The sequence below is a fragment of the Arachis hypogaea genome, chromosome 3 (genome assembly GCF_003086295.3).
Source record: "Arachis hypogaea cultivar Tifrunner chromosome 3, arahy.Tifrunner.gnm2.J5K5, whole genome shotgun sequence".
Lineage (NCBI taxonomy): Eukaryota > Viridiplantae > Streptophyta > Magnoliopsida > Fabales > Fabaceae > Arachis > Arachis hypogaea.
In genome coordinates, this window is record NC_092038.1 from 28,479,334 (window position 1) to 28,551,422 (window position 72,089).

General features: G+C 36.6%; 1 protein-coding gene across 1 annotated transcript; it reads left to right on the plus strand.

Annotated features, from left to right (window-relative positions):
* The first annotated feature begins 37,517 nt into the window (after nt 1–37,517).
* Nucleotides 37,518–57,510, plus strand: LOC112790041 (protein SEEDLING PLASTID DEVELOPMENT 1). Its single transcript, XM_025832257.3, has 9 exons — nt 37,518–38,179; nt 40,047–40,261; nt 43,003–43,153; nt 44,111–44,302; nt 54,292–54,454; nt 54,529–54,758; nt 55,600–55,779; nt 55,867–55,989; nt 57,051–57,510. The coding sequence occupies exons 1-9, from the start codon at nt 37,781–37,783 to the stop codon at nt 57,342–57,344; spliced, it is 1,947 nt and encodes a 648-aa protein (XP_025688042.1). The 5' UTR covers nt 37,518–37,780; the 3' UTR covers nt 57,345–57,510.
* The last annotated feature ends 14,579 nt before the right edge of the window (nt 57,511–72,089 follow it).

The window sequence follows — 72,089 nt, forward strand, 5'->3', positions numbered from 1 at the left end:
TTTACTACTTGTCATAATTGTTCTCTAAGTGTGATTGTTTCACTGTCTGTTTGATTACTTGTGATTGTGACTTGTTGGTTCGGAGTGTGGTGATAGATTGAATTTTGGGCCGAAGGCCGTCATTGATTCAATTGTGGGCCGGAGGCCATAATTGAACGAGTTTTGGATCGGAGGCCGTGATTGGCTAAATTATTGGTAAGCTTGGTGAAATTTTGTCTTTAGTATGTAGTGAACTGTTACATAATATTGTTGAGATTGGAATTTGTATAAATGAAATATGAAATTGGATTTTTGGATGATTAATTGTTATTGTTCGAAAAGATTCATAAGACAAACAATGATCACTGCTGTTAAACAAATTTTTGTAATACCCGGTCTAACCGAAATTAATTAAATAACAAGTTAAGTAGGAGCGAATAAGGGTGGAAGATTTGGCAATTGGAATTTGATGATTTAAATATGATATTTGGATTCAGTGAATTTTTCCGAGTCGGAAAACATAGTTTTCTGCGTAAAAGCGCGCAGTGGAATTTTGATCGGCAGTACCGGCTGAGACCTGTCTGGTACTGCAGCTGAGAAAATTGATTATGAGTAAATAGGATTAAGAAATGAGGAATTATGATTAGGGGAGGTAGAAATATTTGAAGTGCGATTTAGAGCGCTAATCTTAAAGGTTTTGGTCCAAAATTGGGCCAACGGACAAAAATAAGTGAACTGGGCCTAAGTGGGCCTAAGACTCAACATATATAAACATTAGTTATGAGCATTTCAGCTCATTTTACCCTAAAAGAGAGGTTGGGGCGCTGAAATAGAGAAGAGAGAAGAGAAGAGAGAAAACCTAACTCTCTTTGATCTTCAAATCACCATAACTTGAGCTACGGAGCTCCGATTGACGAGCCGTTTGCGGCCACGCATCGCTCTTTTCATCCTCTACAATTCTATCTAAGTTTTGTGCTGAGTATTCCATTCATCTCTGCCCAGTTTTCGAAATTCCCCACTGTTATACGTTTTTGGGTAGTTAGTGTTGAAATCTTGTGATTTTGGGTGTTTAGGGATACTCCAACATGGATTCCAAGTGGGTCCTATCCTTACTTCATATGGGCTGAGGTAAGAAGTGCTCAAACCCTTGTAATTTGTCATTTTTATGAGCCCTAGATTGATGTATGTATGTGATATTGGTTATGTTAGTGCATTTGATGATCTTGGTGCACAATTAGGAGATTGGTGTTGCTTGAGGAACTTTAGTGAGGCTTGGGACTAAGGTTGGTGGAGACTTCTAAAGAAGGGCTCAATTGGTTTGGCTACAAGAGGTACGGTTTAAGTTTCATTTAAGTACCGTGTGGTGTGATAAGAATTCCTAGGCTAGATGCCCCTAGGATTAAGTTTGGATTGTGTAAATAGTTGGTGCTAATATGCATAGTTGGTATGTAATGTGAAATTAATGATTGGATTGAGAATTGTGTGGCCTTGTATGTTTGGGGTATTGAAAATTTGATGTATTAGGTAATGAGTATTGATTTGTGGTTTATGCATTTAAATTGTGAAATTGGGCCAGAGGCCGTAAATTTTGGGCCGGAAGCCGGTAAGAGGTAAGGAAGGTAAGTTGATGTGTGCATTGTATGATGACACAAGTGATTGGATGGATTTTAGATAATGAATATATGAATGATTGGGTTGGTCATTGAATAATGAGGTTTGAGGAGTTGAAGTGTGGAAATTGGTAATTTTGGGTGAAATTGTATAGATGAGGTATGTTTGGTTTTGGTTGAGGTATGTTATGTGGTCATATATGTGATCATGATTATTGATGCCTTGATGGTATGATGATGCATAAGAGATATGTATGTTGTGGTATATACTTGAGAAATGATTAAGGTTGATTTGTGGGTGAAACCATGTGACAGTGAGTATAATATTGATTATGTGTAATGATGATTGATTGGAAATAGTATTGTTGGAAATTGGGATGAGGAAAGATGTATGACATGTTAATGTGTTTGTAATTTAGCCATTTGTTTGAAATGGGTAAAAATGGTTATATGACGGTTTTGTGCATCGTGGTAAAGTGTTAATGTATGAGTTGAGGAGGCTTGATGTTGATTTTGGTATATTTTGATTGATTTCAAAAAGGGTTGAAACTAGCATGTTTTGGTTGATTTTAAAAAGGGTTGAAAATGGCTTGTTTTGAAAAGGGCACCTTGTGGTTTTGTATGAAAAACATGGTTTTTGGGCATACTTTGACGGGACATAACTTGGACTACGGATCTCTGTTTTGTACCAAATCTATTTAGAAATGAAATTGGATTCGGGATGTCCCTGCCGTTCGAAGAACAGGTGAAAAACGATTTAAAATGAGGAAGTTATGTCCGTCGGAAGATTGGGGTTGAATCTGTGAATTCTGCAGTTTTTAACTTAGAAAATTTTTAGCAGAATGACCCTCCACGCGTAGGCGCACTTGGCGCGTACGCGTCGTTCTTCAAAAAGGCACCATTCATGCGTGCACGTGGTGTGCGCGTGCGCGTCGATGCGCTGCACCCAATGCCCAGCCATTTTCCCGAGAGTTGTGCCAGAGTTGTGCCAGTTTTGTGCCTGGGGCGCAAATGCACCCACGCGTACGCGTGGCTGACGCTTACGCGTCGTCTGGCTGTGTTTCAATCCGCGCGTCCGCGTGTATGACGCATACGCATCGATGAGCTTTGTGGGCATCCACGCGTGCGCGTGGAGTACGCGTACGCGTGGCCCTGTTTTCATCCCAAAGTTGATTTTTGAGTTCTAAAAGCCAAATCTCATACTTCTAAGCCTCCGATCTCACCCCTTATGTATTAAATCATTATGATGTGCTTAGTAATGAGAAAGGAACTAGGGGATGTGGTAACTTGCGAGTGAAGTAAGGGAAAAAGTTATGATCAATGGTGATCAACGATGATTATATGAGATATGGAGGATGACGGTAGGAGTATCGTGTATGCCATGAGTCGAAGGGCTATATCTATTGATAAATGGCTGGTTCTTGATTGAACCATGAGCCGGATGGCTGAGTTATTGCCGGGTCACGGCAAAGCCATTATTGATTATGGCTGAGTATAAATGCATATATGATTAATGAATGAATGTGTTGAATGGATAATAATGGAAAATGTTGAAATGTGATGTGTAACCCCGGGTAGTAGGCAGTGGCGTTGTCCACTTGCTCCGGGTATGAGACGAAAAAGGATGTTTATGATAAATGAGTTAATTATGGAGTTTTGAATGAATGTAACTCTGATACCTGGGCAGTAGTAAGGGTTGGGGTTCGTCCCACTTGCTCCAGGTTAATGTTTGAGATTTGATAACAATGAGGATTGATAATATGAATTGAGATTGAATGAATATATGTTTAAGATACCTGGGCAGTAGCAAGGGTTGTGGTTCGTCCCGCTTGCTCCAGGTTAATGCTTAAGATACCTGGGCAGTAGCAAGGGTTGTGGTTCGTCCCGCTTGCTCCGGGTTAATGCTTAAGATACCTGGGCAGTAGCAAGGGTTGTGGTTCGTCCCACTTGCTCCAGGTCAGAGATTGTGACGCCTGGGTAGTAGCGGCAGTAGTGGTGAATCCACTCGCTCCAGGTTGAGCTGTTAAACACCCGCCTGGGTAGTAGCCGCAGTAGTGGTTGTTCCACTGGCTTTGGGCTGAGCGGGTAGTAGCAAGAGGGTTGTAGCTCAAACCTACTTGCTCCGCAAGGGGTGTTTCTGTCCAATGGTTAGCTACCAGGACATGTCGGGTTGGCTATATAACCGACAAATGATATCATCAGCCATAGGGCAGGCATACATCATTTGCATATGTTTGAATTGTTTGGGTTTGCCTATTTGTTTTGGATTTCTACATCATATATGCTATGTTACCTGATTATGTGCTACTTGTTCTACTTGTACCTTATTTGTGTATTACTTGCCTGTATTGCTTGTGTTTGTACAACTGAGAGGCCCCTCATGCTGGTGTCGGTGGATGTTGGGGGCTATTCTTGATGAGATGAATTGGTGATGCGATTGCATGATGATGATGATTTTTGAATGAGATAATTTGAGCCCCCCTGGGTAGACGCAGTGATGTGATTTCACTAGCTCCAGGCGAGGGTATGATGTATTGATATAGAGTTGCTGAGGCAGAACAACTGGTGATGGTTTGCTTATGATTCTGAGTCTGATTTGTGGGAGAGTCAGCGAGTTGGGAAACATGCGTAACATGAACTAGATTTAGTATTCCCTTACAACAGTTGCCTATTCATGGATTAGTGAGAATCTAGGCTGGATATTTGGTGAAGAAGTTTAGGATGCTTAGTGAGTTTTTATTGCAGTGCATTGTATTTATTTGGCACTTTTACCGTACTGGGAACCCATGGGCCCGGGGTTCTCATTCCGTATATATCTCTTGTTTTTCAGATACAGGTTCAGGTGCTCAGAAGTATGCTGCGGTTCGTCTGAGAGACGGCGAAGATATTTATTTTCTCTACCTTGTGTTTTGCTTAGAATCTCTCCACCTTTGTTTTGAAAAGATTATATTATGTATTGAACTCTTTTGGAACTTGCCTATAGAGGCTCTTATGTTTCCTTTGAGAGAGATGAGGATATAATGTTGTCAACTACTTTCATACTGTACCCTAGCCGGCCTAAACTTCGCGGGTCGCGACTAGTGGCTATTACTTATGTTATATATATCTATCCGTTATCTATCTCTTAATCTCCTTTATGCCTTGTCCGTATATCGTTTTCGGCTTCACAGTTTAACTTTTCGTTGTCGAAACGTGAGTGATACGTCTTCGCGATTTTGTTTCTACTCTTTTCAGGCTTCTCGATTAATACTCCTTTCGAAATTACCTATATTTATATATAAAAAAAATCCACCTATGAGTCGTACCACCGTAATATCATTGACTTATGACTCGAGCATAAGGATTTGCATATTAGGGTGTTACAATTTTCTTTATATATATATATATATATATATATATATATATATATATATATATATATATATATATCCTTTTTTAATAATTCTGAAATCTCTTTGGTGAAACCGTGGTGGTTAGGTTCTTATCCCCTATATATATGCTTGTATAATTATTCTAATTGTGGATGTAATAATATTATGATAATTTGTATGTATATAAATACATATAAAAAAAATATTTCTGATTTTCAAAGAAAAGTCGATATGATTTTCAGATAAAAGCTCCTACTTATTATTAAATATGTAGAAGTCATCGTAATATCTTCGTTATCAGAATGACACGGTCGAAAGCGTGACTTTCCAGTATTAAAAGTGTTACATTTTCTTTTTTATAAAATATGCATATTATGAACCACAATAAAAATAAGACAATTATATTATTCTTTTATTGAAATAATATACTTATATAGTGTCAAATTTATTCATTTTTTGAGCAACTCATAAATTGAGTAAAATAATCTAAAAAAAGTTAAATTATTTTTTATTTCTAATTTCTAGAATTTATTTTATTTTTTTGGGCTATCTTTCAAGTGTACTAAAATTTTTAGTGCTACAGAGTACTCAAATGTTAAAAAATTTATTTTTAATAGAAATTTTTTATTTGTTCCTAAAGTAAAAAGATTTTCATTTGTTCTTGAATAGTATTTTTTTTTGCTTATGTTCAATTATTATAAAAAAATTGTATGATCAAACTTTAAACTTAAAAATATTTATAAAAATTTTTGTATTTAAGAAATATGTAAAAATAAAAAAATGAATACATTTAAAATTATTATGAATTTTGAATTTATGAAAAAAAAAAGAAAAAAGATTGTTTTACAGACTAATCCTGAACTTTTAATTTTAGGTTATAAATTGAATCATCTTATAAAATTTAGAGACCAATTAAATTATTTATGTTGATGGGATGTCAGTAAAATATGGATAAATAATATTATTATACGTGGAATTAAATTAATACGTGAACAAATGATGTTATTTTATATGTTATTACTATCTAAGTCAATATATTACATATTACTAATAGATATATTATTATTTTATTATACATAATTAAATTATATTTTGACACGTAATATTACCAGTCTATGCATGTCAAAATATTATATCTGCACACAGCACACCAATAAAATATTTGAGAGAATAATATGAATCACAAAATAAAAATTTAAAGATAAATTTGAGACTCAAGTTAAAATTAAGGTACTACTTTAAAGTTTAACTCTAGCAACCTTTTATTAATCAAAGAGATTTATTCTTCTAGATTTTCAAGAGAACATATGTTTTCGGGAACCTACGTTAAAAGGAGGATAAACAATGTTATAATATTATAGTAGTACACAATTTATTTTATTCTATTGATATGATATTAGGTTGTTCTATAGTAAATACTTCGGTATGCAATGTGCTATGTAAATGCATTCTAATTAGTTTTTACTTTATATATAATTTTATAATTTTATTATTCTTTTGTCTTTTCATTAGATAATTTCTCTTTTTTATTAGCAGGTCACAGTATTTTATTTATATAAAAAATAAAGTAATATTAATTTTTTCTGTTATAAAAAAGAGAAAATAATTATAAAAAAATAAAGAAAAATTGCTGTGTATAATCAATTTAATTCACCTAAAACAAATTTCTCAAAAAAAAAAAAAACTAAATCAAAGATATTTTTAATTAATTATTTTCACACACACATACACGACATAATATCACCGAATTATTATAATTTATGAAGTTGAAATAATATAATAATGCTTATCCCAAATAATTTTATATTCAACTTTTAAAAGCCAAACAAAATACGACACAAAATAATTAAAATTGAGTATGATTTTAGTTTTTAAATTTTAGTATGAAAATTAAAATTGTCCTTAAGGCTTTTTACATTTAAGAAAAATGTATTCTCTTAATTTTTTTATTGTTTAATAAAGTATGATCTCTTACCTTATATTCTTTAAGTGAGATCAAGAAAAAATACGTGAGAGAAGATATTGAATAATAAGATATCACATTTCATCAAACAATTAAAAAAAATGAGAGGATTCAATCCCATGCAGTAATGCATTTCTCTCTTTTTCTATTTTTTTCTTTTTTTTTAATTTTATTATTTTTTTATTAGGGATAACTTAGTCCAGAATTTTAAGATTTAGGTAAAAAAGATGATTTTAAAACCAAATTGAATGTTAAGATAATTGAGAGGATTCTTTTCCTACTGCCTCCTTGTTGCTCTCTTTGTTGTGCTCGTCATGGAACAAGAGAGCGATGGAGAGAGAGACCAAGTGAGAGATAGAGGAACAAAGAGAGGGAGATCTCTAGAATAGAAACAACAATGATATAATCAAAAGGAGAGATATAGGAGAAGAGGAAGGTGGCGACGACGCCGACGATGGAAGATGTTGCACACCACATTTACCATTTTTGCTCTTGCGCCAGCGTGTCCATGAGCAATCAGAGGAATGCAACGCCAAACGATAGTTTCATGATCCACGACAACATAGTAGAGATAACGTCAACACAAGCAGATCGGACGACAGAGTCAGAGTTACGTAGGTGGCAGAGCACGATTACGATCATCTTGGACAAAAATAGAGCTAGTTCATTGCTATGGAAGCGCGTGAGAAGTGAGAGGAGGTTAACACATTATTTTTGGACCATGATTTAGAAGAAGAATCAGTGTTGTAGATGCAAAAAAGAAAGAAGGATAAAGATTCAGGGCTGAGAGTTCTGGCGATAGACTCGAGCTCCATTGTAGTGATGGCGAGCATGTCGGATGATATGGAAAAAGGATGGTGATAATGGTAAAGATAATGGTGAATAGGGTTACATTAAAAAAGAGAGGTGGTGTTAGATGAAAAAAAAAAGAAAAAGAAGAAAAGAAACTGTGTAAGTTGGGTACCTTTCTAATTTAAATTGCTTAGCTTTAACACATTTTTGCATACGCATGACTGCATGAGTGTAAACTTTTAAAACTCACGTACATGGACCATCTTCACGTACGCGGAAGATTTGGACAGTAGAGCTTGCTTGCATACGCAGCCCATGTTCGCATATGCATGGGTGTGGGTAGTGGCCAACTCTCGCATACGCATGGCATATCACAATGTGAAAAAACAGATATGATGTAAAAACCAGTTTTTCAGTCCAAATTTTAAACATTCATATCTTTTTCCAGTCAACAATTCTTAAACCGTTGAAAAAATCAATAAATAAATTTTCATAAAAGTTCAATTTTGAAACATTTTCAACTTCGAGAATCGAGTTATGACCCGCCAAAGTTGGCCAAAAATCAGTTTTAACCAAAAATAGAATTTACCAACTTTTTCAAAAGCTCACAAGTTAAAAATAGTTTTAACTCAACAAAACAACCCCAAACCACTTCAATCCACACATTCACTATAACACCCTAATTACCGTAAGCTTTACCTCGCGTCGTAAAGCAAAGGTGAATCAGAGGTTACGACAAGTCTAAAGCTTATACATATAACATATAGAAGAATTAATATATTCTAGGAGCCCGATGAAGAATATAGCTCAAAAACAGGAATTAAAAAGCACAACACGTACTAACAATGCTTCTAATTTAAAGCGCAATGTATAGATATAATATAACAAAATAGCAGGATATAATAGTGTAATGATCTAGCCACGGCTCGCAGAGTTTAAGCTGGCTAGCTATATACAGACCATACAGAAATCAGAAAATTAAAACAGCTTATACAAGTTGTTCTCACAAAATAATACCTCTAGGCAAAAGTAAAATACAAAAGATGAGAGAGTAAACAAAAGTGATCAAAAGACTTCCAAAACGGAAAGGAGATCCTCCGCTCTGTCACCACCAAGCAACTCGCTGAGGTGGGTTGTGATCTGCATATGAAAAATAACAACAGAATATGGTATGAGAACCGGAGGTTCTCAGTATGATAACAGTTCCCAATAATGTAAGATATAAGGTTGCGGGACGCCAGAGGCAATCCTAGAACTTCACATCGATACAGAAAATCCAAGCCTTAATAAAATAAATAACTTAAGCCATAAATAGGGTTATCTAGACTTAGGGAATTTCTAACTAATATTAAACCACACCGCTATATCCCATAGCCTTCACCAACCTACCCTCCATGCGACTCCATCGCCACCGCCTACCTATCCTCCCCAGCACCAGACAAACACAGATAATGCAAGCAAGTAAAACACAGATAGTATTCATAACGAGTAATTCAAGAAAAAGGTATGCATATTATACAAATAGGCAAACTCAAGTAGTCAAAGCAAACAAGTACGTAAGAGATACATATGATGAATGTCTGTCCTATTGGCTCGTGATATCACTTGTCGGTCCATAACTGCCAACCCGACACATCCTTTCGGATGTAGCTTTTCTGCCACGCCCACGGATATAGTGCCGGACACACTCCATTGACCCACAGATATTGTGCCGGGGGCACTCTATTCACCCACGGATATAATGTCGGGCACACTCGCATGCGTAACCCAAGGATATAGTGCCCTGGCACACTGTCCACATTCAACATAATTCATTTCCAGGGATATAGTGCCCTGCACACCATCATGCTTAACCCAAGGATATAGTACCTGGCACACTTTCCACATTCAACAAGATCATCATTCCTTTTTTAGTTCTCATCGTACTTAACCCAAGGATATAGTGTCTGGCACACTGTCCACATTCAACAAGTCCATCGACTTCAAATCATTACCAATCATCACCATTTATCATCTGAAATCTCTTTTAATTATTAATTCTCAACATTCCAAGGATATAGTGATTGGCACACTTTCCTTCAATATCCATCAAGCTCATAATAACCATCATCAGTTCTTTCCATTCCGCCTCGTTAGTCATCAATTTCTTAATTCATTGTTAATAATCACCGAGTTCACTACTCTTCCTTCTCTCTCAACCAAACTCATACTCAATACACCAGAAACCTAAACCTCCGTTTGCTATCTTTTCAAAGAAAAACCAAATAAGATCTCATAAGATCTATCCCATTATCCAATGCCCAACAATAAGCCCAAGAGTCTTAAAATGATGTCACAGAAGCTTACAATCTTGTCGGGAAGGTGAAGTAGTTAAAAACAAAGTTTAAGTTTGAGAATCAGGGTGTGTGCGTACGCATAGAGGTGTGCGTACTCACAGGTACCAATTTTTACAATTCTGTTCATTCGCACAAGGTGTGCTCACGCCCTCAATAGATTACCCTTCCCAACGTGTGTGTGCGTACAGGGCTGTGCGTTCGCACAGGTTGTAAATTTTCCTTGGATGTGTGCGTGCATAGGTTGTGCTAGCACTGCCAACCAAAAGCCTTCCCCTTCGTGTGTGTGCGTACAGGTTTAAAAATTTTCTTGGGTGTCCATGCCCACATACCAGAAATCACCAAATTCTGCAGTAAGCTCAGAATTCATATTTTGACACCAAACTTTGAATGATCATAACTTCCTCTACAAAAATTCAAATTTTACCAACTTTATATCAATTTGAAGAGTTTTCAATAGACTTTAATTCTAAATAAATTTCAACAAATTTTAAAAACTAACTATGACCTGTCAAAGTTCACTAAAAACCCGTTTTTAACCAAAATTCACAAAATTTCAATTTACCACAACTCTCAACTTAAAACCAAATCATGGCCTACTCAACACAATATCAAAATTCACTTATGAATCCATACCAAACATTTCTCAACCATATCAACTACTCAATCAACCAAGCCATTTGATATCCACCTCAACTAATGCTAAATTCAACCTAATATTCCCATCAAAACTCATACCTTCCATCATTATTCAGCTATACCACATCCAACATTTAATATCTTAATTTATCAATTCCTTCAACACTCATCAATCCAAACATCCATTTATCATCATCATAACTTCATAATCCACATCATTTACCAACAACCTCAACACTCACCTTCAAATGACCAACAATGTCAATATCTATCATCAATCATCAACCATATCAACAACCCGTATCAACAACAATAAATCACATGTTCAACATCAGACTTCATAATCATTAAATACCAAAAATCATCATCAAATTCACATATTTCTCATCTCAAAACTCCATAGCATCATCACCATCATACAAGTTATCCTCGCACATCAAAATCACATACAATTAAACATACACCCAAAACATTCAATCCTATCTTAAGGTCAACTAGCTTAAGGTTCACGAAACATTACATATTACATAAAGAAAACCGAAACCATACCTTGGCCGATTCCCAATATCCGCAAAACATCAAAAGCTTGATTCCAACAAGATCAACAAGCTTCAGGCACCAACACCACCTCCAAGAATCACCAACTATCAAAGCATACACATATATCATACCAAGAATCAACACTATGGCAAACCAAAACATCAAACCACAAGAATTTGAAGAGACTTACCTTTCCCAACAAGATTAGGGGTAAAATCCAACAAATACCCACTAGTAGAGATCACCTAAACAACCGAAAGGTGGAGGTGAATAGGGACATCAAGTTATGGCTCCCGGAAGGTGGAGGTGAATAGGGACATCACTTCTTCTCCTCTCTTCTCTTCAAACCACGACTCTCTCTCTCTCTCTCTCTCTCTCTCTCTCTGGGCTGGAAAATGAGCTCAAAGCTCACTTAATGAATTTATATATGTTGGGTGTTGGGCCCGGTTTAGACACAGTCCAACCCGTTAGCATTTTTAATCCGCTTGGCCCACTTTGGGCCAAAATCGTTAAGAATAGTGCCCATTTTCGATTCTAAACTATTTTTGCCTTTCTAAAACAATAAATCAATTTTTCTAAAATCTTATTTTCTAAAATACACGGCATTGGATAGACTAGAGCCGGTACTATCAACTTAAGTGCCAGTTTACATGTTTACAGAGACTTTTCGAAAAAGATATATTTTCCAACTCAGTAAAATTCATTGAAACCAGATTTCATATTTATATTTTCAAATTAAAATTTCTAAATCTTGAATCTACTCCGGACATTGAAATTATTTTATTAAAATGTTTTACGTGGAAAAACCCCGGTTCTTACATTCTCCCCTTCTAATAAAATTTTCGCCCTCAAAAATTCGAATCACGCGATATATCTTCCACGAAGCGTCCTACTATGTCAATGTTCTCTCTCGTCTTTTGCTTCGTCACTCTGATTATTTATCACTGAGGGTCCGACTCACTCCAATACCTCAAACAAAAATTTTTTTCCTTTAAATCAAATACCGTTTTTTGTAATATTCTTCAAAAGTTTCAAAATAAGTTCAATCTAAACTTTTATGATGTCAAAGCTTTTTCAAAAGATTCAAAAATTATTTCTTCGCAAATCAATTAGTTTAAATCATGATTTTCTTAAATACATTAAAACCCTTAAATCATAACTTTCCAATTTGAATCCCTTTTTGATAAGTCAAATGTCAAACCAAATTCACAAATTAAGAAAATCTTGGAAGTCACTTTTTCTGTAAACCATAATGTTCAACTAAGAGTTTCGACTTAGTTTTAAAACCAAATCATTTAATCCAAAGTTCCCAAACCAGATTTGGAAATCATTCTAAACCTTAAAATTTTAAAAATCATAGTTAAAAACCGCAAAAGTGTCAGTTGGTACTTTCATTGCCACTAGTGCTAAACCGAACCCATCACCCAAACAAGGAGCCTACAAGAGTTCTTGTAAGAACCGGCATTTTTACGAATAAAATCATTTAAATTCCCAAATTAAATTCAGGAAAGTTAGGATGAGAATTTGGGGATTTAAATATGATTTTTGAACTCAGTAGGTTCTTCTGAGTCAGAAAATGTGTTTTCTACGAAAAACCGTGAAAAATCACGAACCGGTAGTCGAACCAGTTGAACCGGTTCAAGTCTGTCCGGTACTGCACGAGGAACGGTGAGAACGGTCAAACCTATTAGAAATATATTGGAAATGGAAAACCGTACGTTAGTGTTAAAGACTTGGCCCAAAGTTGGGCCGAACGGGTTAAAAACGCTAACGGGTTGAACCGGGCCCAAGTTGGACCCAAGTCCAACATATATAAGGGTTCATTAATGAACCCTTCACCCAAAAACACACACACCAGCTGCAAAGAGGAGAGGAGAAGAGAGAAGAATACTATTCACTTCTCCATTCAATCCGCGATATCTTGAGCTACGGTGCTCCAATTTGCGTGCCATCAGCGGCTACGCGTTTCTTGTGAAGAGCTCTACAAAACCCACCCAAGAAACTGGTAAGGAAAGCTCGAATCCTTCTCAGTTCTTCTCTTCAAAGTTTCGAAAATCTAGGGTTTTGGGTTAAGTGAGATTTTGTGATTTTGGATGTTTAGGTTTGCTCTAATCCTTGCTTAGCCTTGGATTTTGTCATCAAATCTGTTGGGAGAGGTAAGAGATACTAAAACCTTGTGAAATTTGATTTATGTTAACTCTTAGGTTGATTGGTGGTGATTTATATGTATATAGTTTGATTATTATGTAATTGGGAGCTTTTGGAGCTTATTGGTGCTTGTTGGAGTGGATTTGAAAGCTTGGTTTGAAATTGAGAGCTTGCTTGTGCTCATTTGTGGGTTAAAGGCATATTGGGAATCAGCCAAGGTATGTTTTTGGTTTTCTCTATGTAGTATATAATATTCATGGACACTTAGGCTAGTGACCCATAGGATAGGTTTGAATTTGAATGGTTGGTGAGTTGTTGGATGCTATTGTATGATGATGATGAAATGATGATTTTTGAGTTTAATATTGATAATTGATAGTGGTATGATGAGGATGAATGATTTGTGAAGTTGGGGAATGAATTATGTTGATAAATATGATATTGAGATTAATTGATTAGAAATATATTAATGAGGTTTGATTATATGTGATATATTAATGTGGAGATTGCGGATGAGGAAAGGTGGAGAAATATATGGTAAGCTTGGTGCAATATGCTATAGAGTGTTAATTGTGATGAGAATTGGTATTTGGAATGGCTTAGTTTGGTTTTGGTTGTGGTTTATAAAGAAATTGAGGAAATTATAATTTTGGGTGAAAGTTGAATTTTGGTGAACTTTGTCTGATCATAACTTTTGCCTCGATTTTCAAAATTGGTTGAAATTTCTTTAAAATTAAATATCTTTGAAAAACCTTTACATCGATATAGAGTTTGTGAAATTTAGAATTTTGTAGAGGAAGTTATGAGCATTCAAAGTTGGTGTTGAAAACTTGAAATTCTGCAAAGTCACAGAATTCTGAGTTTTCTGGTATGTGCGCACGCACACTCTGCGAAAATTGTGACCTATGCGCACGCACAGACCTGTGTGTCCGCACACGCAGAGATAGGCAATCTGCTCGCAGCGTTCGCACAGCTTGTGCGTGCACACACCAAGGTGAAATTGCAACATGTGCATACGCACAGACCTGTGCACACGCACACGTTGGGGAGGCTAGTCTGTTGGGAGCGCTTGCACAGCTTGTGCGAGTGAATAGGCTTGTAAATTTTAGCACCTGTGCGTACGCACACCCCTCTGTGTATGCACACTTTCAAAATCTTCCTAGGCATGCGCACGCACACCCCTGTGCGGACGCACATGCCCTGTTTCATAATTTTAAACTTTGTTTTCAACTATTTCACCTTCCCAACAAGATTGTAAGCTTCCTTAAAACAATTTCAAGACTCTTGGGCTTATTTTTTAGCATTAAAACATAGGGAAAGGTTTTAGGAGAATTATTTGGGTCTACCTTGAAAAGTTACCGAACGGAGGCCTAGGTTTCTGGTATTTTAATGAAGAGTTTGGCTAAGGGAGAAGGAAGAGTAGTGAATCTTGGTGGATACTGGCAACGAAATTGAGAAATTTATAAACTGATAAGTTCGAGATGGAGAATCATGAATTGATGATTGTTGTGTTAAGTTAAGAATGCGAAAAGGGATGATGACGGTATGATTGGATTATGTTAGAGTGTTTGGAGCCTATATCTCTAGCGTAGCAGATTGTTCTGCTGCATGATTAGTTGTGGTTAAGAGTGTGCAGAGCCTATATCTTTGGCGCAGCAAATATTTCTGTCACATGATTTGTTGAATGTTGAGAGTGTGTGGGGCCCATATCCCCGGCATGGCAGATTGTTCTGCTACATGAATTGTTTGTGGACGGTTTCTTCTCTGCTATAGGAAGTGTGCGGGGCCTATATCCCTGACGTAGTAGACTCCCTACTGCAGGAGTGTGCAGGGCACTATATCTCTGACGCAGCAGACTGCTGCTGTATGAGTGCGCAGGGAACTATATCTCTGACGTGGCAGAAAAGGCTACATCCGGGAGGATGTGTCGGGTTGGGATTTATGGACCGACAAGTGATATCACGAGCCAATAGCATAGACATTCAACATATGCATCTTCTATATGCTTGCTTGCTTTGTTTACTTCAGTTTGTCTAATTGTATAATATGTTTACTTGCTTCTTGAATTACTTGTTGTATATGAATATTATCTATGTTTTACTTGCTTGCATTAATTGTGATTGTTCGGTGTTGAAGAGGTTAGGTAGGCGGTGGTGATGGGATCGCTCGGAGGGTAGGTTCGCGAGAGCTGTGGGGTACAGCGGTGTTTGACTAGATTAGAAATCCCCTAAGATAGATTACCCTTTTGTGGTCCTATGGTTTAGTTATGTTAAGATTTATATAATTATGCTTATTTGGTTTAAAATGCTTTAAGCTTGAATCCTTGTGATGGATATGGAGTCTAGGATTGCCTTTGGCATCCCGGGGTCTTAAATCCTACATCACCGGGCACTGTTACCATACTGAGAACCTCCGGTTCTCATACCATATTTCGATTATGTTTTTCAGATGCAGGTCGCAACCCATCTCGGTGAGTTGTCTGGTTGGTGACAAAAGCGGACGATCTAGATACTCCTTTTGAGTCTTTTGATTTATTTTGAATATGTCTCTCACTTTTGTACTTTGTTTTACCTAGAGGCTTGTATTTGAGAGAACAAACTTGTATAACCTATTTTTAGTGTCTGGTCTCCTATATTGTCTGTATGCACTCGAAATGGATATTATGGAGCTACAGAACTCTAAATGATGCGCTCTCAATTTCATTGGAAATTAGACATCCAGGGCTTTCCAACAATATATAATAGTTTATACTTCATTCAAGTTTAGACGACGCAAATTGGCGTTCAATGCCAGTTCCATGCTGCATTCTGGAGTAAAACGCCAGAAACACGTCACAAACCAGAGTTAAATGCCAAAAACACGTTACAACTTGGCGTTTAATCCCAAGAGAAGCCTCTGCACATGTAAAGCTTAAGCTCAGCCCAATCACACACCAAAGTGGGCCCCGGAAGTGGATTTCTGCACTTAGACTTATTTCTGTAAACCCTAGTAACTAGTTTAGTATAAATAGAACTTTTTACTATTGTACTAGGATATTTGGACGACCTTTTGGAACATCTTTGATTATTGTTAGTCCTTAGACATTGGGGGATGGCCTCACAGCCATGCCTACCTTATTTTCACTTATGTATTTTCAACGATGGAGTTTCTACACACTATAGATTAAGGTGTGGAGCTCTGCTGTTCCTCAAGTATTAATGCAATTACTATTATTCTTCTATTCAATTCAGCTTGTTCTTATTCTAAGATATTTGCTGCACTTTAACATGATGAATGTGATGATCTGTGACACTCATCATCATTCTCACCTAGGAACGCGTGCCTGACAACCACTTTCGTTCTACCTTAGATTGAGCGCGTATCTCTTAGCCTCTATTCTAAAAGATCGAAGTCTTCGTGGTATAAGCTAGAATTATTGGCGGCCATTCCTAAGATCCGGAAAGTCTAAACCTTGTCTGTGGTATTTCGAGTAGGATCTGAGATGGGATGACTGTGACGAGCTTCAAACTCACGAGTGTTGGGCGTAGTGACAGACGCAAAAGAATCACTGGATTCTATTCCAACATGATCGAGAACCGACAGATGATTAGTCGTGCTGTGACAGAGCATTTAGACCATTTTCACTGAGAGGACGGGAGGTAGCCATTGACAACGGTGAAACCCAACATACAGCTTGCCATGGAAGGGAGTAAGAATGATTGAATGGAAGCAGTAGGAAAGCAGAGATTCAGAAGGAACATAGTATCTCCTGCGCTTATCTGAAATTTCCACCAATGAATTACATAAGTATCTCTATCTTTATTTTATGCTTTATTTATCTTTATATTCGAAAATCATTATAACCATTAGAATCCGCCTAACTGAGATTTACAAGATGACCATAGCTTGCTTCATACCAACAATCTCCGTGGGATCGACCCTTACTCACGTAAGGTTTATTACTTGGACGACCCAGTGCACTTGCTGGTTAGTTGTGCGAAGTTATGAAGAAGAGTGATATTACAATTGTGCGCACCAAGATGTTGGCGCCATTGAGATCACAATTTCGTGCACCATGTTTTTGGCGCCGTTGCCGGGGATTGTTTGAGTTTGGACAACTGACGGTTCATCTTGTTGCTCAGATTAGGTAATTTTCTTTTTGTTTCAACCTTTATTTTATTATCTTCAAAAAGTTTTCAAAAATCTTTCAAAATTTTTCTTCTTTTTCATTTTTCCAAAATAATTTTAAAAAATACAAAAAAATTATAAAATCATAAAATCAAAAATATTTTGTATTTTTTGTTTGAGTCTTGAGTCTATTTTTAAGTTTAATGTCAATTGCATGTTTTTAAAATTTATGCATTTTTTCGAAAAATTCATGCATTGCATTCTTCATGATCTTCAAGTTGTTCTTGGTAAGTCTTCTTGTTTGATCTTCATATTTTCTTGTTTTGTGTCTTTTGTTGTTTTTCATATACATTTTTGCATTCATAGTGTCTAAACATGAAAAATTTCTAAGTTTGGTGTCTTGCATGTTTTCTTTTCTTGAAAATTTTTCAAAAATAAGTTCTTGGTGTTCATCATGATCTTCAAAGTATTTTTGGTGTTCATCTTGACATTCATAGTGTTCTTGCATGCATCATGTGTTTTGATTCATAATTTTCATGTTGTGAGTCATTTTTGTGTTTTTCTCTCTCTCATCATTAAAAATTCAAAAATAAAAAATATCTTTTCCTTCTTTTACTAAAAAATTCGAAATCTTTGGGTTGACTTAGTCAAAAAATTTTAAAATAAGTTGTTTCTTGTTAGTCAAGTCAAGATTTCAATTTTAAAAATCTTATCTTTTCAAAATCTTTTTCAAAAATCAAATCTTTTTCATTTTTTTATTATTTTCGAAAATTTTTAAAATTGATTTTCAAAATATTTTTCTTATCTTTATTTCCTAATTTTCGAAAACTTTACTAACAATTAATGTGATTGATTCAAAGATTTGAAGTTTCTTACTTTCTTGTTAAGAAAGGTTCAATCTTTAAATTCTAGAATCATATCTTTTAGTTTCTTGTTAGTCAAGTAATCAATTTTAATTTTAAAAATCAAATCTTTTTAATCTCCTTCTCAAATCTTTTTTAAAATAAATTTCAATCATATCTTTTTAATCATATCTTTTCTTTTCAAATCATATCTTTTTCAAAATTGATTTCAAAAATCTTTTCTAACTTCTTATCTTTTCAAAATTGATTTTCAAATCTTTTTCAACTAACTAATTGACTTTTTGTTTGTTTCTTATCTTTTTCAAAACCACCTAACTACTTTTTTCTCTCTAATTTTCGAAAACTCCTTTCTCTCACCTCCTTCTATTTATTTATTCATTTACTAATTCTTCTCTTCATCTAAAAATTCGAACCCTCTCTTCTCCTTTGTGTTCGAATTTTTCTCCTCCTTCTTCTATTCTTTTCTTCTTTTACTCACATAAGGGAATCTCTATACTGTGACATGGAGGATTCTTCTTCTTTTCTGTTCTCTTCTTTTTCATATGAGCAGGAGCAAAGACAAGGACATTCTTATTGAAGCAGATCCTGAACCTGAAAGGACTCTGAAGAAGAAGCTATGAGAAGCTAAAGCACAACAATCCAAAGAAAACCTTACAGAGAATCTCAAAAAAGAAAGAGACATGGCCGAACCCAACAATAATGCAAGGAGGATGCTTGGTGATTATACTACACCTACTTCCAATTTTTATGGAAGAAGCATCTTAATCCCTGCCATTGGAGCAAATAATTTTGAGCTGAAGCCTCAACTAGTTGCTCTAATGCAACAGAACTGCAAGTTTTATGGACTTCCATTAGAAGATCTCTATCAGTTTTTAACTGAGTTCTTGCAGATCTGTGATACTGTTAAGACTAATAGAGTAGATCCTAAAGTCTACAGGCTCATGTTTTTCCCTTTTGCTGTAAGAGACAGAGCTAGAACATGGTTGGACTCACAACCTAAAGATAGCCTGGACTCTTGGGATAAGCTGGTCACGGCTTTCTTGGCCAAGTTCTTTCCTCCTCAAAAGCTGAGCAAGCTTTGAGTGGATGTTCAGACCTTCAAGCAAAAAGATGGTGAATCCCTCTATAAAGCTTGGGAAAGATACAAGCAGTTGACCAAAAAGTGTCCTTCTGACATGCTTTCAGAATGGACCATTTTGGATATATTCTATGATGGTCTATCTGAGTTCTCTAAGATGTCACTAGACCATTCTACAGGTGGATCCATTCACCTAAAGAAAACGCCTGCTTAAGCTCAAGAACTCATCGACATGGTTGCAAATAACCAATTCATGTACACATCTAAGAGGAATCCTGTGAGTAATGGGACGCCTCAGAAGAGGTGAGTTCTTGAAATTGATACTCTAAATGCCATATTGGCTCAGAACAAAATGTTGACTCAGCAAATCAATATGATCTCTCAGAGTCTGAATGGATTGCAAAATGCATCCAACAGTACTAAAGAAGCATCTTCTGAAGAAGAAGCTTATGATCCTGAGAACCCTGTAATGGCAGAGGTGAATTACATGGGTGAAGCCTATGGAAACACCTATAATCCCTCATGGAGAAATCATCCAAATTTCTCATGGAAGGATCAACAAAAGCCGAAACAAGGCTTTAATAATGGTGGAAGAAATAGGTTTAGCAATAGCAAGCCTTTTCCATCATCTTCTCAGCAACAGACAGAGAATTCTGAGCAGAGCCCCTCTAGCTTAGCAAACATCGTCTCTGATCTATCTAAGGCCACTTTAAGTTTCATGAATGAAACAAGGTCCTCCATTAGAAACTTGGAGGCACAAGTGGGTCAGCTAAGTAAGAAAATCGCTGAAACTCCTCCTAGTACTCTCCCAAGCAATACAGAAGAGAATCCAAAAAGAGAGTGCAAGGTCATTGATATAATCAATATGGCCGAATGCACAAAGGAGGAGAAGGAGGTGAATCCTAGTGAGGAAGACCTCCTGGGACGTCCTCTGAACAAAAAGGAGTTCCAAACTGAGGAACCTAAGGAATCCAAGGCTCACCTAGAGACCATGGAGATTCCATTGAACCTCCTTTTACCATTTATGAGCTCTGAGAACTATTCTTCCTCTGAAGAGGATGAAGATGTAACTGAAGAGCAAGTTGCTCAATATCTAGGAGTCATCATGAAGCTGAATGCCAGGTTGTTTGGTAATGAGACTTGGGAAGATGAACCTCCCTTGCTCATTAGTGAACTGAATACATGGGCTCAGCAAACTTTACCTCAAAAGAAACAAGATCCTGGTAAATTTTTAATACCCTGTACCATAGGTACCATGACCTTTGAGAAGACTCTGTGTGACCTGGGGTCAAGTGTAAATCTTATACCACTCTCTGTAATGGAGAAACTGAGGATCTTTGAGGTACAAGCTACAAGAATCTCATTAGCGATGGCAGACAAGTCAATAAAACAAGCTTATGAATTGGTAGAGGACGTGTTAGTAAAGGTTAAAGGCCTTTACATCCCTGCTGATTTCATAATCTTAGACACTGGGAAGGATGAGGATGAATGCATCATCCTTGGAAGACCCTTCCTAGCCATAGCAGGAGCTGTGATTGATATTGACAGAGGAGAGCTAGTCCTTCAATTAAATGGGGACTACCTTGTGTTTAAAGCTCAATGATCTTCCTCTGCAACTATGGAGAGGAAGCATGAAAAGCTTCTCTCAATACAGAGTCAAACAAAGCCCCCACAATCAAACTCTAAGCTTGGTGTTGGGAGGCTACAACCAAACTCTAAGTTTGGTGTTGAACCCCAACATTCAAACTCTAAGTTTGGTGTCGGGAGGTCCCAATAATGCTCTGAACATCTGTAAAGCTCCATGAGAGCTCACTGTCAAGCTATTGACATTAAAGAAGCATTTATTGGGAGGCAACCCAATTTTTATTTATATATATTTCTATTGTTCTTTTATGTCTTATTAGGTTTATGATCATGTGGAGTCACAAAACAATTACAAAAATTAAAAATAGAATAAAAAAATAGAAGAAGAAAAAGCACACCCTGGAGGAAGAGCTGTTTAGCATTTAAACGCCAGAAACAAGCATCTGTCTGGTGTTTAACGCTAGAAACAAGCACCAAGCTGGCATTTAACGCCAGAAACAAGCATAAGGCTGGCGTTAAACGCTAGAAACAAGCTACCTTTGGGCGTTTAACGCCAGAAACAAGCATCAGTCTGGCGTTAAATGCCAGGATTGCATACAATGGCATTTTACATGCCTAAAAGGTGTAGGGATGAGAAATCATTGACACCTCAGGATCTGTGGACCCCACAGGATCCCCACCTACCCCACTTCTCTCTTCTTCACACAATCCAATAACAATATGCCCTTCACTAATCACTTCAATCTCTCTTCCCATTAACCTTTCACCAATCACATCCATCCACTCTTCCCCATAAACCCCACCTACCTTCAAATTCAAAATCTCTTTTTCACCCAAACCCACCCTAAATAACCGAACCTAAACCCCTCTCCCTCCACTATATAAACCCATCCATCCTTCTTTATTCTCACACAACACTACCCTCTCTTCTCCCCCTTGGCCGAAACCCACACCTCTCTCCCTCTCCTCCATATCTTCTTCTTCTTCATCTATTCTTTCTTGTGCTTGGGGGCGAGCAACATTCTAAGTTTGGTATGGTAAAAGCATAGCTTTTTTTGTTTTTCCATAACCATTTATGGCACCTAAGGCCGAAGAAACCTCTAGAAAGAGGAAAGGGAAGACAAAAGCTTCCACCTCCGAGTCATGGGAGATGGAGAGATTCATCTCAAAGGTCCATCAAGACCACTTCTATGAAGTTGTGGCCAAGAAGAAGGTGATCCCTGAGGTCCCTTTCATGCTCAAGAAAAATGAGTATCCAGAGATCCGACACGAGATCCAAAGAAGAGGTTGGAAAGTTCTTACTAATCCCATTCAACAAGTCAGAATCTTAATGGTTCAAGAGTTCTATGCCAATGCATGGATCACTAGGAACCATGATCAAAGCATGAACCCAAACCCAAAGATTTGGCTTACAATGTTGTTCCGAGGGTTACCTGAAACTGTAGGTCGATCTCGGTCGAGATCTTCTGTGTTGGTCGGAACCGACGTGTCTGGCAGGTGTATTGCGGCCGGAGCTGGTGTGTCCGACTTATGGGACTAAAAGTGCTGCTGATCCTTCGTCCCCGGAGGGTGGGGGTACCTGCAAGGGACTTCGATGCTTAAGTTAGCAAGGGTATTAAGCAGGTATTGAGTAGAATCAGAGTATGAGTTATACCTGGGTGCTCCAGTGTATTTATAATGGTGAGATGTGGCCTCCTGTGGATAAGATAAGTTAGTTATCTTATCTTATCTTTATCTTTAAGTGAGGTCATCTTATCTTCAAGGGAACCGCCCTTCTCTTGTAGGCTTGGGCTGCCTTAGGATCTGGGGCGTGTTCCTCTATTTGGGCCTTTTGTTTGGGCTTTTCCGTGACTTGGCCGAGCTCTTTGAGAGGAGGTCAGATTGTCCTGACCTGAAGAGGTCGGTCGCTTTGTCTGTAGAACATCTCGGGTCGGACAAATCGACCCAGGATATGAACAGTGCCCCTGCTTGAGCTCGGTCTTCTTTTTGAGATCGAGTCCTTGACTTCGGTCTTTCTTTGGTGAAGCCGAACTCAAGCATTTTGTCGACTTCTTTGTAGCAGCTTTGAATGTAGAACGTTTCTTCTAAAAGACGCGCACTTTTATATCGGCGCTTTTTTGGAAACGTGCGAGGGTTTAATGCCCTCTTTAATTTGAGCATTAATTGCCCCATTTCCCTTTGGTTCTTTACTTTGATTTTGAAAACCCAGAAACGGTTTTTCTCCTTTAGCCTTTTCGTAACTTCTTTTCTCTGCTCTCTTTGCTTTCTGTTCTTTCGTTTGCGCTTCTGCTTTCTCTTGGAGTTTGTAGTTTTCGTGTTTTCTCTTCTGTGACATTTGCTCTTTGTTCGCATTTTTGCTTGTGAGAGGGTGTCCCAGATTTCGTCTCCATATTCAATTTCCTCGAAGCTTGCTGTTCTTTTCCTGGTAAGTACTGGCTTTCTTGTAGCTTCGTTTTTCAATTTCTGGTGAAGCTTTGGTTTTGCATGTTTGAAAGTTTGAATCTTTTCAAAGTCTTGTATTTGCTTGTCACTGTAACATGTTCTTCCTGTCTTTCTTTTATGCATTATCTTGGCTTTTCTGTTGAGGTTTTCTAGGGTTTTATTGTCGCTTGTGGCTTTTTCCTGCTTGATACTTGATAAAAATCTGCGTCCGTTCCTCGCTTTGTTTGAAGATTTGCTTTTTATCTGATCTTGAAAAAAGGTTGCATCTTTAATGATCTCTGCTTGGCGTGTTTGGTAGAGTGCAACGATTTTTTGTATTTCTCCTTGCAGAAAGGTGTTTGCTATTTTTTGAATTTCTTTTTGAGACATGCTGGGATGTAGATTGATTTCTGGAAACCTTGCTTTGTTACTGCCTCCAAAGGATGCCCCAGGACTTTTGGTTTGAGTCTTGGGGTTTTCCTTTTCTTTGTTCCATCGCCTGAGAAGTATTGACCGAGTTGTTTTCTCTATTCGTCCGAGATGTTTGTGGTAACTCCATCTTCTTTTCTTACTTGTAGGGTTCGTTGGCCTCATGTCTTCTCGCAATAACATTGTAGAGATGTCTTCCAGAGTTCCCGAGGGGATGTTCGATTGGCTGGACTCCCTTGTTTTGTTGTGTGTTTCTGTTGTGGATGCTGAGTTTTGCACAGAGCTGAGGAAGCGCCATAGGATTTGTGGTAACAATGCCCGTGAAGAGGATTACGAGCTTATTGCTCCTGATTCTAATGAGAGAGTTTGTTTTCCGACTTACATTGAGAGGGAGCGTCCCTTCTTCTATGCCTATGAATACTTCTTCAGCCAGTTGAACGTTACTTTTCCTTTTACTGCTTTTGAGACCGACCTATTGTGGTTGTGTAATATTGCCCCATCCCAGCTTCACCCCAATTCCTGGGTTTTATTAAAATTTTTCAACTTCTCTGCCGTGAATTAGATGTAACACCTTCCCAGACTCTTTTCCTTTATTTGTTTGTTTCCGCCAAGCCTAGCGGTTCTTCAAAAAAGAAAGCTTCCTGGGTTTCCTTCAGGTCCGCCCAGGGCCACAAAGTTTTTGCTATGTATGATGAGTCTTTTAAGGACTTCAAGAATTATTTCTTTAAAGTTCGTGCTGTCGAGGGGGCCCGCCCCCTTTTTTCTTGATGAAAATGATGAGCCTTCTTTCCCTCTAGAGTGGCAGAGGGATGTGAGAGTGTCTCACTATACCTGAGAGATGCTTGATGATGTTGAGTGTGCTTTTGTTGTTGTTCTTGAGGATCTGTGGGGGAAACCACCCCACCTTGATACAAAAAGGTTTTTGAATGACCCGTCCTTGGTTCGGGCTGTTTTGGGTACTTGTCTGACTTGTCTCTTATACTTGTTTCTTAGTTTTTTCTTCCTTTTGTTGTGATCGTAACTCTTTGCTGTGGCTAATTCTGTATTTGCAGAGATGTCAAAGAACAACGACTCCATGAAGGCCTTTAAAAGGGCAAAGAAGGCGACTGCTGCTCTGAACATCTCGGCCAAAGTGGCCGGCAAGGGATCTTCTCAGGTCTCAGTGAAGCCTCCTGTGCCGAGTTCTCTCAGGCCGAAGAAAGTAATTCCTACTCCTCGGTTTCATCAGGTCGATCCTCCTCAGACTTCTGCCGTTGCTTCTGGTGTCCCTCCCTTAAAAAAGCAAAAAACATCCGAGCCCTTTAACCTGGATGCCTCGGACTTTGATACTATCGAGTTTGTTGACCAACAAATTGCCCCCTATGGTGGGCTTTCCATGGACGACGTGTCTCTTCTTCAGCATCTGGATTTTATCACCAAAAGTAGTGTGAAGATGGCTCATATGGGTACGGCTATTTTCCGAACAGTTCAGGGGATCCCGATTCATGCCACAAAATCCTTCATGGAGGAGGCCAAGTCAGAATTTGATCGGATCAAGGGTCTGAAGGATGAGTTAGAGGTGAAGTTGGCGAAGGTGGAGAAGGAGCTGAAGGGTGAGAAGGCCAGCTCTATTGCCTTGGCTGCTTCTTTGAAGTTGGCTGAGGACATGGCACTGAAGCATAAGGATAGCTATGTCTCGACTTATAGGGAATTGATACATCTCCGGGATGATTTGGAAACTGCTCGAGTTAATTATGGTGAGCTTCAGGGTCACCTTGTGGGCAGTGTAACTGCCGCCTCCAAGAACCTGATGGAGCAGTTTCGGATTATTGCTCCTGATGCCGACTTGACTCTCATCAGCCTGGACAATGTTGTGAGGGATGGTAAGATTGTCCCTGATGACCAGGATGATGATGATTCTGACCCTCCCCCAGTGCCTTCTCTTAAAGTGTCGACCTCCTTAGTTCCTCCCGTTACGTCCGATCCGGATTGCCAGATTCTGAACCGGGATGATGGAACTATAAATGCTGTGCCTATTCAGACTTGCCCTCCTTCTCCTCGTACTGATGCTGCCGAGAAGGCTCCAGATCTTAGTTGGTCTCCTTTAAGTATTTGTGTAAATAGCCCAGTTTATGGGCTTTGAACTCTTTTTTTGTGAATGATATTTTATTGACTGTTGATACTCCAGTTGCTATTTTTAGCAACTTTATTTTGAAAACAAAATGGTTTCTCTGAGGTTGATTTTGGTGGCCTCTTGAAGCTTTATCATACTATGCTTTCATTGTGCTTTAGGAGGGTATCTGTTGGAATCTTGCTGCTTGGCCTCTTTAGATTGCTTTCGTACTTATTATTTGTAGCTTGGATCCTTTTGAGGTCGTGACTGTGGGGGGTCTGACTTGTTTCTCGGTTTCCTTGCTTTTGTTTGTATTTTTAGCGCCTTATAACCGATTTCTTCATGTTGGTCCCCTTCTAAGTTGTTTTTGTAATCCTCTTTCTTGGACCTTTGTTAGGTCTCTTTCAGGGATTACTTTTACAACTTGTCTTTGTAGGAGACCGACTTCGTTAGGTCGATCTCTTCTAAGTTGTTTTTGTAATCCTCTTTCTTGGACCTTTGTTAGGTCTCTTTCAGGGATTACTTTTACAACTTGTCTTTGTAGGAGACCGACTTCGTTAGGTCGATCTCTTCTAAGTTGTTTTTGTAATCCTTTTTCTTGAACCTTTGTTAGGTCTCTTTCAGGGATTACTTTTACAACTTGTCTTTGTAGGAGACCGACTTCGTTAGGTTGATCTCTTCTAAGTTATTTTTGTAATCCTCTTTCTTGGACCTTTGTTAGGTCTCTTTCAGGGATTACTTTTACAACTTGTCTTTGTAGGAGACCGACTTCGTTAGGTCGATCTCTTCTAAGTTGTTTTTGTAATCCTCTTTCTTGGACCTTTGTTAGGTCTCTTTTAGGGATTACTTTTACAACTTGTCTTTGTAGGAGACCGACTTCGTTAGGTCAATCTCTTCTAAGTTGTTTTTGTAATCCTCTTTCTTGGACCTTTGTTAGGTCTCTTTCAGGGATTACTTTTACAACTTGTCTTTGTAGGAGATCGACTTCGTTAGGTCGATCTCTTCTAAGTTATAGCAATTCCTCTTTAATAGGGTTGGCCAGACCACTTTCCAGGGATTTGCTGATAACTTGGATTGACTTGGTCTGAATTTTTAGTGTCGGCCAGTCTTTTTAAGTTATTATATAGCAATCCATAAGAACTCGTCAGGTTCTTTTTGGGATCACTTTCGATAACTTCTTGCATTATTCTGTGTTCATCCTTTGCTGATTTATAGATGATGGTTTCTGTCCTGGTTTAATCGACCTTTAGGTGAATCACGTTTTCACCTTTGTCGGTCGATCATTCCTATCGAGATCGTATAGTGAATCTGTTCTTCACTTTCTGTTCGATCCGTTGCTTTATAATCGGACGATGAATGCTTCAGATTAATGCGTCTTGGGAATTTGTAGAATATCTGAAATGTATTTTATTTAAAGAAAGTGCAAATATATACAGGTGGGAGTTTTTCATACCCTTAAGTCGGATTTAAATCTCAATCTTGACGCCTCATTAAAAAACCTTTTCAGGAAAAAGAGTGCATCTTGTGATGAGATCTTTATCTAACTATAGTACCTTCTTAGGTTACAGGCGTGCCATGATCTGAGGAGTTCTCGTCCCTCGAGTTCGGACAGTCTGTAGTAGCCCTTCCCAAGTACCTCTGTGACTCGGTAGGGTCCTTTCCAGTTGGCTGCCAGCTTTCCTTATCCGGGTCGAGTTGTTCCAATATCATTTCGGATTAAGATGAGATCATTCCTAGCGAAACCTCTTGGCACTACCTTTTAATTATATCTGGAAGCCATTCGCCGCTTTAGTGCTTCTTCTCTGAGCCGAGCTCTTTCTTGGATTTCCGGAAGTAGGTCGAGCTCTTCTCTTTGAAGTTGAGAGTTGGTTTGTTCATTATAGTAGACTACTCGGGGAGACCCTTCCTCAACTTCTATTGGAATCATTGCCTCCACTCCGTATGTTAATCGAATTGGTGATTCGTTCGTAGTGGAATGTGGAGTTGTTCGATACGCCCATAGGACTTGTGGAAGTTCCTCGGCCCAGGCTCCCTTTGCTTCTTGTAGTCTCCGTTTCAGCCCGGCCAATATGACTTTGTTGGCTGCTTCGGCTTATCCATTGGCTTGGGGATGTTCGACGGAGGTGAACTGGTGTTTTATGTTCAAGTCGGCTACTAATTTTCTGAAGCCTGCATCCGTGAATTGGGTGCCATTATCCGTGGTGATGGAGTATGGAACCCCGAACCTTGTAATGATGTTCCTATATAGGAATTTCCGACTTCTTTGAGCAGTGGCGTTGGCTAGGGGTTCTGCCTCGATCCATTTTGTGAAGTAGTCTACCCCTACTATGATGAACTTGACTTGTCCCGATCCTTGGGAAAAGGGTCCGAGAAGATCGAGTCCCCACTTTGCAAATGGCCAGGGTGAGGTTACGCTGATGAGCTTTTCCAGTGGGGCGATGTGAAAGTTGGCATGCTTCTGACATGGTGAACACGTCTTTACAAATTTGGTAGCTTCCTTTTGTAGAGTTGGCCAATAGAATCCCGCCCGGAGTACCTTTTTGGTGAGAGCTTGCGCTCCGAGATGATTGCCACAAATGCCGTTGTGTACTTCCTCCAAGACTTCCTTTGTATTGGAGGTCGGTACGCATTTTAACAATGGTGTTGAGATCCCTCTTTTGTATAGGATGTTGTTTATGATAGTGTAGTACTGTGCCTCCCTTTTTAACCTCTTCACCTCCTTTTCATCTGTGGGAGCGCTTTTGTTTTGAGGTAGTTAATTATGGGGTCATCCATCCTTGATCCCGGCCTGTTATGGCTAGGATTTTTTCTTCTTCTGATATTGATGGGTTCTGCAGTATTTCCTAGATGAGGCTTCTATTGTTGCCCCCTGGTTTGGTGCTGGCTAGTTTTGAGAGCGCGTCAGCTCGGGCATTTTGCTCGCGGGGTATGTGGCAGATCCTATATTCCCCGAGTTGTCCGAGCTGTTCTTTGGTTTTATCCAAATATTTTTTCATAGTAGGATCTTTGGCTTGGTAGCTTCCCGTTATTTGCGAGGTAACGACTTGTGAGTCACTGTAGATATTGAGTTTCTGAGCTCCAACTTCCCTAGCCAGCTTCAAACCAGCTAATAACGCTTCATATTCCGCTTGGTTGTTCGAGGCCGAAAATCTGAATTTCAGGGAAAGCTCAAGTTGGGTTCCTTTGTTGCTTTCGATTATCACACCTACACCACTTCCAGCTTTATTTGAGGAACCATCCACGTATATATTCCACTCTATGGGGATTTCCGTGGTGTCTGTGAATTCTGCGATGAAGTCGGCCAGGTATTGTGATTTGATGGCTGTCCGTGCCTCATATTGGAGGTCAAACTCGGACAACTCGATTGCCCACTGTAGGATTCTTTCTGCTAGATGTGTTTTCTGTAATATCCCTTTTATGGGCTGGTTGATCCGAACTTTAATGGTGTGCGCTTGGAAGTATGGGCGAAGTCGTCGAGATGCGAGTATCAGAGCGTAGGCAAACTTCTCTATTTTCTGGTAGTTCAGCTCTGACCCCTGAGTGCTTTACTAATGAAGTAGATGGGTTGTTGTCCCCCTTCATCTTCTCTAATTAGTGTTGAGGCTATTGCCCAACTTCCTACTGCGAGGTACAGTATGAGTGGTTCTCCCTCTCGTGGTCGAGATAGGATGGGGGGCTATCCCAAGAATTCTTTAAAGTCTCGGAAGGCTTGTTCACATTCCATTGTCCACTCGAAGTTCTTTCCCTTCCTTAAGGTAGCGTAGAAGGGGAGGGATCTTATTGCTGACCCTGTTAGGAATCTGGACAAGGCCGCCAATTTCCCATTGAGTTGTTGTACCTCTTTGACGCAGGTTGGGCTTTTCATGTTGAGTATGGCCTGGCATTTATCTGGATTTGCCTCGATTCCTCTTTGTGTGAGCATAAAGCCCAAAAATTTACCTGCTTCCACTGCGAAGGTGCATTTAGCTGGGTTGAGTCGCATGTCGTGCTTTTGTATGGTGTCGAACACTTGAACCAAGTCGGTTAGTAATGTTTCTTCACTTTGTGTCTTTATCAACATGTCATCCACATAGACCTCCATGATTTTTCCGATGTGGTCTGAGAAGACTTTATTCATTAGCCTTTGATAAGTGGCTCCCGCGTTCTTAAGGCCGAAAGGCATTACGATGTAGCAATAATTTACTTTTGGTATGAGAAACGAGGTTTTTTCTTGATCCGGTGGATACATTAGAATCTGGTTGTAGCCTGAGTATGCATCCATGAACGAGAGATACTTATATCCTGATGAGGTATCTACTAGAGCATCAATACTTGGGAGTGGATAAGGGTCTTTTGGGCAGGCTTTGTTGAGGTCGGTGTAGTCAGTGCACATTCGCCACTTTCCATTTGACTTTTTCACCAAGACGACGTTTGCTAGCCATAGTGGGTATTTAACTTCTCTTATGAACCCTGCCTCTAGTAGCGCTTGTACTTGTTCTTCTACAGCCTGAGACCGTTCTGGCCCGAGTTTTCTTCGTCTTTGTTGTACCGGTCGGGATCCCGAGTAGACTGCCAGCTTGTGGCTCATTAGTTTGGGATCTATGCCTGGCATGTCGGCAGCTTTCCATGCGAAGAGATCAACATTATCTCGTAAAAACCGTATTAATGATTCTTTTGCGTCTCCTTTCAGGATCGTGCCAATATTATTTGTTTTGTCTGTGGTATCTCCGATCTGGACTCTTTCTATTTCTCCTTCGGGTCGTGGGCGGAGTTCTTCTCGTCTCTGATCTCCGCCGAGTTCGATTGTATGGAACTCTCCTCCTTCGCTTCGGAGGTTTAGACTTTCGTTATAACAGCGACGCGCCATCTTTTGATCTGCTTTTATTGTAGCTATCCCTTCTGCAGTTGAGAATTTCATACATAGGTGTGGAGTTGAAACTATTGCTCCAAGTTGATTTAACGTTGTTCGACCTATTAAGGCATTGTAGGCTGAGCTTACGTCGACCACGATATAGTCTATCTTAAGTGTTCTGGATTGGTTCCCCTTTCCGAAGGTTCTATGTAATGATACGTATCCCAGTGGCTGTACTGGGGTATCCCCAAGTCCGAACAGGCTGTTCGGGTATGCTCTTAGCTCTTAAGCCGAGCTTGTCGAAGGCAGTTTTGAATAAGATGTCGGCGGAGCTTCCTTGGTCAATTAACGTACGGTGGAGGTTGGCGTTTGCCAATATGATTGTGATGACCATGGGGTCGTCGTGTCCTGAGATGATTCCGGATGCATCTTCTTTGGTAAATGTGATTGCTGGGATGTTTGGTACCTCTTTCTTGCCTTCGACATGGTATACTTCTTTGAGGTGTCGCTTGCGGGATGATTTGGAGATTCCTCCTCCAGCAAATCCGTCGTGTATCACGTGGACATGTCTTTTTGGTGTGCGGGGTGATCATTCAGATCGTCCGACATCTTCATCCCTTCTTCTTTTTCTTGGTTCTTCGTCCCGATTGGCCAGGAACCGATCTAGTTTTCCTTCCCTTACTAATTTTTCTATGACATTTTTCAAGTCAAAGCATTCATTGGTGGAATGTCCTCGGACTCGGTGATACTCACAGTATTCGTTCCGATTTCCTCCTCCCCTTTTGCCTTTGAGTGGCTGAGCTGGGGGTATTTTTTCCGTATGGCAGACCTCTTTGTAAACATCTACCAAGGATACCCTAAGAGGGGTGTAGTTATGATATTTTTTATTTTCTCCCCGGAGCGATCTTCCTTCTTCTTGGATTCTTTATCTTTATCTCGGTAGGCGGAACCGAACCTCGAGGCTTCCCCAAGTTGAGAATTCTCCTCCATGTTAATGTACTTCTGCGCCCGTTCTTGTACTTCGTCTAGGGATGCTGGGGACTTCTTTGATATAGATTGGCTAAATGGTCCTTCACGTAGGCCGTTTATGAGGCCCATGATGGCAGCTTCTGTTGGTAGACTTTGTATGTCCATGCATGCTTTGTTGAATCTTTTCATGTAGTTACGAAGACTCTCCCGATCTCCTTGCTTGATTCCTAGTAGGCTGGGTGCATGTTTGGCTTTGTCCTTTTGTATGAAAAATCTGGCCAGGAACTTTTTGGCCAAGTCGTCAAAACTCGAGATGGATTTTGGAGGTAGGTTGTCGAACCATCTAATGGCTGTCTTGGTAAGAGTTGTCAGAAAGGCTTTGCAGGGAACTGCATCTGAGGCATCAGTGAGGTACATCCTACTTCTTAAGTTGCTGAGATGGTGGTTGGGGTCTGAGGTGCCATCATACAAAGTCATATTCGGAAGTTTGAAATCTTTTGAAATTTTGGTCTCCATAATTTCCCTGGTGAATGGATCTTGATCTTTGTGAGAGCTATCCTCTGGGGTGGATCGAGTAGCTTTAGTTTTGAGATCAGCTTCGAGTTTTATAAGCTTATCTTCTAAATACAGAAATAAAGACTAAATCAGTAATAAATTGCAATATGGCTAATCAAACTAGCTATTAGACCTTGAGTGTGGCACATGATAGCTACGTTAATATTAAAATTATTGAGTAATCACTAAAAATTATTAAAAAATTATTATGATATCCAAAACTCAATCTTAAATATTAGACTAAAAGACAAATAGGTCCCTGACCTTTTAAAACGGGGACATTTTCGTCCCTCAAGATTGGAAAATACATTTCGATCCCCCACATTTTAAAATGGCCGACAATTATACCCTTCCATTCGTTTTGGGCCAAAAACGGCAACAGAGCCAACTGACATGGAGGGGCAGTGAATGACGTGGCTGTTACACTTGATGAGGTGGATTGGGACAATTTTTTAGTGGACAAATTAGTCCCTTAACTGCAAAATGATGCCATTTCCACGATCCCCTAAATTTGAAACTTTGCAATGCCCATAACACCCAAGAGTGACTCCACATATTACTGAAAACCCTATCAGAACATAAACGCCCTTCTCCCTCCAAAAAAAGAACGACTTCCAATTGAAACGGGTGGTGTGGTCAGTGGATGTGGTTGTTGTTGAAGGTCACGGCAAGCTTTGCGTGGAGAGGAAGCTGCCATCATCTACAGAGGTAAGAGTGATAATGAATAGTATGTATGTTGTTTAACTGAGAATGCATGGGGTTGGGATATGGGGTGACTGCATGCTTTTTTTGGGTAAAAGAATGAGGAAAGCTATGTGAAGTTAAATGATTTCAAAATTCTTATTAGGTAAGATTTAATCTCTTTATGTACTCGTGCACAATGCAGATGGATGATATGTTTGTGGTACCTATTTTTCACCACGGAGGCCGTTTTGGTAGAAAACCCAGTGGAACTCTTGAGTATATAGTTGGAAAAGTTGATAAATTTCTGAAGATGGACTTAGACTTTGTGAATTTTGGGGATTTGGTGACATTGTTCAAGGGTTTGGGGTATGCATCATATAGGGCTGTGTATTGGTTTGACCCAACTAGCAGTGATCTTAAGGCTGGACTGCACATTCTGAGAGGAGATGCAGGCATCAATGAACTTCGAGAGAACAAGATGAAGAATTCAACCACGGATGAATTCTACATATACTTCGACCATCCCGTTGATGAGCCACAGATAGTGGAAGAAGGGGCTGCGGCAGAAGCAGGGGTGGAAGAGTTTGATGACCCTATTGATGTGGACAGCATCATGAGAAAGCTCCAATCATCACCATCCGAAGAAGCCGATGGGCAAGAAAGTGAGGAGGATGAAATGTATAAACCTCCTGCGACTGACTCGGAGACTGTTTCAGATGAGGACTGTTCCAGTGTTGATGAGAAAGATGAAAGGATGAGGAAAAAAAGAAGCCTGAAAGGAAAGGACAAGGTTTTGCCAAAGAAACATAGCAGTGTGAAAGAAGGGACAGGGGCAGAGTCAAGTGGGTGATGCACATCAATTTGGTTGGAACTTTATGTCCGACCAACAAAAGGTTAGACTTGTAAATTACTGCATATTAGTTTAGCATGTTAAGTTACTGCATATTAGTGTAGGATATTAATATAATGCATGTATGTGTTAGAAATTACATTTTTGCATATTAGTGTAGCATATTAAACCACTGCATGTATGTGTTTGAAATGGAATTTAGTGCATATATGTGTTTGCAATGGATATTACTGCACAATAGTGAATGCAATTTTGAATACTGCATATATGTTCTACAATTGAAGTTATTGCATATTACTGAATGCAATTTAAACTGCTGCATATATGTGTATGCAATATTATGTGTATGCAATATTATGGGAGATAACGAACAAAAAAGATTTCAAGTTAGCAGAAAGCAGACCAAAGTAGATGTGGATTTGATCAAACACACTTGTTCATGCAATGTTTGGCAACTGACCGGTATATCTTTAATTTTGAATGATTTTCTTTAAGGCTGATCTAATATAATTTTAGGTAATATGTTTTGAATGATTTTAAGGCTTATCTAATACAGTGGTAGGTAATATGTTCTTAATGATTTTCTTTAGGGCTGATCTAATATAATGCTAGGTAATATGTTTTGAATGATTTTAAGGCTGATCTAATATAGTGGTAGGTAATAAGTTCTGAATGATTTTAGGTATGATCTAATATAATGCTAGGTAATATGGTATGTGATTTTGATTCAGGCATGCCATGCATTCACGGTATTGCTGCAATTAGAAAGAGGCATGACCAGGTAGATGATTATGTGCATCCCTGGTTATGTATGAAATCTATTCACAAGACATATGCACATTGCATAAAGCCAGTTCCAAGTGAGGAATTTTGGGTAACCACTGACCAGCTGAGGCCTGCTCCACCACCCATCAAGCGATCTATTGGGAGGCCTAAGGTACACAATCGCAATAAGGATCCTGTTGAAGCTTAAGTTTAGGGTTACAAGCTTAAGAGAAGCTTTCAAGTGACATCCAGCAAGTGCAATGAGAAAGGCCATGACTATAAGACCTGTAAGAGAGCACTAAGCAACCCAAACTGAAAACCAAAAAAGAAAAAAACTAAGAAGACTGATGCAAACACACAACCCTTGGTGCTGCTGCCCTTTCACAATCAGCCCCTCAACTAGAGGTATCCCTGCTATGCTTTAGGATCGATCTGTACATTTTAAATTTTGTCAGTGGTTACGATATCATTATAACTTTTTTTAAGGACTAATTTGTCCATGTTGTTTGGTTGCTGGATCTATGTTGCATAGGATCAAAGCCAGACACAAACTAAAAATTTGGCTGAGAATATTGCTGTGCAAGAGAAGTCTCCAGTAAGCCTCCCCCCACCCTTAAATAATACACTCATAATGCCAATCACTTTACTCTTGTCCATGCATTTGAACAACTGAATAATTCGGTTACTTTTGTAAAATCATGTTATCAGCCAGAATGCTGCAGCAACAACACCATCTGCTCCAGTCCAACCTCCATTCAGCCCTCCATCCCAGCTGCCAAGAATAGGACAACCCAAAACCCCAGCTGCTACCTCTACATTCAGACCTAAGCAGACAATCAGAAGGCCCCGAGCAAGTGCAAATCCACCTTCAAATCCACCACCAACTCCATCCCCAGGTACAACCCAGACTCAAAGCACCAGTGCCAGTGTCGCTACATCAGAGGAGACCTTGAAAGTTGCTGGCAGTGAGGCCATAGGAATGAATTTCATCCCAACTCTTGGATTAAACAATCAGAAAAACTGAACACTACTGAATGAATTTATGTTTTTTGTCCTAGTCTTTAGTATGAATTAAACAACACTGTCTACTTATCGTAGTTTGGCAAACTTGTTTATATGCCAACCATATGTTTTATTATTTTGTGGTAAACCTATGCTGTTATGTTTTGGATTAAGACAGATACATTGTTGTTTATATTTTGGTCATAATCTATGCAGAATTACTAGCTTATATAATAGCTGATTCACAGTAAATTTTTTTCTTGTTCAACAATGGCAATTTTTATTGAATAGCCAACAATGGCAATTTTCATTACATCATCAACATTGTACATCAATTCATCATCCTCACCACTTTAAGAATCATACAGCAACAACAAAAACTACACTAATCAAAGCAATATGCCACATACTCATTTTTTTCTCCTTCTCCATACATAACAGTTTCCTCTCCAACTCTTTCATTTTTTTTCTCCAGTTCCTGACTTCGTACCAGTTGAATTTTTTTTCCAATTCCTGACTTCGCACCACATGATCTTCAACGTCTACACCTCCAACATCATCCATAGCACCCAATGCTTCAGACTCCATGGCCCTAATTTTTTTCAGGTGTTCATCAAGGCAGACAAAGTATCGGCAACACCGTTCTTTAACCTGGATCAATTTTTCAGATAACGCCATAATTAGACACAGAACATTCTCATCCAACTACTATCAAAATAATCGTTCACCTTGAAGAATGGACACCCGAGAAACATCCTATTGGGATTAGATGCTGTTCTTGACTTGTAAAGAATGGTATAAACGCCGCAGAAGCACTTCGGCGCAACCCCATCTCGATCACAACCTCCTGCAACAGCGCCTGAAGATCCCCGTCCAGCTTTTGTGCATGAAGAACCCCCTCACTCATCATGGATGATCGCACAAGCAGCGGCCATGACTTCCCCCTTGCATTTGGATGAAATAGGGCTCACTGGTGGAAACGGCGTCGTTTGGCACTTAAGGGACGAATTTGTCCACTAAAAAATCGTCCCAATCCACCTCAGCAAGTGTAACGGCCACGTCATTCACTGCCCCTCCATGTTAGCTGGCTCCGTTGCCGTTTTTGGCCCAAAACGGACGGAAGGGTATAATTGTCGGCCGTTTTAAAACGTGGGAGATCGAAATGTATTTTCCAATGTTGAGGGACGAAAATGTTCCTATTTTAAAAGGTCAGGGACCTATTTGTCTTTTACTCTAAATATTATTATAATAAAAGTTAAAATTTGAAAGACTAAGATTTTATTTGGGAAATTTAAAAAGTAATTTTTTTGAGCTTTTGACTTATGAAAAGTAGTAGTATTAATGTCTGGTGCAATTTTTAAAACCAAATTGTAACTTTCTAAGAAGCTATTTAGGAACTTATAGAGAAGTTAAAAAAATGACTTCTCTTATAATACTACTACTTTTTATCACATTTTTTTATAAAATAAGCACTTTTAGAGATAAAAACGCAAATACAAAATAACTTATTTATAAGTTACTTTTAATATAGTCATTTATTGTTTAAATTATTCTATCAAAAAGAGCTTAATTAAGCTATTTACCTAAACTGAGCCTAAGAACTCGTTTGGAAAATTTTAAAAGTAATTTTTTTTAGTTTTTGACTTCTGAAAAATAGTAGTATTAATGTGTGGTACAATTTTTAAAACCAAATTGCAGCTTTCTAAAAAGCTATTTAGAAGCTTATAGAGAAGTTAAAAAAAAGAATTCTCTCATGATACTATTACTTTTTATCACATTTTTATAAAATAAATATTTTTAAAATTAAAATGCCAAATACAAAATAATTTATTTATAAGTTAATTTTAATATAATTATTTATTATTTAAACTATTTATTTAAAAAGAAACTGCCAAACTGGCCTTATAATAATATAATCCATGAATTTTAGGAACCAATAATTTACAATGTACTCCGTTTCCTTCTCTTCAACAGTCATCTTCAATTCATTTCCATTCGAAACGGATATTCTGATAGATCCCGTTTCATTTCCGTTGGCTTTCCTCCCTCTTAACTTCCAACCATCCTTCACCAGTTTCTCTTTCCCTTCTCTTCAACGTTCATCTCCCGCTTCCAAAAGAAAAAAAAATACTGACTTTCTGAAAACCAAGTTCGCTGTTCTTCCCGCCAAAACAGATGCTCCTTCAGCTTAATCTTCTTCATCTTCCTTACAACCACCAACCTTCCCTTCCGAACTCGATAATCCCTAAACCTCTCACTCCACCAATTTCTTCTCTTCCTCAATCCTTCCCTCGAACCGGTTCCGGTCGGCGAGCGAGTCTGTCGGCTTGCCACAGTTTGGGTTCACCGGTTTTCTCGTTGCCGGAGGATGAGTTGGACGTGGAGCTGGGTCGGCTTCTGGCGCTGTTGCCGGAGGAGATGCGGCGGCGGGTCAGTGATCACCCGGAGCTGCACCAGCTGATGGAGGTGGTCATGGATTTGGGTCGGAAACCACTGGCTAGGTTTCCGTCCGGTGATTTCGTGATTTCGGAGTTTCCAATAACGGTTCAGGATATCGAGCACGCTACGGCTCAGGTACGGTGCCCTCTTCCCACTCAACCCTCATCTGTTTGAGATATTTCCGTTGGCTGCGATTCTTTGTGCTTCTTTTAGTTTTGGGGGAGTATTAGATACATTTGGTTAGTTATAGAAATTATTAGTTAATAAAACTTATGGGTTTCACTGTAATTAGTTAGTTAGTTAGAGTTTATTGTTGAATTAGATTTAGTGTTAGGAATCTGTTAAAGACTTATAGCACTGCACTCTGTGGCATGTGCCTGATATATATATATATATATATATATATATATATATATATATATATATATATATATATATATATATATATTTTAAGTTTTTTGTTCGGAGATTATGTAGGGTGGAACTATATACGGAAGATGGTTTAGTGGTGAAAGACTTAAGTTGAATGGATAAGATTAGGTGCAAAGTGCAAACTATAGAAGTAAGTGATGAAAACTAATTTATTTTTTAATTAAAGAAAAATGAAAAATGAACAAATCTAGGTTCGGTTCCTTTTGGGTTTCAGTGTTATTCGTTAGATGTGAATCAAATTAATCTGAAGGCATGTAATTATAAACTTTCAGTTTAGAAGAAAAAGGAAAAGAAAAAAAAACTTCATATGTATAATTCACTAAGTTTATATTTATTGTTATTTCTATGAATAGTTTTCAGGCATATTTGATGTTTAATTGCTAATGAAATCAATTAACTGAAGTTATAGCATAGAAGGAAAAAAAAAATTGGATACAGCCTATTAAAGGCACACCAATTGGCTTCCAAATTCCAACGTAGGAAATTCATTTGGTTTGGTTCTAATTATTTAAAATTTTCTCTCTGTCTAAACCTTGAACACCCATAGATAATTTTGTAGGGGATTTAGATTCTCTGATTTTTCTTTAAATCTTGATCATAACTTAATCTATTAGAAAGAAAAATCCTGATCATGTCATATATCATATTTTGAAAGAAAAACACACAAATCACTTGTCTGTAGGTAATTCTTGGTCCCTTTACTGAAAAAATCATGTTTATATCCGAACATGTCCATTGATGCTTTCATGTTGTTAAGCAAAATAGGATTTGAATCCTTGTTCTGGACACTTCACACGAAGTGAGTGTGCCGTCATTGACGTTTTGCTGAAGCATGTATGAGCAATTAGCTAACAACAGGGAATCCTATTAGGTGCCACCAGTGCCTAGTTGTAGTTGGGTGTGTGGGAATATGATTAAAAAGTCCCACCTTCTAGAAGTTTTAATAACTCTCAATGCAACATAAAAGAACAACCCGATCTTTTCTTGTCAGGTGGGTTGACATCATACCATTAATAATTGTGCTATATCATAAATTATGTGCATTTATAAAATTAAAATCTATGTTCTTTTCAATGGTGTCATCTGAGTTCTTTCTAGTTCTCACTCTTCCTCTACTTATTTTGGCTACCCTCCATCTGAAGTATTCTACTTAATCGGGCTTTTGTAGGTCTTCCTTTACTTATCCAATTCCACATCGTTATTTATCAAAAATTGATCTTATTCTCTTATTGGTTATTTTCTGTTCAACATGCAATTGTAAACATTATTTACAATTTAATAGTTTAATACATAATTTCCTTATCAACTCGAGTCATAACAACTCTAAATCTATCCAGGAGGAGAAGAATGTTATATAGGTTGCTTAGAAGCAAGGAAATTGAAAGTGTGAGACAATTTTCTTTTTCATTTGCCTATTTGATCGAGAAGAATGTTGTCTAACTTGCTTCGTGTAGTGTGGAAGTATGAAAGTTTGAGAATGATTTTCTTTTTAATTTGGGCTAGGACCATAACTTCTAATTGATCTTGGAAAGCTGTACTGTAACTGCCAATTCACATATCTATAATGCAGGTTGGTGATTTTGCTATTGATAATCGAGCTGGAATCAGTAGGACTTTACACCGGATTAGTGCTATCAGAAACCGTAAGGGGGCAATCATTGGCCTAACTTGTCGAGTTGGCAGGGCAATTTCTGGGAGTGCTAAATTGTTGCAAGATTTGGTTCAAGATGGGGCTTCTTTGTTGCTCATTGGGCCTCCTGGAGTAGGAAAAACTACAATTATTAGGTGAGTGATTCCTTTATTTTATGGTAAAAGTGAAGCTAGATATGAATGGAAGTGATGTCCCTGAAGTGTGCTATTTTGATGCTTCCTTCCACTTCTTGTTGGATGTGTGAATATTCTAGGTGCTAATTTGGGGATGGAACTGGGGCAGCACGGGCAGATATTTGATTACCTATACCTACCTTGAACACCCACACGTCGCCCTACTCCCAGCCCCATTCTGTTCCATACCCAAACCGGCAAGTATAAACCTGTTTCACTCTGCACGGAACAAGACCACTAGATAGATTTACAGTCTTTGAAACATCTATAACATGATGATTAACAAATTGAAGAATTAATCAGTAAAGTTCCCAATATGATTAAGTTCTTAAAAAGCATAATTAAGCACAAATATAATCCAAATTGTTCACAACACATAGAATAAAGATACTCTCACAAGTCAACAGATCAAAATAGCTTTAAAATATCAATATAATCTTTAAGAGGTAAATACTAAATCGGTACTCAAAAGATTTTTGAGGCTGACAAAATCGTACTTGACTTTTGTTATTAACAAAATGGTCCCTGAAATATTTTAAAATTTGATAAGCGTGTCCCGAGTTTGCCGGAGAACATTTCCGGCAAGCACCATGCTGACGTGGCCACTGTGTTTAGATGACCTGGCAAAAACCTCCAACCCTGATCCCTCCCCTCCCCAACGCACTCCCCCTTCCCCTCCCCCTCCCCCTCCCTAATGGACACTCTTGCTCTCGCACTCTCACTCTCTTGCTTTCTCGTAACAGCGCGAACACGAAGATCTCGTTTCAGTCCTTAGGCTTCATCGGTGTTCCTTTGTTACTCTGTGCGCATTCTATCAACCTCGTGTTGTAGATCTTCGCGTTCTGAGGAGTAGTAGCGTTGTCACCCTTGGAAGGCTAACCAGACTCTGAAACCGTTATTTCCAAGCTTCTGTTTCCAAATCCTAGAGCATCAATGGCGGATCTCACAGGAAGGTAACAATGTCGGTCACTACGGGAACGAGGTTCGTGGTGAAGGTGGCGGAGGAAGGAGGGAAGGAAGAAGCGAGAACTGCCATGCTGTGCGGCGTTGAGACCTTAATCTTGCGGTCAAGGCTGTTAGCGTCGAGGTGGTCTTCGTTGTTGTCGACGGTCGTGGTGAGGTACTTGTAACCATTGCATTTCGCGATTCATTGTTAAATCCACTTTGATTCTCTATGAACTAACAATTTCGGACCATTACCGTGGTTAAAGCAAAGCTAGGCATAGGTAGTTTTAAATCTAGACGCAGCTGGCTGTCTCTGCACTCTTACCTCTTTTATCACTGAGCGGTCATTTAGGGGCCTTAGCTGGTGATCTGGGCTGTTTCCCTCTCGACGATGAAGCTTATCCACCGACGGCGATGGTGATGACGGAGGTGTCGGGCAGGAAGGGGAGGATGCGGGTGGAGAGCCAGGAGTGTGCAGCGGAGATGTCGGAGCTGATGCTGGCGACACAGGAGTTCTCGAGGGAGAGGGAGACAATGAGGTCAATGGCGGTGTTGGAGAAAGCTTGGAGGATTTCAATGTTAAGAGTCATAGATCTTAACCTTGTTGATGAGTGTTGACTGAAGAAGCTTTGCTACTTTCTTTGGTGATTGAAGGTTGTTACCCAGCGTGCATAGTTAATGCCCACTCTTGAAACTGAAACTGGAACCATGAGCAGTGTCAAAAGCAGCAACACGGTGGGGAGGGGGAGGGGGAGGGGGAGGGGGAGTGCGTTGGGGAGGGGAAGGATAGGGTTGGGGTTTTTGCCAGGTCATTAAAACACAGTGGCCACATCAGCATCGTGCTCACTGGAGATGTGCTCCATCGAACTCGGGAGCACGCTTGTCAAATTTTAAAATCTTTCAAGAACTATTTTGTCAATAACAAAAAGCAGGTATTATTTTATCAACGCCAAAATCTTTCGGATACCGATTTGGTATTTACCTCTAATGCTAAACTAAAGGAAGCTTAAATTTATCACAACACAAGAAAATTCACCAACTTTGTTAATCCTTATCAGACATTCATTCATGGGCATTTTAGTTGGAGCAATCTTTGTCTTTGAACACCTTCAAAGGTATCTGTAATTAATTATTCATAAAGTACATAAATTAGAATCTAAAATAATCAACGTCTCCAAAAAAAATGCTTTTAAAATTATGCAAAACGAAGTAGTGGATCTTCAATATATATATATGACAAGATGGCCATTACCCATACTCACCTCATACTCAAATAGGAACAAGTGGGTTTTATCCAAACTCGCCTAAAAAATTCAGTCAACTGTTGAATAACTGACTCGAATAGAGTCGGTTGGGTCGGGTCAAGTCGGCGCAAATCGCCTTCCCTTGCTGGAAATGATACATTTCGAAGTACACACGTTACTATAGTATATAAAAATACACTGGTTTTAGTTTTTCATAACTAATTTGGAAGTAGAAAATCATGCGCCTGACTTTTGCAATTTGCTGTTTTCCATTCCTTCGTGGTTGTGATATCTTTTCATCTAACAAAAATAAGTACATGAAATTTCTGTTTATGCTAATGCTTTAATTATGTACTTATGGAATTCATAGAATAAGGGCATTGTCGGCAATGTATACTTGGCTAATGTTTCTCTGATGATACATTTCTTATATTGTTTTTCTATCGGTGTGCCTTACTTCCTGCTTCAAGTTGGAAATATTTGTATTTTATTTTGTTCTATATATATACACAGGGAAATAGCTCGGATGTTAGCAAATGATTATAAGAAGCGTGTGATGATAGTTGACACCTCCAATGAGATTGGTGGTGATGGGGATATACCACATGCTGGAATAGGCAGTGCTCGACGTATGCAAGTCCCCAACGCTGATATGCAACATAAGGTAATGGCTGTGCTAAAGGTTAACCTGTTGGTTATTTTGCGGATAGTGTGTGTAACTGTATTATCTCTATTTTCAATGATTCAGTGGTGACTGAGAATGAATACCTTGGGGAGGGATTGCAGTTCATTCTGACCAGATAATCAGGCTTTTCCACTCCAGATTAGATTGTCATTTTAAATATAACTACCTATACATTTCCACCAGATTCTCTTGTTTCATACTTATACAATGATATTTGATTTATTATGGAAATCAGCTGAAAATTTGATCTGGTAGGTTCAGATTTTACTTGGGTAAATTTTCAATTCTGTTGCATTTGGGTGTATACCAGTTTTATGAATTAAAAAAGCAGCCCGGTGCAAAGCATCCGGCTTGCACAGAGTTCGGCAAAGGGCTGCATCCAAATGACATAATGTAGGTAGTGCAACTTGATGGGTGGCTGATTCCATAGCTTGAACCTAACTTGAGGTCATACATAGATAACTGGATTGTTGTTCCAAGCTTTCCTTCACCAATTTTACCCATTGTGATTTAATATTTACCTTTGGTTGAGTAATAGTTGGAATAGATACAACTCTAGAAGTAAATTTTCCATCATTAAACTATGAACCAATTACCAAAATTTTCATTTTAGGCTACCACTCCTAAACATAAAACTCATTGTTTCTCAAGATTTATTTAAAGGTTAATTTATTCCAAATTACCTTTCTCTTGACTCAGATTTTACATCAATTATCAAAACACACTACATATATTTCCAGGCCATGTAATGTGTAAGAGATATTCTTTTTCTTTTTTTTTTTTTTTGGGCGGTCAGAGGGGGGGGGGGGGGGGTAACAATAAAACAGAATAGTTGATGAAAGTGGTAATCTCTTGGTGGTGTTTCTGATTCTCTATCCCTTGAATGTTTTTTATCTTCCTTCTGACCAGATTTTTGGTGCCTATTGTATTGGTCAGGTATTAATAGAAGCAGTTGAAAACCACATGCCACAAGTGATTGTAATAGATGAAATTGGTACAAAACTTGAAGCAATGGCTGCTAGTACTATCGCACAGCGTGGAATCCAGCTTGTTGCCACTGCTCATGGAGTCACAATTGAGAACCTAATAATGAATCCATCATTAGAGATGCTAGTCGGAGGAGTACAGGTGAGGTATAATGCAACACCTTCATCTAAAGAAAAATGACAAGTTGATTGTCATAACATTTGATATAGATTTAGTTTTTGAAATTGTGTGTGATCTAAGGTGACCATGCTCTTAAGGCGACACCCTCTTGAGTTCTTGTAGCTTTGAACGACATGGGAACATGTTCGGGATCCAAAAATGGAACTTTGACTGTGAAACTAGGGTTAGTGTATTTCATATCTTTATAGGATGAGTAAATAACCATTTTAGTACTTGAAAGATTCAGATTTTGACAAAACGGACCTCCGCAAATTTGTTTTTTACAAAATGAATCTCCACTGCTCCATTTGACAAAATTACCTTATTGTTAACCCATCACTCTGCACGATTAGGCTATTTTTTCAAACGGAACAGATATTTAGAGGTTCATTTTGTCAAAAACAAATGTAAAGGTCCGTTTTGTCAAAATCAAAACCTTTTGGGTGTCAAAATGACTATTTACTCCTGCAGGATTTTTCACTAGGATGACTTCTCAATGGCATACAGAAATCATAGGAAGAATAACTTAAGGGCCTGTTTCAACATTTTCTGGTTTTAGGATTTTATGGAAAAAAATGGTAGAATCTTATTTTCTAATTTCATATCCTGTTTTCACTCTTTTCTTCACAAAATTCTAAAAACGGATAATATAAAAATGAAAACACGAACCAAACAAGCCCTAAGGGCACCAAAAAAGTTTGTCTTGACAGAGAATGATGTCTTTTGAATTTGCATGCTTGAAGTTGTGTCATCCATGGTTCAGATTACAAGGCAAGGAAACCAAACAAACATGAGTTTGACTGTGTGCAAGGGCACCACTGATTGCTACAAGACAACAACAAACAACAACAAAGTCTTATCTCCATTATCCTATATAATACATTCAAGATACTTAAATCTGTTTATTTGTGGTAGGGGTGTTTTTTCCAATTTTCACTTGTGTTAGTGTTCTCTTCTGGTACTAAACTCACGTTATATATTTCATCTTATTACGGCTTATACACAAACTACACACCTCTAAAGATTCTCTCTACAAATCTAATTTCTCATTAAATCTTTTCTTGATTCTCCCATAAGTACGATGTCATCGGCAAAAGCATACACCGTGATAAGTGTACTTGGATATGCTTGACAAGTACTTCCAAAACCAGTGCCAATTGAAAATTTTTCTGTCACACCATCTTTAGTCTTTACATTACTTGTAATCCCATCATATATGTCCTTAATTTCATGAATATATGTAATCCTTAGTCCTTCTTGAAAACCTTCTGTTGACTAGATCAAATCAAAATCAGATTCCTAATTCCTTTCATGAATCTTTTATGTAAATAGAATTAATTATAAATCTTTTTCTTTTTGGGTTTAGCTTAATTTTAGGGATTTTATGATTAGAAATCTTTCTTTATTTCAGGCTAGTATTTTTCTCTTCTTTCTTATTTTCTAGTTATTTCTATTTCTGTAATTCCTCTATAAAGAGGCTGATTCCCTGTACATTTGACAATACAATACATTCAAACACTTCAATTTGGTATCAGAGCAGGATCTCTGCACTGTGCCTCTGATTTATAGCTATGGCTGACAGTTCCTCAGTCATTAATCCTGAACAGAAGGAGAACACCACTCCTACTCCATCAGATTTAAAATCTGAGCAACGGGTACTAGTTAGTGGTGACTCCCATTCAGTTCAGATCACCACATTTTGACTCAATGGGTCAAACTACCTTAGGTGGTCTCAATCAGTTCAGATGTATATCCGTGGAAGAGGGAAGATTGGATATCTCACCGGTGAGCGAAGCCAGCCTAACATCATTGACCCACAATATCATGTATGGGATACCGAAAATTCCATGGTGATGACATGGCTGGTGAACTCAATGGAGGAGGATATCAGCAGTAACTACATGTACTATACCACAGCCAAAGAATTGTGGAATAGTGTTAAGGGAGTGACAATGTCACCAAATATTTCCACACATTGAAGCGGGTGTGGCAGGATCTTGACCACTTCAATAACTACAAGTGGAATTCAGCCGCTGATGCCAAACACCACCAACAAATAGTGGAAGAAGGGAGGATATTCCAGTTTCTTGCAGGCCTCAACGTGGAGCTAGATGAAGTTCGTGGCAGAATTATTGGAAGAGCAATCCTACCCTCAATTGGAGAAGTATTTGCTGAAGCTAGAAGAGAGGAAACTCGTAGAGCTGTGATCATGGGAAAAGGCATTACTGAACAAACCTCTTTGGAGTCTAATGCACTTTTAGTGGCACCTGCTACACTTAAAAGTTCATCAAATCAGAAGCACCCCTCCAAGTACTTTAGGATTCTAAAGACAGCATCCATGTGTTCTTGACCAGGTGAATGCATAAACTGGCTTACCATGCTCACAGCAAAGGCTATATCCAGGCATGTATGGGATAAATAGATTAGCCTCCCTACCAACCGCTGATATCTCCCTTTGTCCGTTACATTTTCTGGTTCAGCTGGCTTTAATTTTAAGTTAGGCTCTATAGGTGTTTCAGCAGCTTTACAACCAAGTAATCCCGTTTCTTTTAAAGATTAGGATGTACTTTCGTTGATTCATAAAAATGCCTTCCTTAGACCTTGCAAATTCAATTCCAAGAAAGTATTTTAATGAGCCAAGTTCTTTGATTTCAAATGCTTTGGCAAGCTTCTCCTTCAAGTCTTTTAGCTCCAAAAAGTCATCACCTGTCAGAATAATGTCATCCACATATACAATTAAGATGACAGTTTTATTAGCTGCTAAATGCTTATAGAAAAGTGTATGGTCAGCTTGGCTTTGAGTATAACCAAGTCCCTTCACCACCATTCCAAGTCGTTCAAACCAAGCTCTTGGGGATTGTTTCAATCCATAGAGAGATTTCTTTAGTTTGCACACTTTATTCCTCCCTAGTTCAGCTTCAAATCCAGGTGGAAGTTTCATGAACACCTCTTCCTCTAGTTCTCCATTCAGGAAAGCATTCTTTATATCGAATTGATGTAAAGGCCAATTGTAATTCGCAACAAGAGATAAGAGAATCTGCACAGAACTGAGTTTGGCAATTGGAGCAAAAGTCTCTCGATAGTCTACTCCATAAGTTTGTGTATATCCCCTAGCTACTAACCTAGCCTTATACCTCTCTATGCTTCCACTAGCATTGCACTTGATGGTAAAAACCCACCTGCAGCCAACCAATTTTGTATTTTGTGGCAGATCTACAATCTTCTAAGTTTCATTTTTCTTGAGTGCATGCCACTCTTCCATCACTGCTAATTTTCAGTTGGGATCATCTAGTGCTTCCTCTATGTTCCTAGGCTCAAACAGATTTGTAATTTTAGAAGTAAAAGCTCGATGTTTTTGAGAGAGATTTTGGTAAGAGACATAATTGAAAATTAGATGGTTGGTGCTGGTTTTGAGTACCTTTTTGGTGCAGCTTTTGGTTTCTTTTCTAAGGGCTATTGGCAAATTATTATTAGAAGTGACAATTTTAGATTTACCTGGAAGTTCCTGAAGTACTACAGTTGGGCCGTCTTCCGGATTTTCAGATTGGGTTGGTACAAAGATGATAGGCTGGTCTCTAGTCTTGGGATATTTCCGAATATAACACCGAAGCTCCTTTTCTTGTGGTATTTCTTTTTCTGTTTGGATTCCAACTAATTCTGGCACAATTTTAGAATTGGTTTCCACATCTTGTTTTGCAATTGTTTCATAATTTACTTGGTTAGTGAAAGTTGTATCCTCAATATGTAAGATAGGAATGGGTAAAGGTTCATGCAAAAAATTTTCTTCCCGTAGACTCTCCCCCTGAAGAGAATTTTTCTAAAAAAAAGGTTTCATGTTCCAAAAAAGTAACATCCATACTTACATGAAATTTTTTCGTGTGTGGATTGAAACATTTATAACCCTTTTGATTTGGGGAATAGCCAATAAAAATGCATTTTTCTGTCCTTGGATCAAGTTTACTTCGATATGAAGGTGTATGTAAAAACACAGTGCAACCAAATACTTTTAAAGGTAAGTCAGAATGCAACCTACATGCTGGATAATTCTTTTTGAAAATATCCAATGGTGTGCAGTAATTTAACACACGTGTGGGCATTCGATTTATAAGATAGGCTGCTGTTAGAACAGCATCTCCCCATAAATACTTTGGAACATTACCCTCAAACATAATGGTACGTGCTACTTCAAGAAGGTGTTTATTCTTCCTTTCAGCAATGCCATTTTATTGGGGTGTATTGGGGCATGTAGATTGATGTTGAATAACTTTCTTTTGAAGAAATTCACCAAAATTTTTATTAAAGTATTCAGTGCAATTATCACTTCTTAATATTGAAATTTTTGTGTCAAATTGTGTTTCTACCATTGTTGAAAAATATTGAAAAATTTTAGAAACATCAGATTTTTCATGCATGAGATAGATCCAACATAGTCGTGTGTGGTCATTGATAAAAATTACAAACCATTTTTTTCCAAATTGAGTTGTTATTTTTGATGGACCCTACATCACTATGAATCAAGTGGAAAGGTTTAGATGCATGATAAGGTTGAGAGTAATAAGGAGCTTTATGACTCTTTGAACGAATACAACTTTCACATTTAAGTAAGGAAGAATCAATATTTTTAAATAAACTTGGAAACAAATGTTTGATATATGGAAAACTAGGGTGTCCTAGTCTATTGTGCCAGAGAATTATTTGGTCCTTTATAGGCATAGAACTTATACCACTAAATTCTTGAGCTATTTTATCTTCCGAAATATCCTCAAAGTGATAAAGCCCATCCATCATCTTAGCACTGCCAATCATCTTCTCCGAAGTCCGGTCCTAAAAAATACCATGAGTGTCAAAGAATGTCATAGCACAATTGGAATCCTTGCAGATTTTACTAATAGAGAGAAGATTACAAGAAAGCTTTGGTACATGTAGGACATTTCTTAGGTCAATGTTTTTGAACAGTTTAATTGTACCTTTTCCAGCAATAGATGAAAAACTACCATCAGCAACTCTAATTTTTCCATTTTCAAAGCAAGGAGAATAAGTTTTAAATAAAGGGGAGAGGCTGTTCATATGGTCAAATGCACCTGAATCGACAATCCATGGTGCATTCAAGTTTGAGGTGCAGTTAAGGGACATAGGAATACTAAAATTACCTGTTTGAGCCAAAGAACCACTAGGAGTACTAGACACAAAACTGGAATTTAACAGCCTTATGAGCTGCTCAACCTGTTCCTTACTCAATGATGATTTTTCAGCCTCATGAGCAGTTGAGGTAGAGCCCTTGTATGCGTTTTCCAAGTCAATAAACACCATGTGTAGATCCTTCTTGTTAATACGGCACCTCTACGAAATTCTATTGAACAAATGTATAGCCTTGGTGGGGGATTCACCAAGCATAAAACTAAAGTGGTTCTCCAAATATATCTCCAGTCTCCGTTTCCGTTCTATCACCCTCTCCGATAACTTTATGATATGACTCATGAATTTAATCTCATTGTAGTTTATACAATTTTTTATATTCCTGTTATTCTTTTAATAGGGACTAAGATGTTCTTCTTCCACTCATTTAACATCTTACACTTTAAATATCTATGAGAATTTTGGGTAACCAACCAACGCCTTTCCTTTTTAAAATTTAATCAGAATATCGTCTAAGTCTACTATTCTTCATTTGCTTTAGGGCTTCATTTATTTCAAAAATCTCGATTTATTTTTAATAATAGTTTTAACTTTTGGTCTGCTTCCCTTTTTTGTAACCGACTAGAGCATAAAAGAGTCTTCTGTCCCTCATTAAAAAACTTGTGAAAGTAGCTCTTCCATATTTGATTAATGCTCTCATTTGTGTGAAAAAGTCACCATTCTTGTCCTTAATGCACTTAACTTTATGCAAATCTCTCGTCCTTTTTTCTTGGCTCTTTTCTATCTTGTATATAACTCTTTCCATTCGTTTGTATCCAAAGACTGATAAAGACCCTCGTATCCTCTTGTTCTCACTTTGCTTACTGCTAACCGTCTCCTTTTTAGCCGTCTTGTATTTTTCCCAATTTTCGTAATCAAGTTCAAACACCACTCTTTAAAGCATTTCCTCTTTACTACCTTCTCTTATACACTTGTGTTCTACTGCCATGATTCGTCTCTTGCTCCGATACCTCTTTTGCCACATCTAATAACTTCTACTAACTCATCCACATCTAATCATCACTTCTGTGTCTGTCTCACCTTGCTTCTTCTACTCATCTTTGAAAGTTTATTTGTTTTTAACCTTTCATTTGCCACCTCTTGGTTCTGGGTTTTTTCCCTTGATGCTTATTCCTCACTTTTCACACAATGCAAAAAATACATGATGAGCAGCCTGTGTTGTGTAGTCAAACTCTCTCTCGGAGTAATTCTGTAGTTAGTGGCAAAATTTCTAATGGACTCTCTCTAACAAAAGGAAATCGATTTGAGGCTTGTCACGCCATTCCTATAAGTAATATGATGTTTGTCTCTCTTCTTAAAGCAAGTATTGGTTTTACCCTCAGTATGGACAACTCCAGAAACACGACTCCCATGGATTCCTTCATATTCATTCCCATCATTTCTGACATGATTGTTTAAGTCCCCACCTGATATCTTATCTCCAAACAATATGTTTCGAACTAAACTTCTCTGCTTAGTTCGTTTAAGTAGGAACTAAGCTTAAATATAGTTTTGAATACCACCCTCAAACTAATGGCCAAACCAAGATGGTGAATAGGTGCCTCGAGACATATTTGCGGTGTTTTGTAGGTACAAAACCCAGACAGCGGCCCAAACTTATCTAATGGGCAGAATTGTGGTTAACACCACCAACAGTGCTTTTACTAAAACAACTCCATTCAAGGCCTTATATAGAAGAGACCTTCCCACTTTCCTCCAAAGATTCACCTTCGGCAATAGAGGTGGTTAACGAAATGCTGGCAGAAAGGGATGCTGTCCTGGATGATTAAATTGGCACCTTAAGTTAGGCACAAAACTGCATAAAGAATTAGGCTGCCAAGAAGTATAGGGAGGTGTAATATGCAATAGGAGATAAGGTGTACTTGAAAATCCAACCCTATAGGTTGAAGTCCCTTGCCACAAGAGTCAATCAGAAGCTCGGTCCTCGGTTATATGACCCATTCAAGGTTGTCGAAGGGGTTGGGATAGTATCATTTAAGTTACAATTCCCTCGCACGCGAGTATACACCCTTTGTTTCATGTATCCCTGCTGAAGAAGCCTGTTGTTGAGAACATTCCCTGTGAACCCTTACCCAAAGACCTTGTAGAGGATTGGGAAAATTGAGTGAAGCCTCAATTCCTGACTTGTGCAGAAATTGAGAACAAAGGGAATGCCATGCTGGCATGTGGGTGTGCGTGTAATGCGTGTGTATTTCCTGTTAGGGGAAAGAGGGATATAAAGGGTAAAGAGTGAGGAAAGAGGCTGAGGCTAATTTTGGGAGTTGGCTTGGGAGAGTGGGGCTGCTATGCCCTGTTTCTCTTTGCTTCTTGTGTATTTTCTTCTATTTTCTCTTCAACTGTGAGCTGAGATCCAGACTCATCAGTTTGAATAATGCAATCAACCTACTTCCTCTAGTCCCTGGTTTGTGGTTTCTTATAGAATGCTGTCAGGAAACTCATGGGGAATGGCAAAGTGGTAGTTTGAATGAGAAAATGATGCCATAGAAATGAGAGGGCAATGGTTCAGGTGTTTCAAACCTTGGAAAATGGATGAAAATGTATAGTTGGAAGAAGAAAATCTAGGTTCTTAATGTTTCTAGGTTTTAGGAACTAGTTAGTGGAATAATGTTACATGTTGCAAAGGAAGGTATTGGTGTAACTATGTTGAATAATGGAGAAAAAGAGGTGTTAAAATCCATGGTTAACCATGAAAATAAGAGAGTAAACAGTAATTCAGCAAATGGGAGAAAGGAATATATTACTCTTATGTGATGTATCTTATATGGGAGGAATACTAGCATCTATTTATAACAATAATATAATCCTAATACTAATAAGGAAATAATGATAAATATCAAAGCTAATCCTAAGATATCGTATTGGATACTCTTTAATATTATATGACTCGTGATTTCTAACTCTTCCCCTCAAACTTGAGCATATAGATAATATGCAACATGTTTGGAACATAAATAACTTACAAGAGAGATTATTTGATAAGGTGAGACATCAAAAGATAATCTCTCCATTTCTAAGACTCCCCCCAAGCTAGAGCTTACTAAGCTTTAAGCCTGTTAGTCTGTCACAATAATGCCCTTAAAGATAAAATATGGTGAAGACAAAACTGTTGAAGACGGAAGAAAGCCAGTGGCAACTACCAGATACATGCTAGGGCCAGCGGAACAGCTGGAGATGTTTAGGCTCCAGCAGGAACAGCTAGATATGTGTTGCAGGCAGCTGGGACTGTCAGGACATGCCAGGGACAGCTGGAACTACTTGGGCCAGTAGGAAACCTGGGAAGGTGACTTGGTTCAACAATTATAGTCTTTTTTCAAGATGCCATAGAGAGCATACAATTGGGAAGACTCGGTGAAAGATAAATATCACCATTGTTATGATTCATAATGGGAGGTTGGAAGAAAAACACAACCCAATAATCATCACATTGTGCCAAGAGAAGAACTAGAGGCCAAAAGTAAGAATAATAGATGCTGGAGGAGGTTATGCGGACAACAAAGATGTCAAACGAGCAAAAACCAGGAGGATCAATAGTCATGGCACCCATTAGGGATAAAATCAAGTTTGTTGGTGCTGTAGTGGACTAGTGGATGGATCAAGGAGATAAGCACATATCCAGAGTGCGCGAAGAGGTGAGCACTAAGGTAGCAATTCCCAAAGGAGGCGGTAGACCTGCCGTGGAGACAGCCATGGATGATCAAGGCAGCAGTGCTAGGGGAAAAATGGAAATGTAGAAAATGCAAAATAGGAAAAATGGTGGATGAGAAAAACGCGACCACATCCGGAGAAAGGATGGTGAGGCGATCACAGCGGAGTGTGAATTGTTGGACAGTGACGCTGTTGGCAGGGTTGAGCATCGGTGTTCAATGATGAAAATGTTTAATTTGTGTGGAAGGATATCCAGGGTCTTAAAGTTTCTGGGTTTTAGGCACTACTTAGTAGAATAATGTTACATATCCCAAAGGAAGGTATTGGTGTAGCTACATTGACGTTAAAATCCATGATTAACAAAGAAAAGAAGAGAGTAAAGAGTTATCCAGCAAATGAGAGAAAAAGTATATTACTCTTATGTGATGTCAGTTTCTATTACAGTATGGTTGAAATTTTGGCTTTTGTTGCCCCCTTTCTTCCCTCTCTTCTAACTAAAAGTTGATTTCCGGCATAGTTTAGTTTGGCCTTGTGTCCTATACAAACCTCAAGCCATAAGTCTCGTGCTGGAAGAAGTGTCTTAGAGATATAATAAAGGGTTAAGTACGATTTTGATCCCTAAGGTATAGGCCAAAAATTCTTTTTGCATACAAAATCGTCTCTAAGGTTTAAAACCAAGTTTTAAAATCATCCTTTATATTAAAATTTTGGAGTAAATTACCCATAACAAAAAAATTATAAAATAAAAAAAAATAAGAAAGAGAATGTTTCTGCTCCTGCGAAGGGGGAAGGGAAGAAGAAAGGGAAGAAGAAGCTGTTCCTCGATCCACCTCAAGTTAAACCTTAGGGACGATTTTGTATGTGAAAAAAGGTTGGGGACGAAAAAAAGTTTTCGGCCTATACCTTAGAGACCGAAATCGTACTTAACCCTATAATAAAAGCCAATTATTTGCTTTGTTGTCCTAAGAGCATGAGCTTTTGAGAGGAAATGGTCTATGACTTGAAGTGTATCCAAACAATGATGATGTTATATTTTTCTTCATCCTCCATATCCTATTTACATGAGCAACTAAACCTACGGGCATACATTTATTCTTTTTGGTTACATCAGCTCTACTATCATTTTCTAGAGTGTGACACTGGGGGATGAAGAGGCCAGTCGCAGGGGTGTCCAGAAAACTGTGTTAGAGAGGAAAGGGCCATCAACATTTAGTTCTGGAGTGGAAATTATCTCCAAGACACAGCTGAGGATTCATCGTAGCCTTGAAGCAACTGTTGATGCTATTCTTTCTGGTAATTTTCTTCATGGCAAAGTAAATGGTTGTGGATTGATTTATGACTCCATGCTATTTGTCTTGTTGGTATAGGTGGTCTTCCAAATGTTGAAGTGCGCAAAATGAAATCTCAAGAACAAGAAGAAAATTCACCCAAGGGACCTGTTATTAACAGTTCTCCTAATGGCAACGTTATGTATGAAGATGCAGTAGAGCAGGCTGATGACCAAAATGATCAAAATGTATCTCCTTCTCAGTTGCCTAATGATATGGTAGAGGATTCATGGGAACACAAAGTGCCACTTCGCCTGTTTTGTTATGGGGTAAGACATCATTTTCCAACAGCTTTTACAATTCATGATATCAGATTTTTTTTTTCTCTGTATAATTACATTGAGTTTGAAGTAGATGACAAGGATATTTGCACATATGAGATGCAACAAATTTGGTGGTTCAGTGTTTGCATCAGAAGAAACAAACTAAAGTTTTCATTTCTCTGAATTTATTAAATATCTTCCCATGGTCAAATCTCCCAGTTATGCCCTGCCCTGATGATTATCCAATGAACTTATTCATAATAACATGTTCTCTGCTATTGCTAGTGAGTAGTGATAGAGGAAAGAAATATTTTTTTTGGTGACTATTGAGGAAAGAGATATGGAAGGGAACAGTGTCTTCCCTTTCCATCTGAAAAGTAGATAGTTCTAAAATTATACATAACATATATTTACACTTACAATAACTTTTTCCTCCTAGTTAAAAGAGAGATCAATGGATAACAAGAAAAGGAAAGGTATTAGACTATTGAATGACAGAGGGATCCTACCTCTTAGAGAAATGAATAGATAACAAGAGAATAAGTGACGATATTGAAAGACATAAAACTAGAAAAAGATATCTAACTGTTATCTACAACATTCTACCATTTAGGATTTGAATATGTGAAATATCTAACAAAATATCAGAAAGATAAACAAGAAACAATGAGTGAGGGAGAATGCATTCTTCTGTTTGATTGAAGTAAAGAAACCAATGAAAACCAAAGCAATGAACAATGCATTCTTTTTCATCTATGTTTTGTTATGTCCTATTTACAATGCATTTCTTTTTCATTTTATGTTTTGTTATGTCCTATTTAACTTACAGAATGATCATTAATTATAGATTTTAGAGGCCACTGTTATGCAAGGGGTCAACCAGTTGAAAATGAATGATGCAGCCCTTCAATTGACTGATAATATTAGTGAGGCACATGCCTTGCTTGCCTTGCAAGCAAAGATTAAAAAGAATCCAAGGATCCAAGCTGCTGCTAAATCTCATGATATTCCTATATATGTAACAAAGGTAACAATTACCTAAAATTGCCATGTGTTATTATAAAAGAACACTTCATCTAAAATTTTTGCGTAACATTGTTTTCCCACTTTGTAGACAAGTTCATTGGAGCAAGTAACAAAAGCCATACAGGCATTAGTAGATGATCATGAAAATGGTTTAAAGGATTCTGTATCGATGGATAAGATTAAACTATCAGAGAAGATTGATGCTTTGGAGGTAAACATTGTAGTTTGATATAGTTCTGATTTCCTATACACCCCTCTCTCGCCCCCCCCCCCCCCCCCCCCCCCCGCTTTTTCTCTTCCCTTTTTTTCTCCTCATGCTGTAGGAAACAAGTAGCTTGACTCAGTTGATTGTCGAGTCGGGTTTTATAATTATGGGCACTCCTCGTTCTATATCACATACATATAAATATACGGTTTATTCTTGGGTTACCACAATGACTTCCAACAGCCCGTAGCTGGGTTCCTCTGTATCTACAACTCAAATAACTTAAACAAGATAATCCATAACTTTTAAGGGTGTACATCACATGAAGGACAATTGCAATTTTCATTTCATTCTTTCCATTTGAGATTATGTCATAAATAATTCGTCTCTTAGGTGATAAGTAGGGTGTACACAGTTGGGTCATTGGTATGTATGGTGCGGGTGTTATAGCGTATCATGGGGCTATTTTGGTGGATACTGGATTGAGAGGTGGTTCTGGTGCTGTTGGTGTCATGGTGGTTGCCGGTAGGTGGAAGGCTGGTCATGGCTCTTGGTGTTTGTTGATGAAGCAGCAACTGAGGGTGAGGGCAGGCATGCTATGCAGACAGGAGCACATGTGAAAAATATGAATAAAGTGAATGCTCAAAATTGTCAGTTGTAGCAATAAAATTATCTTGGCATAAGTAGAGTAGGATTTTTATGGCTCTAGAGAAATACTAATAATTTACTGGTTTATGGTATAATAAATATTTTTGCCGTGGGTGATGCAACTGAATGCCGGGTCGCAATACATGTGATAAGTATAGAAAATTGCCTAACGAGGCGATGATAGATGGAGCAGGATCACTGTAACTGGAGTGAAACTGATGGAAAATGTCGCCATTGGGAACAATCAACTGAAGCGGATACGGATTCCCATGGTAGCAATGACAACAAAATGCTGCTTATATGTGGACATTGTAAAATACCATGCCCATTGATATCACATGATCTTTTACAACTGAAATTCATTATATTTCAGTCAAATGGACTTGCAGATATCTGACAATATCTTTTTCACCTTTCAGGAGGCAAGAATGGCTATCGAACATACTGTAATTCCTAAGAGAGAACCTGTGGATCTACTTCCAAGGACATCTCACATACTGTCTCTTCAGCTGGACCTCATTCGTAAATACCAACTAGAAGCAAGGAGAATCGCTGGAGAGTCAGATGTACATTTGCGCATCCTTCCATCCCATTATATGACAGATGAAGAAGCAAAAACTGATGAAATTTCTGAGTTTGATGATTTTGCTTCCAATGGCAGCGCCAATGGCTCACCATACAGCTTGGACAGATTGCCCCTTCTGCCTGAGTAAGTAGTATATGGGCTTGGTTAGTTGTATATATTGTATTCAATTATTCATACATACTTGAAAGATAAGAAATAATTTGAATACTTTGTGTTATTCTGAACTGTACGGGACCTCGACAATTTCTGTACTAATTTGTAAATTATACATATAAAATCATGTTTACAATAAATGGAGAAATACAGGAAATCCAGTATGATAATCTCACTTATTAACAGCCAATGAATCTGGTTTGGTTGTGTTGGTTGGTTGACATGGTGGCAAGAAAAGGTGCCAAATCGTGGTGAAGTAAAAATATAGTTGGGAATTGAGAAGGAAAAATGGAGGGACGGCGGGCAGAGGTTCAGGAAAATCAGTGAAAGCTAGGGGGACGGAGAGGATGTGATTATGCTTCCAGATCGGAAACTCTCATGCCAGTTTGAATGAGAAGAGTAATCTGAATTATTGAATAACTTGTGTGTTACTCTAAACTGGACAGGATGTCTACAACTTATACACCCTAGGATTAGGCAGGAGATTAAGATAGCTATATATACTTTCATAAAGTATATAAGTTAATTTAAGATTTAATAACTATAAAAATAAAAAATTTATTCATAAATTAGATCATATATAAAATTGTGAAAATATAGAATTGAAATATGTTCATTTGACTTCATGTAATCAATTTTATCTTTGTTTTCTTACTCATTTTTATTTGTGTTTTTTTTTTTTTGGTCTTTCTATTACATTTAAATATTATAGTGCAAGAATGAAACTATTAGATAAAACACAAATTTGAATATAATGCTTTAATAGCTGCAAATTAAGTAATATTTAATTTTCTAATTTTATTTTGAATAAAATGACAATCAGATTCTTGAAAATTTCGATTTTAGACTAATTAATTTCTGAAAAAAAAGTATCAATTTAGTCATTCACGATTGCAAATGGTGGACACGTGATGTTCTTCTATTAATTAATTACGTAAAATTTAACGGTGATAGTTATATGTACAGTTAATTATTGTGATGTGTCTATTTATGAAAAATTGTCATGTAGATAACTCTTGGAGTAAAAATTTACCTATTTTAGTAGGATTCATAATAAATAGAGAGCTGATAAAAATTATATAAAAACTTACAAGATAAATGATTTATTGTACAAAACTATATTATTTCTATGCTTGTGTGGCAGTAACGAGACACATACCATTGTAGATAATGAAATACATAGGCAATTCCATTTTGTTTTATACTATCCATTGACAAAAAGACATACATGTCTCCCATTTGTTATCGTGGAGGACTTAATTGGTACTTTTTTAGGGCTAATTAGTCCGAGGTCGAAATAATTGAATATCTAATTCTCACTTTACTCTTATTTTTATGAATCATAATACCCTATATTTTCAACAATATTATTACAACTAAGTGATATTTAAACTAAAAATATGAATTGTTAAAAGGAAAAAAGAAGTGATATATAATTGACAAAGATAATATATAACTAATAAATATAATTAGGCAAAGAATGAAAAAAATAAAAAAATAATTATAAAAACATTATACATTATATTCTAGTGTTTTAAGGAGTTCATCATCCAATACATATGCTTAGCAAACTTAAAATAAATAAATAAATAAATAACTATAATCATCAACCAGATTTTTCTTATGGTTTTTTAAAATATTCATAAAAATAGAGAAGAGTAAAAGACATGTGATTATTTGAGAGAAAATAAAAAGGTGAAAAGTTAATATTGATTTAAATAGTAAACATAAGAAAGAGTAAATATTTTGAAGATGATAAATTATATTTTATTATTAATTTATACATATTAAAGAGAAATAATGTTAATATTAACGACATATGATAACTTATCTAAACGTAAAACATAAAAAAATGAAAAAGTAAGGCCAAATGTTAATTTTTTTCAAAAGAAGAATGAGAAGAAATTGACTTTATATAACTGAATGAAAACAAATTGACTTTATATAACTGAATGAAAACAAATTTTACAATTCAATTATATCTATTAAAACAAAATAACATTAAGATTGAATATATCGAATAATTTAAAGAGAAATAATTAATTAAAAAATATAAAAATAGAAAAAGAATTTTGGACATATAATATAAAGATAGAAGATTATGAATAAATAAAAATACAATAAAAATAATATAATATAATATAATATAAAAAGTTATGCTATTTAGAAAAAAATTATGTAACAAAGTATAAAAATATCAAATATTTAGAGATGATTTTAAAATTATTATAATTTCTCTTTTAATATATTCTAAATAGATAAATAGATGTTGCAATAATTTTCAGATAATTATTTGATACTAATTTTCTAAAGTACATGTACCAAAACATATCAACAATAAAATAAAGATAAATTGGCGTGATATGAATCATATCTCTGTACTTCCCATCAAGCCGTGAATGGATTATCATTTTTTGATTGTGCATTAGTTTTTAAAGTTGTTTAGTAGAGTAAATAGGCTGTTGGTGGTCAACGCATCTTCTAACGGTAGTTTGAAAGGAACATGCATTGTAGTTGTTGGTGTACCATCAAGCTTCTCCTTGATTAAAAAAGGGTCAATTTTTGTCCCATTATGTTGGACAAAATTATGAGATCTGCTAATCGTTAGCTATCGATAAAGAGTAACACTCCACTCAACATTGAATATATACTAGTTTATCTATAACAATAAAACTTTTTTTTATTGTGCAATCTAAGCTATCTAGATTCTTAGAAGTTGGAGCAAAGTTGTAATTACATTTTAATTCAGGGAAAACTTTACGTATACCTTTTAAGACTAATACATATTTATGGATTTGAATTCTTTAAAGTTTGAATTTCACTTTAGAGAGTAAAATGTGATCTTCTATTTTTGAATAGTTTCTCTTTCATATTTATTCTTAATCCTACCTATAAAATTAATGGTAAAAGATCACACTTTACTTTCTAAAGTGAATTTCAAACTTTAGAGAATCCAAATTCCATATTTATTTATTTAACTTCCTATTTTAATATTGTTTAATTTATTTTTCAACTGTATTATCGTAATTTTAATCTATGATAAAAAAAGGACCTTTTAATATTTTTTAAACCTCATATGAATAAATACACATTATCATTGGAGGAGCAAAAGACTTGGCCATTGAAATAAAAAATCAAAACTTGAGCAACACATGATGTCTCTTTCAAGTAGTAAATTCCGGTGTTACTTGTCTCAATCCATCAAATTTAAGTGGAATTTCCTCTCCTATGATGTGACAAAGCAAATTGTGACATTCAATTCTGTTTTATTAAACTATTCTTCTATTTTAGTCCATAATAATAATAAAGAAGTCTAGTGACCCACAAATTCAGTCCAACAAAATACATAAATTTAGTTACAATTTTAGTTTTTATTATCTTATCTTATCTTTATGTTATCTTCTTATCTTATCTTATTTTTACTTTTATCTTTTATAGATAATACTTTATATATATTTAATTTTACCTTCATAATTTACAATTCAATTCAATTCAATGCAATTCAATCAATCAATAATCAATAAAAATTTCTTTATTTTTTCTTTTCTTTTTCTATTCTTTTACAATTTTATCATGGTATCAGAACCACTCTTTTTATTCAGCATTCTCTTGCCTTGATTCTCTTTCATGTGTGCCTTTGGATGAGAGTGGTGCAGTTTCAACGCTTTGGATAACTTCTCGAGTATCGCACGGTCTTTTTTGTAGTAGAGCCTTTTATTTACCTTAATTGTTGTCCGGTTCACTTTGCAGTACTCCGGATCCTACAGGGATACTACAACGTCAATGGTTGTAAGGCAGAATGGATTCGGAGCCATAGCTTCTATTATTTTCAAATCCAGCTTTAACAACTCCTTCAAAGTTTTCTTACTTCTCATCTTGGCAACCATGATGACATTAAAAACAGTTTTCAAAAAGAGGTTAGACTTTTTTTGTAAAGATAAGATAAGATAAGAAGATAATATAAAGATAAGATAAGATAAAATAACAAAAATTAAAATTATAACTGAATTTATATATTTTGTTAGACTGAATTTGTGGGCTACGAGACTTCTTTATTGTTGTCATGGACTAAGGTGGAAGAGTAGTTTAATATGTTTGATTTTTGCACTATAAGAAATTATCGTAGTCAAATTTCATAGAAATGGAAGAAATAAAATTTGGAGTTTGTATTGTTATCTGCCATTAAATCGAATAGAAAAAGCTCTGATACCAAGAAAGGTATCAGGCTCTGATACCAACTCTCTATATAGGGATATATTTGATCCCATAACACGAGATTATGTTAGCTGAGTCAACCGTTCTCTCACTTATTATACGGTTGTTTCTGGTGTGATTATGTATTTAAGGGGTAGCCATCATAGGCGATCACTGATAATGGCCTAGTCGCCATTATTAAATCTACATTTCACCAAGAGACTTTGCAATTTCAGGTGCATTTTATTTAACAGATGAATGGATAAAGATAAACAGAATTCATACATAAAAAAGTTGATATAATACAAAATCTAAATAGCAAAAGAAGATGCAGTGTACCTAATGACGAGTAAATGAATTTCAGCAACGGAAAAACATAGCAAAAATAGAGTTTTAGAAGGATTTTAAGAGAGAAATAAAATTCATACACACAAAAATTAAAATAGTACAAAATCAAAATAGCAAAAAAAAATACAGTGTACCTAATGACGAAAGATAGCAACGGCAGAAAATAACAACATAGATAAAATAGCACAAAAATAGAATTTTAAAAAGGTTTTCTTTTATTTGGAGAGAAGAAATAAGGAAAACAATTATAATAAAAAACTACATTAATATGCTTATGTCTTTTATTTTTTTAATTGATTAAAAGGTAAATTAGTAATTTTATATTTATTTACAGATTTTTTATTTCAATTTAATAAAATTATTTATATAAAATTATTTACACATTTTTCCTTCATTTTATATATGTTATTATTATCTTAATTTTTTTAAAGAAAATAATTTCATAACAATGTATAATACCCATAAATAATAATTGAATGTATAAATACAAATATTTTTATTATAAAATAAGTAATGTTATTATTTAATGTCTTCATTTTAACTAAGGACTATACCAGAATTAATGAGACAAAATAATACCATTAAAATTTATAAAAAAAAATAAAATTTAACTAAATAATTTAGTAATAATATAAATAGTATGACAAATTATAATTTTTTAAAATATATAAAACTTATAATACTGATTTATGTATTATAGAAATTATACTCTTACAAAAAGATTATACATATAAAAAATTTTATTATTTTTTATTTTTATTCACTTTTAAAAAAAAATTGGCATAGACATATCCTAAAACTAAGGCTGATTCACTAAAATAAAATAAAATAAAAAATTGTTAACTATTACATCAATATAATGCTTGAAAAAATATGCTAAATTTAATTCAAAGATCTCGATATATCCTGTATAATATTTTATTTTAATTTAGTTTTCATAAAACATGACATGAAGGCTATTTTTGGATACTCTATAAAATATCATATTAAAAATTGATCTTTACCGTCATTTTTTAGAATATATATTTAATATGTAGTTATTTTTAATTTATCGCATATTTAAATCTTTTAAAGATTTATTTGTCTTTTGTATCTTTTGAGATTATATTTGTCATCGATGTGAACTTTCGAATACCAATTTGGTAGTTTATCCTAGTATTCTTGTGTAAACATCGAAAATTTAAGTACTTCATAAAATATTTTTGTAAACTAATCAACAATGATCTCTAATCTTGAGAAGACTAGGAAAGTATATCTATAGATCTTAGGATGGTGGCTGGTGGGGTATCCAATTTCAGTCTTACTTGAAAAGGTCTCTAGAATATCTAAAATTGTTAGGTTAGTGGATTATCCAACTTGAGTCACAACTTTGTTTTAATAAGTCTTGTAGAAAGAATTTCTAAGAATTTTAGGCAGACGAGGAGGAGCCCATCTAATTTAACTCGACAAATTTAAAAGATTTAAGGGAATAATATCTAATGTTTTTAGTTTGTCGAGATATCCGACTTAAGTCTTGTTTAAAAAGGTCAAGAGAATATTTAAAATTGTTAGGTTGGTTTTAATCCAATTTAAGTCAAAACTTAGCTTGAGTAGACTTGTAAAAATAATAATATCTAAAATTTTTAAATTAAGCTCTAGGTCAATTTGAATTAAAACTTTATCTTAAAAAATGTTTAATGTAAAAAATATCTATTTGTATATTTTTTATTAGTGGATCTCTCAAATTTTCTTAAAAACTGGATGTAAGTGTTTTGAATAGAATCAATATATAAAAAAACAAATGTAGATTATAGTGGAATACAATGTCAATCCAAAAAAGTGAAAATCAAAGAAGGATCGTCCTTTTAATAATGTTATTAGTAGAATAATAAAAAGATAACAACTATATCTTTTTTTAATTATGCCTGTGCACAATATCTTTTGGCAATGCAAGAAGAGTTTAACTAATTCAAATAAAATGATGTTCGGGTGTTGGTTCCTAGACAGAGTGGTCATACAATCATTGAAACCAAATGGGTGTTTAGAAAGAAATTTGATGAAAATGGAGTTAGAATTAGAAAAGAGGCTAGATTAGTAGTTAAAAATTATAATCAAGTATCACAAATTTCATCAAGTCATTACTTTATATGATTTTGAAGTAAATATTATAGATGAATGTGTATACCACAAGTTCAGTGGGAGTAAATATTTTTTTGTCTTATATGTTGATGACATTTTACTTGTCAGTAACGATATAGATCCGTTGCATGAAACTAAGAAATTTCTATCGAACAAATTTGAAATGAAAGATCTTAGTGATGCCTCTTTTGTATTAGGAATCGAGATACTAAGAGATTGCTCTCAAGGTATTCTAGGATTATCACAAAAGAACTATATCAAAAAGAGTTTAAGTAGATATGACATGGAAAGTTGTAGACCAATGGACACACCCGTAGCTAAAGGAGACAAGTTCAGTCTAAAGCAATGTGCCAAAAATGATCTTTAGATATATTATCTTTTGGACTTTAGATACTATTTTATTTGGGTTTTAGAGTTTAATAGGTGCCATGCTCAAATATAAATAGTGTCTTCGGGGTTTCGGTCCCTAATATACCAAAGCCGCCTCAACAACTCTTTTTTCATCAGAGGAATTGTAATTCAGCCGCCTAAAAATACAGAAGGCTTTGGTTGAAAAAGATCGAAAGAACCATAAGATTGAGACCATTCTTCCGTCAATTTCTGATTTATATGACTAAAGGTACACTTCTGCATTATGATATATAATTTTTGGTAATTCAATATGGATGATCTGAGTTAATAAAATAATTTATTTTAACAAGTGGTATTAGAACCATCTATAATTTAATCATCGAAAATATTCAGTTTTATTTTTTATTGAATCAATATATGGATCGATGTATATATGTGTTTCTTACATTATGATATTGGATATATAGAAATATACATATATATGTATTATGTGAGCGACTGTGCGTGTATATATATAAAATTAGTATTGTTCCGATCCACAAGACATATTATTGTGGCCATTTGGATTACTTTAAGAGTTTCAGCCGTTTATATATATATATACATTATTAATTTGTTCAATTACATACATATATATTATTGTGTGCTTCTTGTTACGGTGAAATATAAGTATGCTTTGGTTGCTTACAAGCACACAACAAAATATATGTATGTATGTATGTATGTAATGGAACAAATTAAGAGTAAATAGCCAAATTGGTTCCCGAAAGATAGCTCGATCTCCAAATCAGTCCTCGTAAAAAAAAGATAATAAAAATTATTCCCGAAAAATTTAAAATTGGTAATGTTAGTCCTTCTGTCAATGTTCTGTGAATTCCGTCATTGACGCCGTTAACTCTTGCTTATGTGGCTGTTAGTGTGGCATATCAGCATGCCAGTTTGGCGCAGAGTGGCTGATGACAAGATATGTTTCTATATGTATGTCAAATTAGTCCTTGGTCTGTAAACCCTAATCCCTTCTTCGTCTTAAATGCCATTGTTACTGCAGCTTAAGATTGATTCTGCAGAGGCCGAAAATTCTTGACCAATTGCACGATGGGTAGCGTAGGTGGGGGTCACAGTCGACAAGAGTCGCTATCACACGGAAGCCATGCTTCGAGCTCTTCGCTGTGGTGGCGGAGGAAGAACTCCGACCAAGTTTGCTTTTGTGGGTTGAAGACAGTGATCAAGAAGTCTGGGACAAGAGAAAATCCTGATAGATTGTTCCATGCTTGTCCAAAATACCAGGTGAGTTATGAATGTAGTCTTCTTGAAACTTCCAATTATTTGAGTTGGATTTTGACATTTTGGTACCCTGATGTTGTGCAGAAGGGCAGCCACTGCAATTTCTTTAGGTGGGCTGAGGACGACGAGTATGAAGCATTAGAGCACTTAGGAGAAGTTAAAACTGATGTAGAAATGGAGAGTGATGCTGCTTTCTTGAACCATAACATATCATGGAGAATGATGACCTTAGAAGCTGAAGTAAAAGCACTTAGGATGCAACTGTATTTTGGATTAATAGTTGTGATTGTGTTTTTTATGATTATGTGTATGTTCTTTAGTGGGAAGTGAAGCTGTTAGTGTGAAAAGGATGATGTTGTGAACCTTGATAGTTTTCTGTTGTTGTGAAAACCTTGTATGTTCATGTTTCTTTACTAGTAAAACCTTTACATGCAACATTGTTGTTGATCATAACATAATGTAAGCAAAGCAGAATAAGCAAAATTAAAATTAAGTGAAGTAGGAATATCATAACATCACCAATGGTGTACTAGTTTCCATTGTCTCAGATTCAAATTACAACATTATTTTAACATGATAATAACACAAAAGCTAGTAGCTGACAGTTGAAAGCAGTAAACCATAAAGGACTATACAAAAGACAGGGCTATTGAAGATACCACAACTACCACATTGTTTATAAATGGCAAAATTTGGCCCTGACAAAATAACAGATACTAATTGCCTATATTTTATGTCTTCAAGTCTTGAAGTCTTTCCATGTCTTTTTTTCTGAGAGGTTTGAAACCCGGAGTTGGAACAAATGTCATGAAGCTGGCAAGTTTCTTGGCTGTTGCGGAGCTGCTACCCTTGATGGTTTCAGCAGATACAGCAACTGCTCCTGGAGAGGCATTTTTCTTTGCCCTGGCCCTGGTGACATGGAGTTTTGGAGGCCTTCCTCTACCTCTAGTCTGCATCAAATAGTTATCATCATTGTCTGAATTAAAAAATAGCTACAAGTAACTAATGCTCAATTTAAAACTCTTTAAAAGATAACCTGAGTGACATTGGTTGAGGTCTGGGATTGTTGTGTCAGTGGAAGCTGAGCATGCTAAGTAACAGGAATTTCAGTCTGTTCATCTGGAGCAGCTGCTACTACTACAGGTAGTATGGGCTGAGTGTGATCTTCCTTTTCTGCTTCTGGACCAGGTACAGGTTGTGGTGGTTGAACAGCTGCAAGCGATGGAGTGCCCTTTTCTGTTGAACAACGTCGTCGCAAACCAAAACCTGCAACTCCAGCACAATGTCGTCTTCGGTCAAGCCTGGTGGTCACCGTTCAAAGCTTCATCTACCTGGACGAAACAAGTAGGAGGGAGGGATTACAGAGGTTTTTTCTTCTCAGAAGAAGGATGTAACTCGAGACGTGTGCAAGGAAACAGGGATGAAAACCCAAACGTTGTAATGGGGAGCAAAGAAAACAACGCCGTTTAAGGTGTTGCTGAAAGTGTTATAATGGGGAGTTGCAAAACGACGCCATTTAGGTTCTTGCTGAGGTGTCACACTAATGGCCAGGTCAGCAAATGTCCACACCGTTACTCAAACATTTGACGGAAGAACTAACGTTACCAATTTTAAATTTTTCGGAGACAATTTTTATTATTTTTTTCTTACGGGGACTGATTTGGAGATCGGACTATTTTTCGAGGATCAATTTGATTAGTTACTCAACAAATTAATAATGTGTATATATATAAATAGCTGAAAATCTGAAAGCAATCCAAATGGCCACAATAATATGCCTTGTGGATCGGAACAATACTAAATTCATATATATATACACGCACAGTTGCTCACATAATACATACATATGTATATTTCTATATATCCAATATCATAATGTAAGGAACACATATATACATCGATCCATATATTGATTCAATAAAAAATAAAACTGAATATTTTCGATGATTAAATTATGGGTGGCTCTAATATCACTTGTTGGAATAAATTATTTCATCAACTCAAATCATCCATATTGAATCACCAAAATTATATCATAATGCGGAAGCATATTTTTGGTCATAGAAATAAGAAATTGATGGAAGAATGGTCTCAATCTTGTAGTTCTTTCGATCTTCCTCAATCAAAGCCTTCTTTATTTTTAGGCGGCTGAATTATAACTCCTCTGATGAGGAAAGAGTTGCTGAGGCGGCTTTGGTATATTGGGGACCGAAACCCTGAAAGCACTATTTATATTTGAACATGACACCCATTAAACCCTAAAACTCAAATAAAATAGTATCTAAAGTCCAAAAGATAATATATCTAAAATCCAAAAGATAATTATCTAAAGAACAAAAGATAATATCTGGTTTTATTCTCATTTAATTCCAAATCAAAAGTAATTTGGAATCACCATTATATAAGTCATTTAATTTGAAATAGCATAATTTGTGATTATAATTAATATATGCATTACCCACAAACAAATTAGGAAATTAAAATAATTTTCTAACAGATCAGTGTATGGTTAAATGTTTCAACTAACCCTATAGTTAGTACCGATCAAAAGGGCGAAATATTTTGAAGTCGAATTCATTGCTACTGTGTAAAATTTTGCACCGACATGACAAGGGGAGTAGTTGCATGTAAGAAATAATGGTATAAGATCAACAAGGCTGTTGCACAATTTGCTGGTTACTACAATCAAGCTAGTCCAAATATAAGGAATGGTTCGAATGCTGATGATATAAAGAACTTGGCTTATAAACTTTATTCCACAAATTATGGTAAAAAATTTACTTTTGAGAGGCATTGGAATATTCTTCGTTTGGAGCAAAAATGGAGAAGCCAACTACCTACACATAGTGGAGGCTCAAAGAGAACTAAGATTAGTATAACTAGAGCATACTCATCCTTATCAAATCCAAAAACGCCGTTGGCTGACGAAATCGGTGTGGACTCTCCCGTTCGCCCACAAGGATCAAAGAAGAGCAAGAAAAAAGGTAAGAAAAAAGCACAAATATCTGAAAATCTTAGCAAAAAGAAACCATCAGTTGTTAAAAAACTATCTCTCATAAAAGATATTAAGAATATTAGAGAAAAGGAACTAATAGATAGGAAAAAAGAAAGAGAAGAGGAGAGGGCACATAGAGCAAAGATCATGACAAACAAAGAGAAGGAGTTACAAATGTAAGCGACAATGAAAGAACAAGAATTACAAATTCAGAGGTATATTAAAGAAATAGAGATAAATGCAAAAGAAAGGGAAATGGAAAGGATGGCTAAGGAAAGGAAAAGAGAAATTGATATGCAAATACTTAATGTTGACATATCTACAATGAGTGAAAAACGACAAGCTCTTCATGAGATTGCATGTGAGAAAATAATCAATAAGTAGCTTACTTAATGGTTCCTTGTATTTGTAGAGTTAAGTAGTATGTTTTTTATTTTTATTGCGTATTACTGGTATCTGATATAGTCTGTTTTATTCATTTCTGATGTAACTTTTTAAATTAGTCAATATTATTATGCCATTATTGTTTATAAAAGTGACTGTTGTAAAACTAGCTGTTTTAAACTTAGGCAATAAAAAATTAGCCGTTGCAAAGCTAGCCATTTTAAACTTAGACAAAAAAAACTAGCCGTTAAGTAGCCGTTGAGAAGTAGCCGCTTGCGAACACACTTATAAATAACAACTATCAATGATTTAGCAACTTCATTTCAACTCTTGTTTCTTACCTCAAAAGAATAATAAAAAATACATCTTAAGATATGGCTAGAAATTTTGATGGTATGTTTAATAAGGCTTTGTATGGTAAAAAAGACGGCAAGATAACACACTCATAGATAATTGGATCGATGAGTGTTTATTCGATGATTCAGAAGAAGAAGATATCATAGAAGCTCTATTCCAACTCCTCGTAGATGGATCAACAAAGATCGAGAAGCAGGACATGATCGCCTTTTCCAAGATTACTTTGCAGATGAATCGGTGTATAATGCTGACATTTTTTATGGAGATTTCGAATGAGAAGACATGTGTTCCTTTGGATAGTAGACACTCTCTCAAACATCTATCCGTATTTCTAACAGAGAGTCAATGCAATTGAAAGAAGAGGCTTGTTACCACTCTAAAAATGCACCGCTCCGATACGAATATTAGCATATGGTGTAGCAGCTGATGTTGTTATGTGCGCATAGGCGAAAGCACTACAATTGAATGCTTGAAAAAATTTGTTGAAGGTGTCATTTTGGTGTTCGAGGTTGAATACTTGCAAAAAAAATCCAAATTATGTACGACGCCTGCTACAGATGGCGGAAGATCGTGACCTTTTTGACATATTTGGAAACATTGACTGCATGCAACATTGCATTGGCAATGAAAAAATTGTCTAAAGGCGTGGAAAGGTATGTACATGAGTGGTTATCGTAGTATTGCAACCATAGTACTTGAGATTGTAACATCTTCAGACCTTTAGATATGGTATGTGTTCTTTGGAGTTTCTGGTTAAAAAACAATATCAACGTGTTAGATTGTTCTCTAGTATTTGATGATATTAAATGACTGTACTCTGGAGGTAAATTATACTATTAGTGGTAATAATTATACTATGGGATACTATTTAGCAGATGATATTTATCATGAATGGGTCACATTTGTCAAATCAATCTCAAAGTCACAAAGGGAGAAACGCAAGTTATTTGCACAATACCAAGAAAGGAAGAAAAGATGTGGAGCGAGCATTAGAAGTGTTGCAAGCACGCTTTGTAATTATACGTGGTCCAGGTCGCTTTTGGGAAAAGAAGAAGCTTGCAAACATAATGAGAGCTTGTATTATATTGCATAATATGATTTTTGAGGATAAAGAGACACTTAGGCAGAAAATTTTGCTCAAGACTTAGAATATGACGATGTCAAAAACGGCTTATCACAACCTCAGCTGGGAGAGGAAGATTTTGCACCATACCATCAATTTCTCCAAAGAAATGCCCAACTTCGAAATAGACAACAGCATAGACAGTTGAAAGAGAACTTTATTGAACACATGACAATTTCACAATGCTTGTCATCAACTATAAAGCTTAACTATGTTTTTCTTTGTATTAAGTAATTTTATAAATTAGTATGTAATTCCGAATTATATATTATGTATTATTGTTATATATGAATTTTTTTAATATTAATATCTTTTAATAATGAATTTTTTGAATTTATAAATTTAAATAATTTTATTAAAAAAATAATTATTATATTAATTTTAATTAATTAATTAAGTGGGACCAATAAGAATTAAAGTTAGTTCTTTCTAATAGAGCAGAAAAAAATGCTTTGATTTCTTGTTTATTGTTTATATGACGGGATAAGAGGAGACAATGGATGATATTCATAATGGAGGTGGGGTGGCCTAAGGGAGATGATCAGGTGAGTTTTGTAGGATTGGGATGTGTGCTAGGATTTAGGGGTGTTTATGGATCGGATCCGATCCGTATATTCACAGTGTTTATTTGAATCCGATTCGAAAATTATGGATATAGATCCGATCCGCAAGGCTATCGGATCGGATCCGATCCACACACTAATCGGATTGGATTGCGGATTTTGTGTAGGTATCCGCATATCTGTGTATCCGCAAAAACAAAGAAATAAATAAGTAAATATTCTTTTTATGTTTATTTCAACTAATAATTATCATATATCTTGTATTATTTTAATTTATTATTTAAGAAAAGTATGTTTAATATTATTTTAAGAGTAAACATATTTAAAAGAATAGAAAAAAAGACTTTTATTGATATTTTTTAATAAAATTAAACTTTTAAAAATATTTTTGTGTTTTACGGATATATCTGATATCCGATCTGATCCGCAAATTCTCATCGGATCCAAACTTAAAAATTGTGGATATGAGATCCGATCCGATCTAATCTGCATTCACCCCTACTAAAATTCTGAATTGCTGCTAGTGGTGGACTGCTTCTGAGGTTGGAGTAAGACATAATTATTTTAAAAATAATTGTAATGTTATGAATAATTTTAAAAATAAAAGAATGTTACTGTCAATTTTCAATTTAGCTTAAAACCTTAAGAATTAAAATAATACTTCACTATTTGTTTTAATATCTAAAATAAACTTAATGTTTTAGATGCAGCCCAGTTATAATTTTATTTTCAATTTCATAATTAATTATTTTTATGAAATGAACTTTGTGATCTAACATCTTATTCAATGCAATATCTTTTGTGGCAATGTTTCTTATAAATACCTTGTAAATATGTTTGGTACATCTTTTAAGGTATTTGTGGTCGAAAATATTCCATTTATTATTACTTGAGAATTTTCTGCTTCTTTACGTTCATAATATCCCTCCTTGTTTTTGATAATGTAAAAAGGAGAAAATTTGGTTAAGAATGATACATATTTAAAAATGTATATTTTATTTT

Bases quoted from the DNA above. Each gene is read 5' to 3' on its own strand.
- LOC112790041 (XM_025832257.3), top strand. From the start codon at position 37,781: ATGCTCCTTCAGCTTAATCTTCTTCATCTTCCTTACAACCACCAACCT. The intron at 40,262-43,002 runs GTGAGTGATTCC...ATATATACACAG, and splicing joins GGAAAAACTACAATTATTAG to GGAAATAGCTCGGATGTTAG. The intron at 43,154-44,110 runs GTAATGGCTGTG...TGTATTGGTCAG, and splicing joins ACGCTGATATGCAACATAAG to GTATTAATAGAAGCAGTTGA.